This window comes from Triticum aestivum, chromosome 5D, assembly GCF_018294505.1.
Source record: "Triticum aestivum cultivar Chinese Spring chromosome 5D, IWGSC CS RefSeq v2.1, whole genome shotgun sequence".
In the NCBI taxonomy this organism is placed as follows: domain Eukaryota; kingdom Viridiplantae; phylum Streptophyta; class Magnoliopsida; order Poales; family Poaceae; genus Triticum; species Triticum aestivum.
In genome coordinates this window covers 116,685,909-116,757,997 of record NC_057808.1, presented here as the reverse complement: position 1 = coordinate 116,757,997, position 72,089 = coordinate 116,685,909, and the positions used below count along the sequence as shown (strand labels likewise).

The 72,089-nt window shown below is 45.9% G+C and overlaps 2 protein-coding genes across 2 annotated transcripts; both read right to left on the bottom strand.

The window, feature by feature from the left end:
• Positions 1–29,815: 29,815 nt before the first annotated feature.
• On the bottom strand, positions 29,816–31,051 carry LOC123119781 (uncharacterized). The gene is made up of 2 exons (XM_044539705.1): positions 30,455–31,051; positions 29,816–30,367 (listed from the first exon to the last, which is right to left on the bottom strand). Exons 1-2 carry the CDS (start codon positions 30,597–30,599, stop codon positions 30,027–30,029), a joined length of 486 nt encoding a protein of 161 aa, XP_044395640.1. The 5' UTR covers positions 30,600–31,051; the 3' UTR covers positions 29,816–30,026.
• A 371-nt stretch (positions 31,052–31,422) lies between these two features.
• On the bottom strand, positions 31,423–37,071 carry LOC123119780 (uncharacterized). The gene is made up of 7 exons (XM_044539704.1): positions 36,516–37,071; positions 34,815–35,006; positions 34,387–34,659; positions 33,346–33,448; positions 32,615–32,733; positions 32,337–32,504; positions 31,423–32,235 (listed from the first exon to the last, which is right to left on the bottom strand). Exons 1-7 carry the CDS (start codon positions 36,879–36,881, stop codon positions 31,624–31,626), a joined length of 1,833 nt encoding a protein of 610 aa, XP_044395639.1. The 5' UTR covers positions 36,882–37,071; the 3' UTR covers positions 31,423–31,623.
• Positions 37,072–72,089: the final 35,018 nt, after the last annotated feature.

The following is a 72,089-nucleotide window of genomic DNA, read 5'->3' as shown; positions in this document are numbered from 1 at the left end:
CCGATCTTAGTACCGAACGTACGACACCTCCGAGTTCAGCACACGTTCAACTCGATGACGTCCCTCGAACTCTTGATCCAGTAGAGGGTCGAGGGAGAGTTCCATCAGCACGGCGGCGTGGTGACGGTGATGGTGATGTGATCCGCGCAGGGCTTCGCCTAAGCACTACGACGCTATGACCGGAGGAGTAAACTGTGCAAGGGGGCACCGCACACGGCTAAGAGAACAATTGATGTGCCTTTGGGGTGCCCCTCGCCCCCATATATAAAGGAGGGGAGGAGGAGGAGGCCAGCTAGGAGGGGGCGCGCCAAGGGGGGAGTCCTACTAGGACTCCTAGTCCTAGTAGGATTCGCCCCCCCCCCCCCCGTTTTCCTTTCTCCAAAGGAGGGAAAAGGAAGGAGAGGGAGAGGAAAGGGGGGCCGCGCCCCTTCGGCTTGTCCTATTCGGACTGAAGGAAATATGCCCTAGAGGCAATAATAAAGTATTATATATTTCCTTATATCATCATAAATGTTTATTATTCATGCTAGAATTGTATTAACCGGAAACATAATACATGTGTGAATACATAGACAAACAGAGTGTCACTAGTATGCCTCTACTTGACTAGCTCGTTAATCAAATATGGTTATGTTTCCTAGCCATAGACATGAGTTGTCATTTGATTAACGGGATCACCTCATTAGGAGAATGACGTGATTGACTTGACCCATTCCGTTAGCTTAGCACCCGATCGTTTAGTATGTTGCTATTGTTTTCTTCATGACTTATACATGTTCCTATGACTATGAGATTATGCAACTCCCGTTTACCGGAGGAACACTTTGTGTGCTACCAAACATCACAACGTAAATGGGTGATTATAAAGGTGCTCTACAGGTGTCTCCAAAGGTACTTGTTGGGTTGGCGTATTTCGAGATTAGGATTTGTCACTCCGATTGTCGGAGAGGTATCTCTGGGCCCACTCGGTAATGCACATCACTATAACCCTTGCAAACATTGTGACTAATGAGTTAGTTGCGGGGTGATGTATTACGGAACGAGTAAAGAGACTTGCCGGTAACGAGATTGAACTAGGTATCCAAATACCGACGATCGAATCTCGGGCAAGTAACATACCGATGACAAAGGGAACAATGTATGTTGTTATGCGGTCTGACCGATAAAGATCTTCGTAGAATATGTGGGAGCCAATATGGGCATCCAGGTCCCGCTATTGGTTATTGACCGAAGACGTGTCTCGGTCATGTCTACATAGTTCTCGAACCCGTAGGGTCCGCACGCTTAACGTTACGATGACAGTTTTATTGAGTTTTGATGTACCGAAGGAGTTCGGAGTCCCGGATGAGATCGGGGATATGACGAGGAGTCTCGAAATGGTCGAGACGTAAAAATCGGTATATTGGACGACTATATTCGGACTTCGGAAAGGTTCTGAGTGATTCGGGTATTTTTCGGAGTACCGGAGAGTTACGGGAATTCGTATTGGGCCTTAATGGGCCATACGGGAAAGGAGAGAAAGGCCTCAAAAGGTGGCCGCACCCCTCCCCATGGTGTGGTCCGAATTGGACTAGGGAAGGGGGCGCACCCTTCCTTCTTTCTCCTTCCCCCTTCCCTTCTCCTACTCCCACAAGGAAAGGAGGAGTCCTACTCCCGGTGGGAGTAGGACTCCCCCCTATGGCGCGCCTCTTCCCTTGGCCGGCTGCCTCCCCCTTGCTCCTTTATATACGGGGGCAGGGGGGCACCCCATGGACACAACAATTGATCCTTGTGATCTCTTAGCCGTGTGCGGTGCCCCCCTCCACCAAATTACACCTTGATAATACCGTTGCGGAGCTTAGGCGAAGCCCTGCGTCGGTGGAACATCATCATCGTCACCACGCCGTCGTGCTGACGAAACTCTCCCTCAACACTCGGCTGGATCGGAGTTCGAGGGACGTCATCGAGCTGAACGTGTGTAGAACTCGGAGGTGCCGTGCGTTTGGTACTTGATCGGTCGGATCGTGAAGACGTACGACTACATCAACCGCGTTGTGATAACGCTTCCGCTGTCGGTCTACGAGGGTACGTGGACACACTCTCCCCTCTCGTTGCTATGCATCACCATGATCTTGCGTGTGCGTAGGAATTTTTTTGAAATTACTATGTTCCCCAACACGGACTCCCTAGGAGGGGGCGCGCGGCACCCCCCCCCCCTCGCGGGCTTCCCTCTCTCTCCCTTAGGCCCATGTAGGCCCAATACTTCCCGGGGGGGTTCCGGTAACCCCTCGGTACTCCGGTAAAATACCCGGACCACCCGAAACCATTCCGATGTCCAAATACTACCTTCCAATATATGAATATTTACCTCTCGACCATTTCAAGACTCCTCGTCATGTTTGTGATCTCATCCGGGACTCCGAACAAACTTCGGTCACCAAAACACATAACTCATAATACAAATCGTCATTGAACGTTAAGCGTGCGGACCCTACGGGTTCGAGAACTATGTAGACATGACCGAGACACATCTTCGGTCAATAACGAATAGCGGAACTTGGATGCTCATATTGGTTCCTACATATTCTATGAAGATCTTTATCGGTCAAACCGTAATAACAACATATGTTATTCCCTTTGTCATCGGTATGTTACTTGCCCGAGATTCGATCGTCGGAATCATCATACCTAGTTCAATCTCGTTACCGGCAAGTCTCTTTACTCGTGCCGTAATGCATCATCCCATAACTAACTCATTAGTCACATTGGTTGCAAGGCTTATAGTGATGTGCATTATCGAGAGGGCCGAGAGATACCTCTCCGGTACTCGGAGTGACAAATCCTAATCTCGATCTATGCCAACCCAACAAACACCTTCAGAGACACTTGTAGAGCATCTTTATAATCACCCATTTACGTCGTGACGTTTGATAGCACACAAGGTGTTCCTCCGTTATTCGGGAGTTGCATAATCTCATAGTCAGAGGAATATGTATAAGTCATGAAGAAAGCAATAGCAATAAAACTTAACGATCATTATGCTAAGTGATGCGGCTTGAAGCTACGTCAGTATTTCCTCAAAGAGGAAGGGATGATGCAACACAGCAGCAGTAGGTATTTCCCTCATATGTGAAACCAAGGTTATCGAACCAATAGGAGAACCAAGCAACACAACGTAAACAGCCCCTACACACAGATAACAAATCCTCTCAACCCAACGTGTTAAAGGGGTTGTCAATCCCTTCCGGGTACGACGCCTCAAGATAGGCAAATGAACGTGAGATAAATTATAGTAGATTGATAGATCGAACACCAAATAAAATAAATAAGAATAAATTGCAGCAAGGTATTTTTGTATTTTTAGTTTAATCGATCTGAAAATGAAAGCAAAGGAAAATAGACCGCAAAGGAAAATAATATGAGAAAGAGACCCGGGGGCCGTAGGTTTCACTAGTGGCTTCTCTCAAGAAAAATAGCAAATGGTGGGTGAACAAATTACTGTTGGGCAATTGATAGAACTTCAAATAATCATGACAATATCCAGGCAATGATCGTTACATAGGCATCACGTCCAAGATTAGTAGACCGACTCCTGCCTGCATCTACTACTATTACTCCACACATCGACCGCTATCCAGCATGCATATAGTGTATTAAGTTCATGGAGAAACGGAGTAATGCAATAAGAACGATGACATGATGTAGACAAGATCTATCTATGTAGAGGTAGACCCCATTGTTTTATCCTTAGTAGGAACGATACATACGTGTCGGTTCCCTTTCTGTCACTGGGATCAAGCACCGTAAGATCGAACCCACTACAAAGCACCTCTTCCCATTGCAAGATAAATAGATCAAGTTGTCCAAACAAAACCCAAATATCGGAGAAGAAATATGAGGCTATAAGTAATCATGCATAAAAGAGATCAAAGAAACTCAAATACTTTCATGGATATAAAAAGATAGATCTGATCATAAACTCAAAGTTCATCGATCCCAACAAACACACTGCAAAAAGAGTTACATCATATGGATCACCAAGAGACCATTGTATTGAGAATTCAGCGAGAGAGAGAAAGCCATCTTGCTACTAACTACGGACCCGAAGGTCTACAAAGAACTACTCACGCATCATCGGAGAGGCACCAATGGAGGTGGTGAACCCCATCCGCGAGGGTGTCTAGATTGGATCTGGTGGTTCTGGACTCTGCGACGTCTGGATCAATATTTCGTCGACTCCCCTAGGGTTTTGGGAATATTGGGGTATTTATAGAGCAAAGAGGCGGTCCGGGGAGCACCCGAGGTGGGCACAACCCACCAGGGCGCGCCTGGGCCTCCTGACGCGCCCTGGTGGGTTGTGCTCTCCTCGGAGCACCCCCCCAGGCGCAGCCAGGGCCCATTATGTTCCTTCTGGTCCAAAAAAATCTCCATAAAGTTTCGTTGCGTTTGGACTCCGTTTGGTATTGATTTCCTGCGATGTAAAAAACATGCAGAAAACAGCAACTGGCACTTGGCACTATGTCAATAGGTTAGTACCAAAAAATGATATAAAATGGTTATAAAACATCCAAGATTGATAATAGAACATCATGGAACAATCAAAAATTATAGATACGTTGGAGACGTATCACTAAGCTAACGGATGGGTCTTGTCCATCACATCATTCTCTAATGATGTGATCCCGTTCATCAAATAAGAACACATGTCTATGGTTAGGAAACTTAACCATCTTTGATTAACGAGCTAGTCAAGTAGAGGCATACTAGGGACACATTGTTTTGTCTATGTATTCACACATTTATCAAGTTTCCGGTTAATACAATTCTAGCATGAATAATAAACATTTATCATGATATAAGGAAATATAAATAACAACTTTATTATTGCCTCTAGGGCATATTTCCTTCAGTCTCCCACTTGCACTAGAGTCAATAATCTAGTTCACAACGTCATGTGATTTAACACCAATAGTTCACATCGCCATGTGACCAACACCCAAAGGGTTTACTAGAGTCAATAATCTAGTTCACATCACCATGTGATTAACACCCAAAGAGTTCTAAGGTGTGATCATGTTTTGCTTGTGAGAGAAGCTTAGTCAACGGGTCTGCCATATTCAGATCTCTATGTATTTCGCAAATTTCTATGTCTACAATGCTCTGCATTAAGCTACTCTAGCTAATTCCTCCCACTTTCAATATGTATCCAGATTGAGATTTAGAGTCATCTGGATTAGTGTTAAAGCTTGCATCGACGTAACTCTTTTACGACAAACTCTTTATCAACTCCATAACCGAGCAATATTTCCTTAGTCCTCTTAGGTAAGTAAGGATAATTTTGACCGATGTCCAGTGATCTACTCCTGGATCACTATCGTACCCCCTTGCCAAACTCATGGCAAGGTACGCAATAGGTCTGGTACACAGCATGGCATACTTTATAGAACCTATGGTTGAGGCATAGGGAATGACTTTCATTCTCTCTCTATCTTCGGCCGTGGTCGTGTTTTGAGTCTTACTCAACTTCATACCTTACAACTCAGGCAAAAACTCCTTCTTTGATCGATCCATTTTGAACTCCTTCAAAATCTTATTAAGGTATGTATTCATCAAAAGTCTTATCAAGCGTCTCAATCTATCTCTATAGATCTTGATGCCCAATATGTAAGTAGCTTCACCGAGGTCTTTGTTTGAAAAACTCCTTTCAAACACTCCTTTATGCTTTCCAGAAAATTCTACATCATTTCCGATCAACAATATGTCAGTCACATATACTTATCAGAAAGGCTGTAGTGCTCCCACTCACTTTCTTGCAAATACAGGCTTCACCGTAAGTCTGTATAAAACTATATGCTTTGATCAACTCATCAAAGCATATATTCCAACTCCGAGATGCTTGCACCAGTCCATACATGGATCGCTGGAGTTTGCACACTTTGTTAGCACCTTTAGGATCGACAAAACCTTCTGGTTGCATCATATACAATTCTTCTTTAAGAAATCCATTAAGGAATGCAGTTTTGACATCCATTTGCCAGATTTCATAAAATGTGGCAATTGCTAACATGATTCTGACAGACTTAAGCATCGCTACGAGTGAGAAAATCTCATCGTAGTCAACACCTTGAACTTGTCGAAAACCTTTTGCGACAAGTCGAGCTTTATAGATAGTAACACTACCATCAGCGTTGGTCTTCTTCTTGAAGATCCATTTATTCTCTATGGCTTGCCGATCATCGGGCAAGTCAACCAAAGTCCACACTTTGTTCTCATACATGAATCCCATCTCAGATTTCATGGCCTCAAGCCATTTCGCGGAATCTGGGCTCATCATCGCTTCCTCATAGTTCATAGGTTCGTCATGGTCTAGTAACATGACTTCCAGAATAGGATTACCGTACCACTCTGGTGCGGAATGTACTCTGGTTGACCTACGAGGTTCGGTAGTAACTTGATCTGAAGTTTCATGATCATCATATTTAACTTCCTCACTAATTGGTGTAGGAATCACTAGAACTGATTTCTGTGATGAACTACTTTCCAATTCGGGAGAAGGTACAATTACCTCATCAGGTTCTACTTTCCTCCCACTCACTTCTTTCGAGAGAAACTCCTTCTCTAGAAAGGATCCATTCTTAGCAATGAATATCTTGCCTTCGGATCTGTGATAGAAGGTGTACCCAACAGTTTCCTTTGGGTATCCTATGAAGACACATTTCTCCGATTTGGGTTCGAGCTTATCAGGTTGAAGCTTTTCACATAAGCATCGCAGCCCCAAACTTTAAGAAACGGCAGCTTAGGTTTCTTGCTAAACTACAGTTCATATGGTGTCGTCTCAACGGATTTAGATGGTGCCCTATTTAACATTGCAGCCGTCTCTAAAGCATAACCCCAAAACGATAGCGGTTAATCGGTAAGAGACATCATAGATTGCACCATATCTAATAAAGTACGGTTATGACGTTCGGACACACCATTAAACCATGGTGTTCCAGGTGGCGTGAGTTGCGAAACTATTCCACATCGTTTCAAATGAAGACCAAACTCGTAACTCAAATATTCACCTCCATGATCAGATCGTAGAAACTTTATTTTCTTGTTACGATGATTTTCCACTTCACTCTGAAATTCTTTGAACTTTTCAAATGTTTCAGACTTATGTTTCATTCAGTAGATATACCCATATTTGCTCAAATCATCTGTGAAGGTCAGAAAATAATAATACCCACTGCGAGCCTCAACACTCATCGGACCACATACAACAGTATGTATTATTTCCAATAAGTCATTGGCTCGCTCCATTGTTCCAGAGAACTGAGTCTTAGTCATCTTTCCCATGAGGCATTGTTCGCAAGAATCAAGTGGTTCCAAAAGCCCATCAACATGGAGTTTCTTCATGCGCTTTACACCAATATGACCTAATCGGCAGTGCCACAAATAAGTTGCACTATCATTTTTAACTTTGCATCTTTTGGCTTCAATATTATGAATATATGTATCACTACGATCGAGATTCAACAAAAATAGACCACTCATCAAGGGTGCATGACCATAAAAGATATTACTCATATAAATAGAACAACCATTATTCTCTGATTTAAATGAATAGCCGTCTCACATCAAACAAGATCCATATATGATGTTCATGCTCAATGCTGGCACCAAATAACAATTATTCAGGTCTAAAACTAATCCCGAAGGTAGATGTAGAGGTAGCGTGCCGACGGCGATCACATCGACCTTGGAACCATTTCCGACGCGCATTGTCACCTCGTCCTTAGCCAATCTTCATTTAATCCATAGCCCATGTTTTGAGTTGCAAATATGAGCAACAGAACCATTATCAAATACCCAGGCGCTACTACGAGCATTAGTAAGGTACACATCAGTAACATGTATATCAAATATACCTTTCACTTTGCCATCCTTCTTATCCGCCAAATACTTGGGGCAGTTCCGCTTCCAGTGACCAGTCCCTTTGCAGTAGAAGCACTCAGTTTCAGGCTTAGGTCCAGACTTGGGTTTCTTCCCTTGAGCAGCAACTTGTTTGCTATTCTTCTTGAAGTTCCCCTTCTTTCCTTTGCCCTTTTTCTTGAAACTAGTGGTCTTGTTAACCATCAACACTTGATGCTCCTTCTTGATTTCTACCTCCGCAGCCTTTAGCATCGCGAAGAGCTCGGGAATAATCTTTTCCATCCCTTGCATATTATAGTTCATCATGAAGCCTTTATAGCTTGGTGGCAGTGATTGAAGAACTCTGTCAATGACACTATCATCGGGAAAATTAACTCCTAGCCGAGTCAAGTGGTCATGGTATCCAGACATTCTGAGTATGTGTTCACTGACAGAACTATTCTCCTCCATCTTGCAGCTATAGAACTTGTTGGAGACTTCATATCTCTCAACTCGGGCATTTGCTTGAAATATTAACTTCAACTCCTGGAACATCTCATATGCTCCATGACGTTCAAAACGTCTTTGAAGTCCCGATTCTAAGTCGTAAAGCATGGCACACTAAACTATCGAGTAGTCATCAGCTTTAGTCTGCCAGACATTCATAACGTCCGGAGTTGTTCCTGCAGCGGGCCTTGCACCTAGCGGTGCTTCCAGGACATAATTCTTCTATGCAGCAATGAGGATAATCCTCAAGTTACAGACCCAGTCCGTGTAGTTTCTACCATCATCTTTCAACTTAGCTTTCTCTAGGAACGCATTAAAATTCAAGGGAACAGTAGCACGGGCCATTGATCTTCAACAACATAGATATGCAAAAACTATCAGGACTAAGTTCATGATAAATTAAAGTTCAATTAATCATATTACTTAAGAACTCCCACTTAGATAGACATCCCTCTAGTCATCTAAATGATCACGTGATCCATATCAACTAAACCATGTTCGATCATCACGTGAGATGGAGTAGTTTTCAATGGTGAACATCAGTATGTTGATCATATCTACTATATCATTCACGTTCGACCTTTCGGTCTCAGTGTTCCGAGGCCATATCTGCATATGCCAGGCTCGTCAAGTTTAACACGAGCATTCTGCACGTGCAAAACTGGCTTGCACCCGTTGTATGTGAACGTAGAGCTTATCACACCCGATCATCACGTGGTGTCTCGGCACGACGAACTGTAGCAACGGTGCATACTCAGGGATAACACTTGTACCTTGAAATTTAGCGAGGGATCATCTTATAATGCTACCTCCGTACTAAGCAAAATAAGATGCATAAAGGATAAACATCACATGCAATCAAAATATGTGACATGATATGGCCATCATCATCTTGTGCCTTTGATCTCCATCTCCAAAGCACCGTCATGATCTCCATTATCACCGGCTTGACACCATGAGCTCCATCGTAGCGTCGCTGTCGTCTCACCAACTATTGCTTCCACGACTATCGCTACCGCTTAGTGATAAAGTAAAGCAATTACATGGCGATTGCATTTCATACAATAAAGCGACAACCATAAGGCTCCTGCCAGTTGCCGGTAACTTTTACAAAACATGATCATCTCATACAACAATTTATATCTCATCACGTCTTGACCATATCACATCACAACATGCCCTGCAAAAACAAGTTAGACGTCCTCTACTTTGTTGTTGCAAGTTTTATGTGCCTGCTACGAGCTTTTAGCAAGAACCGTTCTTACCTACGCATCAAAACCACAACGATTTTTCATCAAGTGTGTTCTTTTAACCTTCAACAAGGACCAGCCGTAGTCAAATTCAATTCAACTAAAGTTGGAGAAACAAAAACCCGCCAGCCACCTGTGTGCATAAGCACGTTGGTAGAACCGGTCTCATCAACGTGGTCATGTAATGTTGGTCCGGGCCGCTTCATCCAACAATACCGATGAATCAAAATAAGACGTTGGTGGTAAGCAGCATGACTATTATCGCCCACAACTCTTTGTGTTTTACTCGTGCATATCATCTACGCATAGACCTGGCTCGGATGCCACTGTTGGGGAACGTAGCATGCAATTTCAAAAAATTCCTACGATCACGGAAGATCTATCTAGGAGATGCATAGCAACGAGAGGGGAAGAGTGTGTCCACGTACCCTCGTAGACCGAAAGCGGAAGCGTTAGTTTAATGCGGCTGATGTAGTCGAACGTCTTCACGATCCAACCGATCTTAGTACCGAACGTACAACACCTCCGAGTTCAGCACACATTCAGCTCGATGACGTCCCTCGAACTCTTGATCCAGTAGAGGGTCGAGGGAGAGTTCCATCAGCACGACGGCGTGGTGACAGTGATGGTGATGTGATCCGCGCAGGGCTTCGCCTAAGCACTACGACGCTATGACCGGAGGAGTAAACTGTGGAGGGGGGCACCGCACACGGCTAAGAGAACAATTGATGTGCCTTTGGGGTGCCCCCCGCCCCCATATATAAAGGAGGGGAGGAGGAGGAGGCCAGCTAGGAGGGGGCGCGTCAAGGGGGAGTCCTACTAGGACTCCTAGTCCTAGTAGGATTCGCCCCCCCCCCTTTTTCCTTTCTCCACAGGAGGGAAAAGGAAGGAGATGGAGAGGGAGAGGAAAGGGGGGCCGCGCCCCCTTCGGCTTGTCCTATTCAGACTCCCTAGGAGGGGGCACGCGGCACCCCCCCCCCCCGCGGGCTTCCCTCTCTCTCCCTTAGGCCCATGTAGGCCCAATACTTCCCCGGGGGGTTCCGGTAACCCCTCGGTACTCCGGTAAAATACCCGGACCACTCGATACCATTCCGATGTCCGAATACTACCTTCCAATATATGAATCTTTACCTCTTGACCATTTCAAGACTCCTCGTCATGTTTGTGATCTCATCCGGGACTCCGAACAAACTTCGGTCACCAAAACACATAACTCATAATACAAATTGTCATCGAACGTTAAGCGTGCAGACCCTACGGGTTCGAGAACTATGTAGACATGATAGAGACACATCTCCGGTCAATAACCAATAGCGGAACCTGGATGCTCATATTGGCTCCTACATATTCTACGAAGATCTTTATCGGTCAAACCGTAATAACAACATACGTTATTCCCTTTGTCATCGGTATGTTACTTGCCCGAGATTCGACCATCGGTATCATCATACCTAGTTCAATCTCATTACCGGCAAGTCTCTTTACTCGTTCCGTAATGCATCATCTCGTAACTAACTCATTAGTCACACTGCTTGCAAGGCTTATAGTGATGTGCATTACCGAGAGGGCCCAGAGATACCTCTCCGATACTCGGACTGACAAATCCTAATCTCGATCTATGCCAACCCAACAAACACCTTCGGAGACACCTGTAGATCATCTTTATAATCACCCAGTTATGTTGTGACGTTTGATAGCACACAAGGTTGTGACGCCCCCGATTTGACCGTACACTAATCATGCACGCAAATGTGTACGATCAAGATCAGGGACTCACGGGAAGATATCATAACACAACTCTACAACATAAATAAGTCATTCAAGCATCATAATACAAGCCAGGGGCCTCGAGGGCTCGAATACAATTGCTTGATCATAGACGAGTCAGCGGAAGCAACAATATCTGAGTACAGACACAAGTTAAACAAGTTTGCCTTAAGAAGGCTAACACAAAAGTAGCAACGATCGAAAAGGCAAGGCCTCCTGCCTGGGACCTCCTAACTACTCCTCGAAGCCGAACTCCACGTAGAATCATCCTCGGGATCTCTAGCTCCTGGACTCTAGCATCTGGTTGCGACAATCAGGTATAGAAAGGGGAAAAGAGGGACAAAAGCAACCGTGAGTACTCATCCAAAGTACTCGCAAGCAAGGAGCTACACTACATATGCATGTGTATAAGTGTAAAGGGGCCATATCAGTGGGCTGAACTGCAGAATGCCAGAATAAGAGGGGGATAGCTAATCCTGTCGAAGACTACGCTTCTGGCAGCCTCCATCTTGCAGCATGTAGAAGAGAGTAGATTGAAGTCCTCCAAGTAGCATCGCATAGCATAATCCTACCCGGCGATCCCCTCCTCGTCGCCCTGTTAGAGAGCGATCACTGGGTTGTATCTGGCACTTGGAAGGGTGTATTTTATTCAGTATCCGGTTCTAGTTGTCATAAGGTCAAGGTACAACTCCGGGTCGTCCTTTTACCAAGGGACACGGCTATTCGAATAGATAAACTTCCCTGCAGGGGTGCACCACATAACCCAACACGCTCGATCCCATTTTGCCAGACACACTTTTCTGGGTCATGCCCGGCCTCGGAAGATCAACATGTCGCAGCCCCACCTAAGCACAACAGAGAGGTCAGCACGCCGGTCTAACCCTATGCGCGCAGAGGTCAGCACGCCGGTCTAACCCTATGCGAGCCGACCCGACTTTAGTCACCACATGTGTCATGTATATAATGCATATAGTATATACCCGTGATCACCTCCCAAAGTGATCACGGCCCAGTAGTATAGCATGGCAGACGGACAAGAGTGTAGGGCCACTGATGGAACACTAGCATCCTATACTAAGCAGTAGGATAGCAGGTAAGGGTAACAACTGTAGCAACAATGACAGGCTATGCATCAGGATAGGATTAACGGAAAGCAGTAACATGCTACACTACTCTAATGCAAGCAGTATAGGGAAGAATAGGCGATATCTGGTGATCAAGGGGGGGCTTGCCTGGTTGCTCTGGCAAGAAGGAGGGGTCGTCAACTCCGTAGTCGAACTGGGTAGCAGCAGCGTCGGTCTCGTAGTCTACCGGAGAAGGAGAGGGGGAAGAAACAGTAAATACGGAGCAAACAAAGCATCACAAAACATAAGGAGGCAAAACACGGTGCTAGGTATGCCCTAACGCGGTAGTAAGCGATACCGGCGAAGGGGGGAAACATCCGGGAAAGTATCCCCGGTGTTTCGCGTTTTCGGACAGATGAACCGGAGGGGGAAAGTTGCGAGTTCGATAGGTTAGGGATGTGTGGTGGACGAACGGGCTGCGTATTCGGATTAATCTCGTCGTTCTGAGCAATTTTCATGTACAAAGTTTTTCCATTCGAGCTACGGATTATTTTATATTAATTTTTAAAGATTTAAATCATTTTAGGATTTATTTAATTAATTTATTCAACATTATCCAGAACAGTAAAATATGACGTCAGCATGACATCATGCTGACGTCAGCAGTCAACTGTGCATTTGACTGGGTCAACTACGGGTGGGTCCCGCATGTCATACACTTCTTAGCTTAATTAGGGTTTAGCTAATTAATTACTGTTTAATTAAATTAACTAATTAATTAGGATTAATTAACTTAATTAATTTACTAATTAACTAATTAATAATTTTATTAATTACATTTTTATTAATTAATTTATTATTATTATTATTATTATTATTTATTTTTATGAATTATTTTTATTATTTATTTATTTATTTTATTAATTATTTTATTATTTATTTATTTATTTAATTTATTATTCTTTTACATAAATCGTTCTGGGTAGTGGGCCCCGTTTGTCATAGGCCCAGAGGGCCGATGCGGGTTAGCGGGCGTCGGGTGCTAGGCGGAGCCGGGCGTCGCGCGTCGTCGCCCGACTGGGCGGGCACCCAAATCGACGGGCAGGAGGGCGCCAGCCACGGGCATGGCGAGGCCGCCGGCGCCCACGACGCCGGCCAAGGGAGGCGGCGGAGGGCGGCGCCACGGGAGGGAGAGGGCGGAGACGAGGCGAGCGGCGGTTTCGGCGAGCTGCAGCAGCGTCGGCGAGGCAGGGTAGCGAGGGGCGCGGGCAAGGGCTCGGCAGGCGGGGCACGGGGTAGGGGCGACCGGCAGCGGTGGCCGTGGGCGAGGCAGGGCACAGCCACGGGGCACGGGTGGGCGCGTGCAGGGCGCGCCCCGAGCAGTGTTCAGGGGAGCGGGTGAGCGGCGTGGTGGCGCTAGGTGAGGGCGGGCGCGTGCGCGCACGACGACGCGTCGTGCGGTGAGCAGGGGAGGGCACGCGTCGGCCGGGAACGAGGCAGAGGAGAGAGGAGAGGGGGGTAGCGGCTCACAGGGGGCCGTAGGGTTTGGGGCAACGGGGCTTGGGGAGGAGGACGAGGAGGCGACGACGACGGGGCATGGAAGTCCGGCGACGGGAGGGGCTCCGCGCGGCGACGTCGGCCTCAGGCCGCCGCGGGTGTCGGGGGCGAGGCGAGGCTCAGTGGAGCTCCGGGCGGCGAGGGACGGCGACGGGCCGTCGGGGGCGACGCGGCAGGCGCGGCGAGGGGCGCCGCTGAGGGAGAGGGGACGGGAGCGCGAGGATGAGGGCGGGGAACGGCGAGGTCCAGGCGGCGGCGCGGGCGGGGACGGGCACCGGCGTCGGCGCACGGCGTCGGGGTTCGGCCCGATCCAGTTCTGGATCGGGGGGAAGAGGAGCAGGGGGGATCGGGGGGAAGTGGGAGGTGTCGGTGGGGGTTACGGGTTAGGGTTCGGCCTCCAGGGGGTTAAGGAGGAGTGGAGGGGTGACTGGGCCTTTGCCCAGTTGGGCTGGCCTGCTGGGCCACGGTTGGCCCAGTGGGGGGGTTCTGTTTTTATTTTATTTTATTTTATTTCTTTCCTTTTATTTATTTTCTTTTACTGTTTTCTCTTAGTTTCACCCTTTTATAGTTTAAATGAAATACAAAACTAGTTCCTAATTTAGTTTTAATAAATATGCCACTGCCACAAACAGTTTAGCACTGAAATAAAATAGTTTTGAAATTGTTTATTATTTTTAAAAGCATTTGAGTAACTGTTTTGCCTCAGTTTATTTATTATAGTGCATTTTAACACTTCATAAAAGTGTGGTTTCTCCATTGATATTACATATGATTTATTGTCATATTTAGAACATTTTAGTTTAGACATCTGAAAACTTTTAATTTTTGCTTGATTTCGAATCTTGAATTTGAAACGATTTCGAACTAACACGAGATTAGCAACAGAAATCGAAGTGACGTGGCATCCTTAACAGAGGGTTACTGTAGCTTAATTATCCGGGCGTCACAATTCTCCTCCACTACAAGAAATCTCGTCCCGAGATTTAAGAGGTAGTGAAAGGGGGGAGGTTTGGTTACGAATCTAGCGGGTCTTCTCATCCTGGCTTGCTCTTCTCGAAGAGGCCGGTCCAATACATTGATGTCTTCATTTCTCTGCTTCAGGTCATCATGATGAAGTCGGCGTCCTTTCTTCAGGAACTCCATCGTACTTACGAAAGAATAAAGGGTGGCCATTCCGGGAGAACAGACCTCTGCAAGGTTGATTATGCGGTCAATAACATCGGGGAAGGTGGTGGAAAGTAACTCTCGAATTGAACTTAAGAAAATATCGAGAGCAAAGTAAGGAGGTATCATGGAAAGTTTCGAGCGGGTACGCAATCGCTCGATGTCTGAAACAGGGCATGAAAGGGGTTCAAGGCAACGGGGATAAGTATTGTGTTTGATACCAGAATTGATGATCCCTCGGAAGGTGGTCATGAATTATATACGAGGTCACGCGCGAGGAACAACCTTGGGGACCAGTGGTGTACAGGAGAGTCAGGTTTCGATCCTGTGGAACTGTGGGTTATGGACCCACCATGTGGGTTAAAAGTAAGAAGAGGGGTGACGTCTTGCACGATCATGTAAGCAAGGCATGTCAGAGGATAGTCTGTCAGTTATGTCGGCAACAACATCGGTACCAAGGGCGAGGGACAAAGAGAACCATTTTCCTGCTCGTTGAACGAGGCGGACCAATAGGCAAAGTTCTCGTCCATCGGTGGCTACCGGAATGTCATCAACAATAGTAACAGGGTCTTACTGAGAGAGTGGTACAACAAGGTGCTTACCTAAGCAGGGAAATGTCACTGCTCAGTTAAGTCAGATTACTGGAAAGGTTAAACAATACAATGGAAATGATAGTATGATTATCAGATTAAACAGAACAATGGAAAGGAAAATGTGCTTCAACACATGTTTCAGGGGTATATCCTTCCCAAGGACGAGCAGAGCATGATATCCATGACATGATATAATGTAGAAAACTCTTTAGGTACGGGAGAGAATTTTCATGACAGTACCCATACAGCGGTGTTTGGATAATTGAGCAGGAAACATTTAGCATTGGGCTTCAAATGTTCCTGTTGAAAATTGGAGTACCATAGACATGTTTCGAGATGGCCTTGACATGGTCAACAGGTGAAGATCAGACTTTGGAACCAAAAAGGATCCATCAGGAACAACTTATAGAATAAGTCTTACAATTTCCTCACGGAAGAATGACTAACCTTGCCAAAAAGGAAACTATAACAATAGGTCCTCCGGCCAGGTGTGTTAGGAATGACATCACCTTACCGGGTCATAAATAGGCCAATGTTATAACTCTTGGAAATATGTTCCAACCATCATATCTGACCGAGATTCAGATCTGATTGGTGTCAGGATAACTCAGACTCAGGATGCCTGAGAAGAAAAGGTGCAACACAAATTGTTGAAACGACATCGAAGATTCTTGGGAGATGAACTATGGAAGCGAGTTCCGAACAAGGGTTCATCATTAAATCAAGGAGAGGTGAGGAGGTGACTGATTGACGCAGCGACAATCCATTGAGATTTCCAAAAGATGGATTTCCACAACTATGGGAACAAGGAGATAACATTAGCTAGATCGAATGACTTAATGAGGTATGCTCGAGGAAAACATACACAACTAAACATTGGTTGAAAGGTGCACCCGAATATGGGCTTAGGTAGAATGATCAATGTTAGAACGGTGATTCGATAACCAATGGTCTAAGAATGAAATATCGACCATTAACTTCAAAGCAATAGGGTTGCTAGAAGTTTTGAAGTCGCACATCATAGTTCAATTGTCGGTTTTCCGGTTAGAAACAACACGGGGATCAGAAAACAATTGGAGATGGCGAGAAGTATTACTATATCAAGAATTCTCAAGAGGTGGAGAAATTCTCACAATATCCTTGACATAAAAGATGGTAATACTCCAGTGTAAAGAAGAACAATTGCTGGATTGCAAGGAACTCAAGGTATAACACAAAACAAGAACAAGTTTGTGTTGGAGGAAAGGTAGTAGAGTGGTCGATGATAATACTAATCATCGAGGGCAAGGATGGTCTTTCTCATCATGAATTCCATTGATATCCTGGAAGAGCTCGGAATGCTGATGATGATCACGACACATTTGTCGAGAGAATTCATAAAGATGTAATCGATTGGCGATGACATCAAGTCAAGGGAATGATGAAGCAAAAGGTTATTGGAACCAGGGGTACGACACAAACTCGAAATCAAGTTTGTTGTTCAAGGCTAAATGATATGGCAAGGAAAATCGACGTAAGATTAGCTCACTGTCGAAATTTGTGCGCTGGGAAGGACCAGGTAGCACAGTTAAAATCGGCACAATAATGACATAGCTGAGCAGGCTAGGGATGACGTGATCGAGTACGAACTCGTAAGCAAAGGAGATTACTAAGAGTTGTTTAATCGTGATGCAGACTCGATTCAGTTATCGATGTCCTTGAGTGTTTAATAACTCGGAGCCCGCGAAAAATTGGAATCAATGAGAATGTAATACTTGATGGAGAACTCATAAGAAGTTATGCAGTTCCGTGATAATCTCGAGATACCAGGGGGGTAATACTCGACGACAGATTAAAATAGAGGTTGGATTGGGTATTGCTCTACAGAAGTCAAGTGCTTAAACTTGCACGAGAAATGGTGTTTAAAGGAGAACATGGTCGGAACCACGATTGTAAAAGGCCAGACCCCAGATATAAGATGAACTTATACCAAGGTAATAATTAATTTAAGAGAAGCTTTTAATGATAAGATCTACATCGTGTCCATGGGCATGAACGCAAAGTTCAAGGTCGACTCCCACTTCTTCAATGCATAACCTTTCATTCACTTCTCGCGTTTGATGAAGTTGCAGTGTTGAAATTTTTTATCTGGCAAAATACCAGAAGAGTATGACTCATGAAAACTTTCGAGTTCACACATATTATGAAAGGCATAGGTTCAACCCATCAAGGCATCTTAGGAGCATATACCACAAACTTCGGAGTAAATATTACAAGCTCGAAAGAAGAGCATTGCTCAAAAACAGATGATACAATTTACCAAAGGCATTATATACCCATGGAAAGGCTCACCAGCTTATTTAATATGGAGGACATTGTCGGATAAAATCCGATAAAAGGGTCTGGTGGTCCACAAGGAATCTGATGTGAGCATCAGTACTCAACCAGAGGAAGAAAGAATGCAAGGAGATCAGACTATAGAAACAACTGACTAACTCACAAGCTCAAATGCAAAGGAATTATGAATTCCAAGACAAGGGATCAGAAGCAATGCTCTGATTAGGGATGGATAAGTTGAATAGCCTTAGGGGTACAACCGATGACGATTTGATTGGTCGAGATCCAGCTCATGTTAAAGATGTCTGAGCCGGAAGGATGAATTCTAGGATCTGATTGAGGATTGCGAGCATTCGCAACATATTGAATCAATGGACTCAAAAAGATAATGACAAAGGGTGCCAATAAGATTTTGAGACTTATGGGATTAATCATAATGATAGTAAGCAAGAATTTCAAGAGCAACAGGCTCCTGAAGATTTTCGGAAGATCGAATGATATTTTGAACACTTTTGTGAAATACTTGAATCAACTGGGGATGAGCGGATACTCGGTAAGTGCGAGGATTATCCGTAGGGGTATTCAGGTGACAAAGAACAGCAAGGTAGTAAGCTCAAAGGATTCTCGGAACAACAGAGAGAATTTCGGGGTATCTTGTAATAACAAGATCATCTGGGAAACATTGTATGAATGGCGAGTATACGTGGTTATCCATAGGAGTTTATCGATGAAAGGGAATTGCAAAAGCGATGAACACAAGTTCTCGGGTTATCAGCGTAGAGTATCTTCAGGGTCTTCACGTGCAACAGACGATCATCAGTAATAAGGGGCTCTCCGGGTGAAAGTGATAACGAGATCCTAATGTTAGATTTAGTAAAATCATTTAACCCGAATAGAAGAGAGATCAGAGTCCCAGAGTATAGGCAAGGAGTAAAAGATCCTAATACCACCCAATGGCGACGTGGGCCCGTGAGCCACACAGCCATGTTAGTAAAACAGTTTTCACTGACTAGACTCAACTTCGGCCAAGGAGTTGGAAAGGGGGATTCCTACAGGCAGTTGGCTCTGATACCAACTTGTGACGCCCCCGATTTGACCGTACACTAATCATGCACGCAAATGTGTACGATCAAGATCAGGGACTCACGGGAAGATATCACAACACAACTCTAAAACATAAATAAGTCATACAAGCATCATAATACAAGCCAGGGGCCTCGAGGGCTCGAATACAAGTGCTCGATCATAGACGAGTCAGCGGAAGCAACAATATCTGAGTACAGACATAAGTTAAACAAGTTTGCCTTAAGAAGGCTAGCACAAAAGTAGCAACGATCGAAAAGGCAAGGCCTCCTGCCTGGGACCTCCTAACTACTCCTCGAAGCCGAACTCCATGTAGAATCATCCTCGGGATCTCTAGCTCCTGGACTCCAGCATCTGGTTGCGACAATCAGGTATAGAAAGGGGAAAAGAGGGAGAAAAGCAACCGTGAGTACTCATCCAAAGTACTCGCAAGCAAGGAGCTACACTACATATGCATGGGTATATGTGTAAAGGGGCCATATCAGTGGACTGAACTGCAGAATGCCAGAATAAGAGGGGGATAGCTAATCCTGTCGAAGACTACGCTTCTGGCATCTCCATCTTGCAGCATGTAGAAGAGAGTAGATTGAAGTCCTCCAAGTAGCATCGCATAGCATAATCCTACCCGGCGATCCCCTCCTCGTCGCCCTGTTAGAGAGCGATCACCGGGTTGTATCTGGCACTTGGAAGGGTGTATTTTATTCAGTATCCGGTTCTAGTTGTCATAAGGTCAAGGTACAACTCCGGGTCGTCCTTTTACCGAGGGACACGGCTATTCGAATAGATAAACTTCCCTGCAGGGGTGCACCACATAACCCAACACGCTCGATCCCATTTGGCCGGACACACTTTTCTGGGTCATGCCCGGCCTCGTAAGATCAACACGTCGCAGCCCCACCTAAGCACAACAGAGAGGTCAGCACGCCGGTCTAACCCTATGCGCGCAGGGGTCTGGGCCCATCGCCCTATGCACACCTGCACGTTGCGTACGCGGCCGGAAGCAGACCTAGCCTAGTGGCGTTCCAGTCCAATCCGGCGCGCGCCACTCAGTCGCTGACGTCACGAAGGCTTCGGCTGATACCACGACGCCGGGATACCCATAACTACTCCCACGTAGATGGTTAGTGCGTATAGACCAAATGGCCAGACTCAGATCAAATACCCAGAACTCGTTAAGCGTGTTAAGTATCCGCGAACGCCGACCAGGGCCAGGCCCACCTCTCTCCTGGGTGGTCTCAACCTGCCCTGTCGCTCCGCCATAAAGCAACAGTCGGGGGCCGTCAGGAACCCAGGCCCACCTCTACCGGGGTGGAGCCACCTGTCCTTTCAGCCCCCTCATCAGAATCACTTGCGGGTACTCAACGAGCCGACCCGACTTTAGTCACCACATGTGTCATGTATATAATGCATATAGTATATACCCGTGATCACCTCCCAAAGTGATCACGGCCCAGTAGTATAGCATGGCAGACGGACAAGAGTGTAGGGCCACTGATGGAACACTAGCATCCTATACTAAGCAGTAGGATAGCAGGTAAGGGTAACAACTGTAGCAACAATGACAGGCTATGCATCAGGATAGGATTAACGGAAAGCAGTAACATGCTACACTACTCTAATGCAAGCAGTATAGGGAAGAATAGGCGATATCTGGTGATCAAGGGGGGGGGCTTGCCTGGTTGCTCTGGCAAGAAGGAGGGGTCGTCAACTCCGTAGTCGAACTGGGTAGCAGCAGCGTCGGTCTCGTAGTCTACCGGAGAAGGAGAGGGGGAAGAAACAGTAAATACGGAGCAAACAAAGCATCACAAAACATAAGGAGGCAAAACGCGGTGCTAGGTATGCCCTAACGCGGTAGTAAGCGATACCGGCGAAGGGGGGAAACATCCGGGAAAGTATCCCCGGTGTTTCGCGTTTTCGGACAGATGAACCGGAGGGGGGAAAGTTGCGAGTTCGATAGGTTAGGGATGTGTGGTGGACGAACGGGCTGCGTATTCGGATTCGTCTCGTCGTTCTGAGCAACTTTCATGTACAAAGTTTTTCCATTCGAGCTACGGATTATTTTATATTAATTTTTAAAGATTTAAATCATTTTAGGATTTATTTAATTAATTTATTCAACATTATCCAGAACAGTAAAATATGACGTCAGCATGACATCATGCTGACGTCAGCAGTCAACTATGCATTTGACTGGGTCAACTACGGGTGGGTCCCGCATGTCATACACTTCTTAGCTTAATTAGGGTTTAGCTAATTAATTACTGTTTAATTAAATTAACTAATTAATTAGATTAATTTAATTAGGATTAATTAACTTAATTAATTTACTAATTAATTAATTAACTAATTAATAATTTTATTAATTACATTTTATTAATTAATTTATTATTATTATTATTATGAATTATTTTTATTATTTATTTATTTTTATTATTTATTTATTTATTTAATTTAGTATTCTTTTACATAAATCGTTCTGGGCAGTGGGCCCCGTTTGTCATAGGCCCAGAGGGCCGATGCGGGTTAGCGGGCGTCGGGTGCTGGGCGGAGCCGGGCGTCGCGCGTCGTCGCCCGACTGGGCGGGCGCCCAAATCGACGGGCAGGGGGGCGCCAGCCACGGGCGTGGCGAGGCCGCCGGCGCCCACGACGCCGGCCAAGGGAGGCGGCGGAGGGCGGCGCCACGGGAGGGAGGAGAGGGCGGAGACGAGGCGAGCGGCGGTTCCGGCGAGCTGCAGCAGCGTCGGCGAGGCAGGGTAGCGAGGGGCGCGGGCAAGGGCTCGGCAGGCGGGGCACGGGGTAGGGGCGACCGGCAGCGGTGGCCGTGGGCGAGGCAGGGCACGGCCACGGGGCACGGGTGGGCGCGTGCAGGGCGCGCCCCGAGCAGTGTGCAGGGGAGCGGGTGAGCGGCGTGGTGGCGCTAGGTGAGGGCGGGCGCGTGCGCGCACGACGACGCGTCGTGCGGTCAGCAGGGGAGGGCGCGCGTCGGCCGGGAACGAGGCAGAGGAGAGAGGAGAGGGGGTAGCGGCTCACAGGGGGCCGTAGGGTTCGGGGCAACGGGGCTTGGGGAGGAGGACGAGGAGGCGACGACGACGGGGCATGGAAGTCCGGCGACGGGAGGGGCTCCGCGCGGCAACGTCGGCCTCAGGCCGCCGCGGGTGTCGGGGGCGAGGCGAGGCTCAGTGGAGCTCCGGGCGGCGAGGGACGGCGACGGGCCGTCGGAGGCGACGCGGCAGGCGCGGCGAGGGGCGCCGCTGAGGGAGAGGGGACGGGAGCGCGAGGATGAGGGCGGGGGCCGGCGAGGTCCAGGCGGCGGCGCGGGCGGGGACGGGCGCCGGCGTCGGCGCACGGCGTCGGGGTTCGGCCCGATCCAGTTCTGGATCGGGGGGGAAGAGGAGCAGGGGGATCGTGGGGGGGGAGTGGGAGGTGTCGGTGGGGGTTACGGGTTAGGGTTCGGCCTCCAGGGGGTTAAGGAGGAGTGGAGGGGTGACTGGGCCTTTGCCCAGTTGGCTGGCCAGCTGGGCCACGGTTGGCCCAGTGGGGGGGTTCTGTTTTTCTTTTCTTTTATTTTATTTCTTTCCTTTTATTTATTTTCTTTTACTGTTTTCTCTTAGTTTCACCCTTTTATAGTTTAAATGAAATACAAAACTAGTTCCTAATTTAGTTTTAATAAATATGCCACTGCCACAAACAGTTTAGCACTGAAATAAAATAGTTTTGAAATTGTTTATTATTTTTAAAAGCATTTGAGTAACTGTTTTGCCTCAGTTTATTTATTATAGTGCATTTTAACACTTCATAAAAGTGTGGTTTCTCCATTGATATTACATATGATTTGTTGTCATATTTAGAACATTTTAGTTTAGACATTTGAAAACTTTTAATTTTTGCTTGATTTCGAATCTTGAATTTGAAACGATTTCGAACTAACGCGAGATTAGCAACAGAAATCGAAGTGACGTGGCATCCTTAACAGAGGGTTACTGTAGCTTAATTATCCGGGCGTCACAAAGGTGTTCCTCCGGTATTCGGGAGTTGCATAATCTCATAGTCAGAGGAATATGTATAAGTCATGGAGAAAGCAATAGCAATAGAACTTAACGATCATTATGCTAAGCTAACGGATGGGTCTTGTCCATCACATCATTCTATAATGATGTGATCCCGTTCATCAAATGACAACACATGTCTATGGTTAGGAAACTTAACCATCTTTGATTAACGAGCTAATCAAGTAGACGCATACTAGGGACATTTTGTTTTGTCTATGTATTCACACATGTATCAAGTTTCTGATTAATACATTTCTAGCATGAATAATAAACATTTACCATGATATAAGGAAATATAAATAAGAACTTTATTATTGCCTCTAGGCCATATTTCCTTCAGGGGGAATCAAATTTCTCTTGGTGGAAGTGTAGATTCGGGCCTTCTCAACCTACCCCTAGAAAATCAACAAGTTTGATTGGCTAGGGAGAGAGATCAGTCGAAAATGAGCTTTGGAGCAACAATGGAGCTTGGGGGAAAAGAGGTGGATCTTCTTGGGGAAGAAGACCTCCTTTTATAGTGGGGAACCCAATCCAGCCGTTATCCCACAACTCAACCCGCAGAGAGTGGTACTACCGCTCATGGGAGCGGTACTACCGCACTAGGCAGCGGTACTGCCGCTTGGCCCAGCGGTAGTACCGCTGGGGCTGTGCACAGAGAGTAGAGAGAAGGGGCGGAGGAGAGAGAGCCCTCGAGCGGCACTAGTAGCGGTGGTAGGACGGTACTACCGCTCGGAAGCGGTACTACCGCGCCTACTACCGCTCCTACTGCCGCCTAACCCAACACGAGAAGCGACGGTCTCAAATCGAGGGGTATTAGCGCGGAACTAGAGCAGTACTACCGCTGATGGCCACGAGCGGTACTACCGCTTGAGGCTATCAGCGGTACTGCCGCTCCAGCCGGCGGTACTACCGCTGGCTTCTCCCATGTGCCACTTCCGCGATAACGGAATACTCCAAGGAAGAAGGAAGGAGCCGGGGTGCGAGAAAGATGTGTACGTGGTTATTCCACCCTAACCTTTTCGATACGGACCCCCTCTTGATAGTACGGTGTCTCCTACGACTCAAGTCCACCAAAACCGAAATGAAAGAGACTACACCGTCTTCACCTTGAGCTCCGAGGGGAAAGAATCGTCTCGTGCCAATGAACGAATATCTGAAATGCTCAATGCACATGATTAGTCCGCAAAAGCATTGCCATCAATAACCAAAACCACTTAGAGAGAGACATGCCCTAACAGGAGCATTGTGCCTCCACAGTGCTCCGCAAGGGTGTGAACTTTAGGATACATCGTCCTCTCCGCGTGCCTCGGTTATCTCTTACCTGAGCCCTTTACTTATGCACTTTACTTTGTGATATCCATAGTGTTTCATGTTATATATCTTGCTATCACTTAGTCGTTTATCTTGCTTACCATAAGTTGTTGGTGCACATAGGTGAGCCTAGTTGTTTTAGGTTGTGTGCTTGACAAATTAAACGCTAGTTTTATTCCACATTGTCCAAGACTAAACCATAATTATTTTAAAGCACCTATTCACCCCCCCCTCTAGGCGACATACAAGATCTTTCACCAATGATATAGAGGCGTGAAACCTCCATCAATGAAGATCGGACATAAACTCCAACATCAAAAACATAAAAGATGATGCAAACAAAATACGTTTTCGATGAACTTGAGCTTGTCATGAAAATGACCACAAGCTCCTAAACTCATGTAGAGAAAAAAATCGAACAAGAACCAAGAAAGATGATGCCAAGGACGTGGTGATTTGAGCTCTCTACGAATGATGCGATCAAGCTACTCACTCGAGAACCCCCCTTGATAGTGCGGCTATCGATCCTATAACCCGGTCTCCCAACTAACACCATGAGACCGGTAAAATATAAAACCTATCAAGGACAAACCTTTGCCTTGCGCATAGTCGGACCACCTTTCTTGATTGTGTTGGCTCGATAAAGACTAGTAGATTGCTCCCCCATACTCCACTATGGGTGAGCCTCTCTTCAGCACATCTTCACATGTCCATTATCACCACAATGGACGTCAAGCTTCAAGAAAGAGATCTCTTCGCTATGCTCCACTTGAATTTGCACAACACAACCTTGTATCTTATCTTCTATCTTCATAAAGGTGATGTCTTGAAGGTAAACATGAATGTTCACACAATCTTCTTCTTCAAGACATGCTTGCAATAGCCTCAAATCTCACATGACCAATCTTTAGATAACTCCTTGAATAGCACCTTGGTCAACACATAATATTCTTCTAATAACCTTGAAACCAACAAATGGTCTTCAAGCAATGCCTATGGACAAACCCTTCAAATATAACTCAAGGCAACCATTAGTCCATAAGGATTGTCATCAATTACCAAAACCAAACATGGGGGCACCATCCTCTTTTAGTCGAGATGGAAATCGTAGCGAAGGAACTTATAGTAATCGTTCTGCTTTAAAAGGGGTTAATGGAATGGAGCATGTTTTGGACCATGTGCCACGAAAGGCCGCACACGTGCTACACACTGATGTATTCAACGAGTATATATCCTTGACCGACAAGCCAGGGTAATCTTTGGAAATTTCATTGTGACAAGGATAGATCATTGAAATTGTTGGTTTTCAACAAGAAATGGCTAGTAAGCATGAGTCACCAGCTCGTGTTGACTACGTCCCCCTTTGTACACACCGTCTGTCGGTCCTACCGATTGAATGGTCCAGTGAAGTGTTCAGATCATGGCGACAGGGATGGTTTTCTGCCCCCGACATTGTGAAAAGTCCATTGAACCTTATCATTTAGAGGAAGGAGAAGTTGTAATAAGGTTTCCGTAGGTCAATCCACGAAAGGATCATTGTCATGACCTTGACCAAAATAGACCGCGCATGCGTCATCCAATCCACCGGTGACGGCACCATCCATCACTCGTCCAAGTCCTTGACCGCCTCCCTCCTCGGAGTGGGGGCTTGGGGTAAAAGGTGTCCGACGAGATGAACATGTCTCTCTCGACGCCCTATTCAGAAGAGGACGTCAAAACTATATTGTTCTAGATGTTCCCAACAAAAGCTCCAGACCCAGATGGTTACTAGCGCATTTTTTTAGCGCCACTTGGATGTGTGTAGGAAAGAAATCACAAGTGCAGTTCTCAGAATTGTGAAGGGGGGGGGAGTGTTGAGTCCATCAATGAAACAATACTTCTTCTTATTCTTAAGGTAGCAAATCCCTCTCTGCTCTCCCAGTTAGACCTATCAGTTGGTGCAACATTTTGTACAAGATTTCCCCTAAGGTCATTGCAGACCGTCTAAAGGTCATCTTGTTTGAGATTATTTCTGCTGAACAATCTGCTTTTGTTCCTGGACGACTAATTACAGAAATATATTATTTCAGCATACGAGTGTTTGCATTTTATGAAAAGAATCGGGGTGAAGAAAAATTGTTATGCAGCTCTCTAACTGGATATGATGAAAGCATGATAGAGTTGAGTGGGCTATTATGCTAACACTAGCCTTCGGTCGGCATTGGGTTTCTGTGATCATGGGAATTGTCAGGTCAGTTCATTTTTCAGTTCTTTTTCAATGGTAAAAACTAGATGAATTCAAACCATCACGGGGAATTTGACAGGGAGATTCGATTTCCCCCCATCTTTTCTTCATAAGAGTGGAGGGTCTTTTGTGTCTATTAAAATACAACCAATCATCTAATTTGAGTGGGATCAGCGTGGCCTCATCGGCTCCATCGATGAACCATCTCCTATTTGCATATGATAGCATGTTGTTCATCAGGGTAACTATGCAATGACGGTGGAGGTTTCAAACTTGTTGAACCACTATTGTCAAGCTTCGGGTCATAGGGTAAATAAGGACAAATCTTCCATCTTCTTCAGTAAAGGTTGTCCCAATGGTACTCGAGAAACCGTGAAACAAACTCTTCAAGTCCCAAATGAATCTCTAAATGAGAGATATTTAGGCATGCCAAGTGATGTTGGGCATTCAAAAAATGGCACTTCCAAATTTTTAGAAGATAGAATTTGGAGTGAGATAAAAGGACGGATTGAAAAAGTGTTATCTGCTGGTGGGAAAGAAGTATTAATTAAGTCGGTGGCCCAAGCAATCCCAGTTTATTCCATGGCTTGCTTACGACTTCCTCGAGGCTTATGTGAGCATATCAACTCATTGATTTGGGGTTTCTGGCGGGGGAGCAAAGATGGCAAAAGGAAAACCCACCAGCTGTGTTTGGAGGTAATGACCAAATTCAGGGGGGGTTGACTTTCGGGATTTGTAGCTCTTCAACTTAGCACTATTGGCTAGACAAGCGCGGCGTTTGCTGCAAGGCCCCACATCTTTGAGTGCACACATACTAAAGGCTATTTATTACCCAACACCAACAATTTGAGAAGCAAACCCTGGCTCTAATCCTTCACAGGTATAGTGTGCAATAGTGGACGAACGTTACACTCTTAGACAAGGATTTAGCAGGAGTATTGCTGATGGCCAGTCCACACATATATAGGACTGCAATTGGATCCCTAGGTAGCTGTTGCTTCAATCGCTCATGCCACTAGCACTGAACCCACCACAGCCGGTTCATGATTCATGAATTGAGAAATCACACAGATGCCACATGTACTACCAACTTGGTGTGCCAGGTTTTATTGCCGATGGATGCGGATGCCATCCTCAACATCCCACTGTACTAGTGGCATAACAGATTTCTGGTCCTGGCATTCGGAGCCTAAAGGGTTTTTCACCATGAGATATGTGTAACGGATGTTGGTTGATACAAAATCAGGAGAGAAAACTGATTGGATGGTGTAGCTGCGTTCAAGTTGAAGGTGTTCATCTGGCGTTTGGCACAACAGTCGCTTCCCATGGCTAATCTTTTGGGACACATCACATGGCTACGAGAAATATGTGCACACTATTTAGGCGGGATGATTCATGGCACCAGTCGCTCCTTGACTATTTGATGGCTCGTTGCACATGGGCATTGGCTGATGCGATCTTGACTGCAAGCATGCCAGCGTGTACCGAACCAAATGCAAAAAAGCTCTTTTTCACAAGTGCAGTTCTTAAGTATGATCATCTCTCTTTGGGCAATTTGGTTTTCTAGAAGAAAGGCCATCCATGGAACATCTTTCAGAGTCCATCTTCAACGCATCAATTCATGAAAATATATATGGCAGAGGTAAGACGCTGGAGAAGCGATTGTTTCAAAGCCCATAATCACACATGAGACTCGCAATAAATGGCTTCCACCCTAGCTGTATCATGCAAAAGTAAATATTGATGGGTCCTTTGCCCGAGCGGGCACAAGAGGTGCGACAGTGACATTCTACAGTGACTAGAAGAACGCCCGTGCGTTGCAACGGGTCTACATTAACTTTAAGAGTTCAATATTAATAATATTCTCATACATATCAAGTGACATTGGCGATCTTTTTTATCATCAAATCCTCACACACACTCTCTCTCCCTCCCTCTTCCTCACTCTCTCTCCCCTCTCCCTCTCTCTCTCTAACACACACACACATCCATCTTATTGGGTACAGGACCATAATTCATCTATTTCACACACACACGCTAGTGCATAACAATATGGATTATGTGTATTATATTTGCCACCACAACTGAGAGAATTAATTTCATGTAAATCGGCCAGCCACAGCTCCAAGAATACGCGGAGGAGGTGGCCCGGGTCGGCGTCGGCACCGTCCGGCGCGGGCCACGGGCCCGCTTCCAAGTGCGTCTGCGCGCCGGCGCCCACGCCGAGTCCTTCAAGTGCCGCTTCCACCGCACCAACTCCCAGGGCCACGGCCACAGCCAGGGCCAGGGAAGCCGCCCTTCTTCGCCCCCTTCACCGGCCGCGGCCAACGCGGTGCCACGGCACCCGGCCTCGCCGTCCTTGTCCTCCGGCACCGTCGCAACCCAGTGACGCAGCCCAAGCATCGGCCTCAAGAATCAAAAACGCTCGACAACGGAGAGGGAAGGGAATATCATATATTTGTCATAAGAAGGGGAGTTTATTTACTGCTCCCTCGATGTATTGTTTCCTTTGTTTGGAGATTGATTACCATCCGTGAGTTAAGGTAAGGTCAACATGATTGAGCGATTTTTCTGAAAATCAATTATTTGTTTTCTAATTAATGTGATTGAGTGATTGAAGGTAAGGTTAATTAATTTAGATTTGATCTTTATAGATTGTTCGTGATTGATTCTACATTACTAAATAACTTGCGCCAGTATGGAAAGTTCTGATTTGTTCAGTTTTTTTTGTTGTGTGAGAGGATGACGCGAAAATAAACCGATGAAGTGGGGGAGGGGATGAAAAAAAATCTACGAAAAAAACCCAGCAAAGATGGGAGGAGGTACCAACAAAAATCATGGGAGGTGGGACGAAAAAAAACCTGAAAGCGAGACTACCAACTGCTCCATTAGGAGTAGAGATATTACTGGAGCATATGTAGTTGTTGTCAAAGATATCCAGGACCCATCTTGCTTAGAAGCTTTGGTGTGTCGGGAAGGCTTTTCACTAGCGGAGATCTGAATCTCAGGAACATAGTGATCACGGGGTGCTTATGGAGCAATCATCAGAGGGATTGCGGAGTAGAAATCATCTTTTGACAGTTGCCTTTTTTATTCATGAGCGTACAAACTTTAATTTCAAGGTCCATGGCCTTGCAAAGGACACGTCGTCTTTAGGTACAAGACGCCATATTTGGCCTGGTCATTCCTACGACCCTATTTCTGTACCTTTAAACATTCTTGCTTCCAAGTAATAACGTTGCGTGTGTTTGCGTAAAAAAAAGCTACGATCACACCAGGCACTCCGGCGAGGCGTTATCGAGGGTGAAGTCGAGCTGCGTCTTGGCGGCGTAGGTGAACGTTATGGGCTTGTCCTTGAAGATCAGCCAGCCGCTGTTGATGAGGCAGTGCCCTTGCTTTCGGCTGAGCAGGCGGAGCTTGGTCGTGTCCGGGATCACCGCGTTCACCTCGCCGAGGTTGCAGTACATCACCACGGCCCCCTGCGGGCACGAGCACGTGTTCTCCACCGTCACGCTGTACTCCGGCACATTCCGGACCAGCCGCCCCGTCAACACCGACGAGACGCGGATGTCCTCCAGTTGGCACGGCCCGGCGTCGCCAATAGCATGACCTGTGGACACATCAACGGCACATAAGATCCAAGGATCGGTGAGATTAAACTGCGACGACGACCAAGTATTACATTGTTCTTGCGTACCTGTATGGAGAAGAGCTGCAACGAAGAGCAGGACCAGGATGCAGGCCTTGGACGCCATGCCTGTAATGTAGGAGTAGTCTTTGATGTGATGAAGATTGATTAGGGTAGCTTGGCCAGCTACATATAGAGCTCCCGGCTCATACATACAGAGATCCCGAGATGATATGCAATATCTTACCAGTGTTATTTTTTATCTTAACAAAATTAAGGTCGTGAGGTTGTTCGGTAAGTAAATTATCTCCTACAGAATCGGTGCATTAATTCCTTCTATCTTCAGGGCTATTAGTGATCCTCCCGTTCAGGAAATGATATTCTCTCCATAATTAACATGATCCTCCCGTCTAATGCTCAATGATAGTACTTCACATAATTAATGTGATTCTCACGTCCGAAGAATGATACTCTCTATAATTAACGTGATCCTCTGTCCAACGGTAGATAACACTTTCCATAAATTAATGCATGACTATTTAACATGCATAGGTAAACTAATTAATTGCATGCAAATGTAGGCAGAGATTAGACAAGAGATAACTAGGGACGGTTCGCCTAAAGGGGTGCGCCTAGACCTAGGTCCCAAAAATCCGCACCGGATCACTTGGATATATAGGATTGGTTGAATAACCACACAAAGCTTCTAAATAGGAATTCAACCAAATTGTACATATATGATGAATACAATGATAACAGAAATCGAGCTAAAGAAAGCAGACAGTATGAAATGCATCACACATGATGAACAAATATCAAACACCGAAAAAAACAAGATCTGAAACAGATTCAGACAAATTGATGGATCTTAAACAGCTTCAGAACCAAATACCTTCTGAACAAACGGTTAAGATCTTCCAAATCATGGGTTAGCCAATCTAACTTATACTCCCTCCGTTCTGATTTACTCGTAATTTGAACTAAAACCACGACGAATAAATCGGAACGGAGGGAGTAGATGACTATTCACAGCCAAAAGCAACAACACTGCTGAATTACCGAAATCATCACTAGGCTTCTGCTCTTCGAGCTGATCCTGTTGATGGCAGATCAACAGAACAAAGTCAACTAAGGATTATACAGCTTCTGGATGCTAAGGTGCTAGCAAACCAAAGCAGATGCTCTCTCTTTCCGTGATCTGTACAACAACTATTCTGTACATCAGTGATCAGTCACTGCTACAACAAGTCCAGTTGGTCACTGTCCATGTCCTCCTTCGCAAGCTTCTCAATCAACAGCTCCATTGTCCTGATGTACTTGGGCATGTAATGTTCCCCTACCATGGACCTCCCCAGACGAATCTTGCTGTAGAGATGTCGAGGTGTCTGGTACAGGGTGACAACCTCCTCCCGGCTACCTTGCTCACTTGTGTTGGGCTCTTCTGCAGCTGGCAATGCAACCATGTGCAGTATTCTTCCTGGAGGGTATAGCTGGAGGGGATCTTCAGAAGGGCTTGACGATGACGGCTCCATCTGCTTGTTGGTTAAGGATTCTCTGACCTGTCCTTCGCTTGAACTTTTCAGAGGTGATTTGATGTCCTCTTTGTCGGTATCTTCACTATCTAATGGTTCAAGGTTTAACTCCCCAAAAGAAATTGAGACTAACTCTGCATCAGCCGCTCCAGTGTCGTTTTTTTCAGTTTTCACATCAACATCAGTTTGATTTGTAATGTACCGAGTATGTTTTGCAGGGTCAATAGTCCGCTTCCGTGCAGAAGAACATGACCAGCAAACAAGAGTAGAACGTTTCTTCGCAACACAGTTGACATCTTCTGAAGATCTGGTCTCAGCCTGGCAAATTCAAGTCATATGGCAAATAGTTCAGTAAGTAACAACACTGTCCATCTGTTTCAAGAACTAGTGCTTGAAGCAATATATTTGTTATTATGTACCTCGGAAGTGGGAGGCTGAAGCATATCGACATCTACAACTTTAGATTTTGGATCTGATACGAAGGGTACATGAGATCGCACGAAGCTCACAGAGCGATTGACGAAACCTAAGAATCTAGTCTGTTGAATTTGTTCACGAAGTTCATGCACCCATGATGATGCCATCACCTGCCATATTTCACTCCAACGATAAATATATGATATGTTTGACTAGGCAAAACAATTTACAGGAATATTTACTTCATGGTTTCCCACTTGACTATCATCCTGAGAGGTACCTCTGTACGGAGTTTGGCAGTCGAAACTCTACCAAGAGATGGCACTACATCATTTCTATTGACGATGGTCGTAATGAAGTCTTTACCCGACTCAGCCAAGTCCCATGTCATGCAAGCAGCTGAAAAGTAGCAGCAGAAGTGTTAATATCTCACACCTACTATGTGTGTAGATCACAAGTTTGCAGCATCAACAAAGAACATTGAGTTCCTTGCAGATGTTGAAAGCTCATACTTCAATCCAGAGTTAATTATCTTTTGGTTATCTACTCATAGTCCTTAGATATATAAATCAAAGGCTATCCTAAAACATCGATTGTCATCATCATTAAGCATACATGTGAAATCGTTGTTCATTTTTGCCGCTGTTTGGATTTCACTACACGATTAACACCGGATAGTTATTTTTTTCTAAACATGAATTGCAGGCCATATGCCTACAAACGCCAAAATATGACCATAAGAGACATATCATTAGAAGTTACTACTACATTTGTGCAAGGAGCCGATACGGCTTTTTAGTGAGGGAAAATTAACACATGGAAATGGAATGTTTTACTAGTATTAACATATACTCCCTCCGTCCGGAATTACTTGTCAGAGAAATGGATGTATCTAGACGTATTTTAGTTCTAGATACATCCATTTCATTTTTGCGACAAGTAATTCCGGACGGAGGGAGTATATAGTATTCAATGGCAAAACTTTTATACCCTTGGGCTTACAAGGCATACCTGGTCCAAATGCGATACATGTGGATGATAATAACTTGTCATTCTCACGCAGAATGTATGTCAATAATGCAGCGATACTGGCACCCATTGAATGCCCAATGATCTGGAATAACAAGATTGAGTTAGCAAATTGAATTGAAAAAAGGTCTAGAAGTCCAGATGCAGTGCACAAGTATCAAGCATCATATATTTCGACAAAACTCGATTAGCGGGAACTGCCACACTAGATGGAAGATGCATAAAGAACAAAATTATCTAGTTTGTTTTTTTGTAGAAAAGAAAATTATCTAGTTTGTAGGTTTGATAGATCTTAGAACACAAATATTTTATTTTCAAATGATCATTTTAATTTTTAGGGTCCACCAAAACAGATGTGGTTTTGATAGAAATGCGTTGCCTACCTAAGTAAACTAAAATAGGCCTTTAATATACTAAAACAAACTTGTAAGTATACGTCGGGAGAAAAAAAATGATTCAGGTTTACAAGGTATCCAAAGCATATTATCATATTCATTAGCCCAAGTTATTTCATTGCGAAGTGTTTATTTCCAGTAGTGACTACGTACTTGTGTAGAGTGTATGAGCCAGAAATGCACTGCTTACCTAAGGAAATTTGTGCCTGTCCTTCTCAGCACTGGAAAAGCTGAAGAAGTCGATAAGAGAATCTTAATTTTCCGAATACGTCACTGTTTCTAAATAAGCTGCACGCTCAGATTTTCCTACCTCAACAGGATATTTGGTTGTTACAAGGTGCAGTTCATATAAATCCAAAAGGTGTGTCAAGGTCAATCTAGAAGGAGAGAAACCTTGTTTGGCAGTGCATCCCTGTCCTAAGTAGAGATCTCAGGAAATCTATAATCTGCATCTCTGTCCTAAGTTGATGATTACCACTGTTTTTTGTGTCTGGGTTTTTTAGAATAAAACGTTCTAATTGCAAGCATCTTTCAAGAGCATCTTCTTTTGGCAATACATAATGCTTAATTTTCTGTAAGCAGACCATCGAAAGACCATCTGTAGAGTCAGAAAACTGAAATATATTACCGTAATTCTGTGGTCCGGGAATTGCTTTACTGCTTTACTGAGGCAAGGAATGGCCTGATTTGCAATCCAGCGAGCCGCTGTAGCCATTCCACAATGTGCATACCCCAGCACCAGGTTGGATACACAGCCATCTTTAGCCACAACATGATGAAATGGAATGTCTGCTCCAGTTGCTGCTGTCAACCGTTCCTTAACACTAATAGCCCCCCGAATGAAAAGGAGAAAGCATTTGGAGTCTCTATCACGGACAACTGTGAAAGCAGGCTTCAGAAACTGCACAGAAGAACATAATTTCAACCGATTTGTCCTGATTTATAATCTGTACTGAATAGAACAGAAAAATTATCGGTTCAACAAGTTAAGTACAGTATGTAATAAAATCAGAGTACATAATGTAAAAAATGGAGTGTTGACTGGTACTTACGCACCCTCGCCTTAGATTTCTTAATAAGAACATCACTCTGATCAAATCCACCAAATTCCAAAAACACTTTGTATGGCTTCTTTGAGAAATACATGCATAACTTCATATATCTGAGTAATGAAATCAGCTCCTCTCTTGCCCCAGTCCCTCCCAATCGTACAGAATCACTCCCGGCATACTCATGCTGCAGATTACCCTGATAAAGTAAAACAGTACGTCATATGGATGTTAACATATGTACTACTTCACAAACATGAGCTGGTAAAAAAGGGAAGACCGACACAGAAATAGTGTATTCTTCTGATTCTTCCGAGTGTAAAATATCTCAAGCAGCTAAAAGTGCCTAGCTGCTTTTCTTTAGATCTAATCTAACAACTGCTTCAAATCTAGCAACTGCTTTACTTTAGACCGCTGGAGCTTAAATTAATTATAGTAGCTATCAGTGTTAGTGCTCTATTCCGTGAAGTATAAACAAATATCTTATTTAGACGGTGGAGTAGGATTTAAGGGGAAAGCTAAACCTTAGTAGCCCCAATGTAATGAAAACTAAGAATTTCTCTAGTCCAAAAGAAAAAAAAGAATTGCATGCTTTAAGTGAACCGAATAGGAAAATCGAAGAAGCACTACCAAATATGGAGATCCAAATGTGAAGCTGAACAACTAATTACTTTAGCAATTCCTTTAAATCAAAGGGAAAAAACCTAAAATAGGGGAGAAACAACAAATCATTAATTATTCATAGGAGAAGAACACTTTGACTTTTTGCAACCTAATCACCTTCAACGAATTAGACTGTTTATACAGGTTTTTCCAAATCCTGAACCAACTGGCTCACGTCGGTTTCTCCATGGTCCGTTCCTTCCCTAGATGCTTGACACCAGCAACAAAAGATGCACACACTTACTAGCAACAAATATCTTTCCTACATGCTTCACAACTAGCAAAGCATCAATCCAACAAAGAAATAGGCATTGCATTTGATCAGCTAACATGTTAGTTTTAGTGATAATCATCATATGTTCCCAGCATCAACCAACTAAATTTTCCTTAATCTTACTATTGAGCAAGACAAGCATGACAACCCATAATACTGGGTCATTCACCTTCTAAACTAGGCTCTCCAGAAGTTAAAAACCTCCTACAAATGTTACGATATATCTTAAGATTTCCAGGAGATCAACAAACCAAATCCCAACAATCATATAAGTATAAAACATCACGAAACATTTGCGATTGCCTCCTGCTACTCTTTTCTTCCATCCAGGCACGTGTGGTAAGCTATATAAATACAAAATAAACCTCGGAACTAACGACGCTGTAAATCGTAAGAAAAAAAACATACCGAATGAGAAATAACTTGCTAAGTATGGAAGTAATCAATTCACGGAAGAGAATATTTCGTTTCGTTTCCTTTGCTTGCAAGCAAGCAAGCAAGATAAGAAAGCCGTTTTCTCGAAAGTTGAAAGGGGATAGATAATATTCTCCTTGTCCATGTGAAATGTGAATCCAAACAAGATCAAAGAGACGGCGACAATCTTGACCACCGAGAATCCAACGGAAGCAACCAATCCCCTCCCCCGTACGCATCACCACAGCACCAAATAAATAAAGAAGAGAAAAATAAAATCTCGCGCAAGGACCAATTCTCGTCGCAGCGTGACGAGAGCCTTAACGGTAGCACTGGTGATCAGCACGCGCGGAGTACCTGCTGCCGCATGTAGTAGTTGATCCCGAAGGCGAGCTCCCCGAGGGACCACTTGCCGAGCGTCTGCCCGTAGGCGAACCGCACGGTCCGAGCGGCCCCCGCCACCGCCTCGCCCCACCCGTCCGGGGCCCGCTCCGGCCACCGACGCCCGCGCCTCGCGCGCCGCGCACGCCGCCTCCCCCGCGCCTCCTCCTGCCTCCGCTCCCTCTCTGCCGCGGCCTCCGAAACCGCGGAGGTTATCATCTCGTCCTCCATGGCGCCCCTGCCGCCAGCTGCCCCGTCGGCGTCCCGGCAGAGCCGCCCCGACAGCACCAGGTAGACCAGCACCGCCGTGCCCGCCGCCGTCGCCATCCCCGGCGACCCCATCGGAGCACGGGGCGCTCCCGACGCGCGCGAGAGAGGAGAGCTGCAGTCTCTGCAGAAGGGAGGGGGAGTCGCCGGGATTGGAGGCTGGAGGGCGCTGCTTCGGTTCGCGGGGGGAACGGCTAAATTGGAGGGAGGGTGAGGATACAAAGTCGCTTTTGCCCCTGGGGTTTTTGCTCCAGCTCGGGCCGTACGAGAGACAAGTTTTACTCCTATATATATACTTCTCCTCCAAGCACCAACGACTACTTTTTTATTCCCTTGCGAGAACACCAACAACTACTTGTTGATGAAGTCTAGGACACTGGGTCACAAGTTAGACCCCAAGCTTAATCTTGAATCCAAGCCTCGCATCTGAATGTCTTCAAGCAATGGGCGGAGACTCCTTAAACAACACTGGATAGAGAAGCGAACTAAGCATTGGTTAGTTTTTTTTTATGGTAGAACCGGTGCATCCGAATTCAAGTCTTAGATTTGCTATGTGTGCTCGCATACCTTTTGGATTTATTCCAGACCATCCGTCGCTATATTTTCAGTGAATTAAAAGGTGCATCTAGCGACTTTGTCAATCTTAATATACTTCCTCGGTATCAAAGTATAAGATGTTTTTGTAGTTTAAATATAATTGCAAAAACGTCTTATATTTCAGTACAAAGGTAGTATCAGCTTAATCTTTTGAGGGTGTTATAGGGATAGACGAGTGTATATGGGTGTGACACATTCTTCCTGAATAGACTCGATTCTCTTGTGGAAATTTCCTTAGTGTGCATCAAAGGATGAGATTTCTGTCCCATCCTACAAATTGAAATCGTTCTAGCTTGGTACTGTGATATCGTCAAATTATCCAACGGAGCCTGGAAACCATTTCGGTAATGGTATTGGCCTCCGGTAGTTTTCTACGGGTGTTATGAACATCTTTGTGTGTACGGTGTTTGCAAAAAAAACAAGACAGAGAAGCGAAAGAGATAAAAAGAGCAAGTGTGGGTACCTATGTGTATCCATTCTTCGGTCAAATGGTCATACGAATCTTAAGAAACTCTTATAATGTCGATACCAAACCAATCGATTATCCTGCAAAAAGAAAGATGTGCATAACATATATGCATAGAATAGATAATCCATCTTAATTGGAAATGAAAAATAAAATTGTTGGAACCATTGTGAAGGTAAATTTACCTTGTTTTTCTGTGGAAGCATTTTGCACCATGTTTAAACAGAGCAAAGTTCTAGGGACTTTTACCCCGCAATATTAATCATCCTAGGGGCTTCTTTGATTCGAAAGGATATTTGGAGGATTTTTTTATATAGTACTTATCCTTCTTATAACCTTTTTATAAACATTTCATTGGGGTGATTGAACTAGACCTGAAACCCTAGCCCGACATGCTTGCAAAAGTGTGACCAAAAACTTCAAGCCCAAGCCTTAGCCAAAACGTGTAAAAATGTTTTTTTTTAATTTCAAAATACCATTTTAATTATTGGAGTTTAACTAGCATTATTTGAAGGAAATATGCCCTAGAGGCAATAATAAAGTTGTTATTTTATATTTCCTTATATCATGATAAATGTTTATTATTCATGCTAGAATTGTATAACCGAAAACTAGACTAGCTCGTTAATCAAAGATGGTTAAGTTTCCTAACCATAGACATGTGTTGTCATTTGACGAACGGGGTCACATCCTTAGGAGAATGATGTAATGGACAAGAACCATCCGTTAGCTTAGCATGTTGATCGTTGAGTTTTATTGTTATTGCTTTCTTCATGTCAAATACATATTCCTTCGACTATGAGATTATGCAACTCCCGGATACCGGAGGAATACCTTTTGTGCTATCAAACGTCACAACGTAACTGGTGAAAGAACATGCGGTGCCCCCATGTTTGGTTTTGGTAATTGATGACAATCTCTATGGACTAATGGCTGCCTTGAGTTATATTTGAAGGATTTGTCCATAGGCATTTCTTGAAGTCCATGTGTTGGTTTCAAGGAGTTTATGTGGTGACCAAGGTGTTATTAAGGAATTATCCAAAGATTGGTCATGTGAGAGTAGAGCTTATTGCAAGCGTGTCTTGAAGAAGAAGATTGTGTGATCATTCATGTTTACCTTCAAGACATCATCCAAATGAAGAGAGTTGGAAAGAGTCAAGGTTGATCAAGACTAAGTCAAGAGTGAATCAAGTTGATCAACACACAAAGCGCACAAGATGTACCGAGAGGGATCAAGCGATCCCATGGTGTGGTAAGCATTGTCGATTACGCTTTGTGTACTAACCCATGATCTTCGTGAGAGTTCTTTGTGGGGTTAGGTTGGGGTGTGCAAGTTCAAGTGAAGCATCATGAAGAGATCAAATGCTTGAAGCTTGCCGTCCATTGTGGCGACAATGGACTTGTGAAGATGTTGCGGTGCGCAAGTTCAAGTGAAGCATCATGAAGAGATCAAATGCTTGAAGCTTGCCGTCCATTGTGGTGACAATGGACTTGTGAAGATGTGCGGAAGAGTGGCTCACCCATAGTGGAGTATGGGGGAGCAATCAACTAGTCTTCATCGAGCCAACACAACCAAGAAAGGTGGTCCAACTTGAGGGAGTCAAGATCGTCATCATCTAGCTCAAGTGGACCATGTGCAAGGCAAAGGTTTGCTCTTGATAGGTTTTCTATTTTACCGGTCTCATGATGGTAGTTGGGAGACCGGGTTATAGGATCGATTGCCGTACTATCAAGGGGGGCTCTCGATGAGTAGCTTGATCGTATCGTTCATAGAGAGCTCAAACCATTGCATCCTTGCATCATCTTTGTTGGTTCTTGTTTGGTTCTTCTCTTTGTGAGTTTTGGAGCTTATGGTCATCTTGATGACAAGCTCGAGTTCATCGAAAACGGAGTTCACTCGCATCTTCTATGATGTTTTCGATGTTGGAGGTTATGCCGGTTCTTCTCGGTTGGAGGTTTCACTCCTCTATTTTTTGGCATACCTCCCCTGCCTCTGCTTACTATAACCAGTCGCTGTTTTGATGCTACTCGTCTTTCTCAATCCAACAAGCCTGAGTTTGCTCAATTCGGAGCTCATATGCAGAAGTTATGGCAGTTTTGGTTTCCTAGCGGTAGTACTGCGGCCAGAGCGGCAGTACCGCTTATCGCCCCAAGCGGTAGTACCGCTGTCCAAAGCGGTAGTACCGCCTATGGCCATAAGCGGTAGTACGGCTACGGTTCCGCGCTGGTACCGCCTCGATTTTGGGTCTTGCATTTTTCATGTCGAGTTTTGCAGTAGTTGCACGGCAGTAAGGCACGGCAGTTCCGCCTATAAGCGGTAGTACCGCCCCGATGGGCGGTAGTACCGCCTGTAAGCGGTAGTACCGCTCCGATCGGGCGGTAGTACCGCTACTGCATTTTTGGTCCCGTGTTCTGCTCCTCCAGCGGTAGTACCGCTGGGGTGCGCGGTAGTACCGCTTATAAGCGGTACTACCGCCCCAAGGTTCATGTTTGGTTGCTCCTTTTCCCTGCTTCTTCCGCCAGAGCGGTAGTACCGCTCGTGGAGCGGTAGTACCGCTCGTGTGCGGGCTGAGCACACTAACGGTTGGATTTTTCCCCTTCTATAAAAGGGGGTCTTCTTCCCCATTGAACCTTATCCTTTGAGCTCGTGTTCTTCCCCCATTGTTGACCTTCTTCGAGCTTGCTAACTCTCAATCCCTCCATGGATCCTTGATAGTTTTTGAGGGAAAAGAGAGAGGAGATCTAGATCCACATTTCCACCAATCACTTTCTCCTCTATGTGAGGGGAACCCCTTGGATCTAGATCTTGGAGTTCTTGGTGTTCTCCTTCTTGTTCTTCCTCTCATTTTCCTCCCTAGCATTAGTTGCTTCGGTGGGATTTGAGAGAGAAGGACTTGGGCACTCCGTGTGCCCTTGCCATTGCATTTGGTGCATCGGTTTGAGTTCTCCACGGTGATACGTGGAAGTTACAAGTTGAGAAGCTTATTACTCTTGGGTGCTTGGTGCCCTTGAGCTTGTTCCTCTTGGGTGCTTGGGCGCCCTAGACGGTTGGTGGTGTTCGGAGCTCAATCATTGTGGTGTAAAGCTCCGGGCAAGCGTCGGGGTCTCCAATTAGGTTGTGGAGATCGCCCCGAGCAATTTGACGGGTACCGGTGACCGCCCCCAAGGGTTGCCAAAGTGTACGGGTTCGGTGACCGCCCCCAAGGGTTGCCATTTGTACGGGTTCGGTGACCGCCCTCAAGGGTCCCTTAGTGGAATCACGGCATCTTGCATTGTGCGAGGGCGTGAGGAGATTACGGTGGCCCTAGTGGCTTCTTGGGGAGCATTGTGCCTCCACACCGCTCCAAACGGAGATTAGCATCCGCAAGGGTGTGAACTTCGGGATACATCGTCGTCTCCGCGTGCCTCGGTTATCTCTTACCCGAACCCTTTACTTATGCACTTTACTTTGTGATAGCCATATTGTTTCTTGTCATATATCTTGCTATCACTTAGTTGTTTATCTTGCTTAGCATAAGTTGTTGGTGCACATAGGTGAGCCTAGTTGTTGTAGGTTTTTGTGCTTGTCAAATTAACCGCTAGGTTTATTCCGCATTTGTTCAAGCCTAAACCGTAATTATTTTAAAGCGCCTATTCACCCCCCCCTCTAGGCGACATCCACGATCTTTCAACTGGGTGATTATAAAGATGATCTACAGGTATCTCCGAAGGTGTTTGTTGGGTTGGCATAGATCAAGATTAGGATTTATCACTACGAGTATCGGAGAGGTATCTCTGGGCCCTCTCGGTAATACACATCATAATAAGCCTTGCAAGCAATATGACTAATGAGTTAGTTGTGGGATGATGTATTACGGAACGAGTAAAGAGACTTGCCAGTAACGAGATTGAACTAGGTATGAAGATACCGACGATCGAATCTCGGGCAAGTAACATACCGATGACAAAGGGAATAACGTAAGTTGTCATTACGGTACGACCGATAAAGATCTTCATAGAATATGTGGGAACCAATATGAGCATCCAGGTTCTGCTATTGGTTATTGACCGGAGAGGTGTCTCGGTCATGTCTACATAGTTCTCGAACTCGTAGGGTTTGCACGCTTAACGTTCGATGACGATTTTGTATTATATGAGTTATGTGATTTGGTGACCAAATGTTGTTCAGAGTTCCAGATGAGATCATGGACATGACGAGGAGTCTCGAAATGGTCGAGAGGTAAAGATTGATATATAGGACGATGGTATTTGGACACCGGAAGTGTTTCGGGGGTACCGGGTACATATCGGGTCACCGGAAGGGGTTCCGGGCATCCTCCCGGCAACTACATGGGCCTAATCGGCCAAGAAGGGGACATACTAGCCCCTAGGGGGCTGGTGCGCCCCATGTAGGCCGAAATAGGAGGGGAAGGAAAGAGGAGCAGAGAGAAAGGAAGGGGAGGGATTCGGCCTCCCCCTTCCTTCTCTCCTCCCTCCTCCTTCCTTCCCCCTTCGGGAATTATGGTAAGGGAGGGCCGAATAGGATTAGGGCCCCAAGTAGGATTCCTCCTACTTGGGCGCCCCCTTGGCTGCCCCCTCTCCCTCCCACCTATATATATGAGGGGGGAAGCGCCTAGAACACACAACAACATCTGTTAGCCGTGTGCGGCGCCTCCCTCCACAGTTTAAGCTATTGGTCATATTCACGTATAGTGCTTAGGCGAAGCCCTGCGCGGATCACTTCACCATCACCGTCACCACACCATCTTGCTGAAGGAACTATCCCTCGACACTTTGCTGGATCAAGAGTTTGAGGGACGTCATCGAGCTGAACGTGTGCAGAAGTCGGAGGTGCCGTACGTTCGGTGCTTGACCGGTTGAATCGAGAAGACGTTCGACTACATCAACCGCGTTAAGCTAATGCTTCTGCTTTCGGTCTACGTGGGTACGTGGACACACTCTCCCCCTATCATTGCTATGCATCTCCTAGATAGATCTTGTGTGATCGTAGGAATTTTTTTGAAATTGCATGCTACGTTCCCCAACAGTGGCATCCGAGCCAGGTCTATGCGTAGATGATATGCACGAGTAGAACACAAAGAGTTGTGGGAATCATAGTCATACTGCTTACCACCAACGTCTTATTTTGATTCGGCGGTATTGTTGGATGAAGCGGCCCGGACCAACCTTACATGACCACGTTCATGAGACCGGTTCCACCGACAGACATGCAACTTGTTTTGCATAAAGGTGGCTGGCTGGCGTCTGTTTCTCCAACTTTAGTTGAATCGGATTTGACTGCGGCCGGTCCTTTTTGAAGGTTAAAACAGCAAACTTGATAAATCACCGTTGTGGTTTTGATGCGTAGGTAAGAACGGTTCTTATTAGAAGCCCGTAGCAGCCACGTAAAACTTGCAACAACAAAGTAGAGGACGTCTAACTTGTTTTTGCATGGCATGTTGTGATGTGATATGGTCAAGACATGATGTGATATATGTTATTGTATGAGATGATCATGTTTTGTAAAAGTTATCGGCAACTGGCAGGAGCCTTATGGTTCTCGCTTTATTGTATGAAATGCAAACGCCATGTAATTGCTTTACTTTATCACTATGCGTTAGCGATAGTTGTAGAAGCAACAGTTGGCGAGACGACCACGACGCTACGATGGAGATCAAGGTGCCAAGCCGGTGATGATGGAGATCATGACGGTGCTTTGGAGATGGAGATCAAAGGAACAAGATGATGATGGCCATATCATGTCACATATTTTGATTGCATGTGATGTTTATCTTTTATGCATCTTATTTTGCTTAGTACGGCGGTAGCATTATAATTAAGATGATTCCTTACTAAAATTTCAAGGTATAAGTGTTCTCCCTGAGTATGCACTGTTGCGACAGTTCGTCGTGCCGAGACACCACGTGATGATCGGGTGTGATAAGCTCTACGTTCACATACAACGGGTGCAAGACAGTTTTGCACATGCGGAATACTTGGGTTAAACTTGACGAGCCTAGCATGTACAGACATGGCCTCAGAACACTGGAGACCGAAAGGTCGAACGTGAATCATATAGTAGATATGATCAACATAGAGATGTTCACCATTGAAGACTACTCCATCTCACGTGATGATCGGACATGGTTTAGTTGATTTGGATCATGTATCATTTAGATGACTTAAGGGATGTATATCTAAGTGGGAGTTCTTAAGTAATATGATTAATTGAACTTAATTTATCATGAACTTAGTCCTAATAGTATTTGCATATCTATGTTGTAGATCAATAGCTCGTCTATAGCTCCCCTGTTTTATTTTTGATATGTTCCTAGAGAAAACTAAGTTGAAAGATGATAGTAGCAATGATGCAGACTGGGTCCGTGATCTGAGGGTTATCCTCATTGCTGCACAGAAGAATTATGTCCTTGATGCACCGCTAGGTGACAGACCTATTGCAGGAGCAGATTCAGACGTTATGAATGTTTGACAAGCTCGGTATGATGACTGCTTGATAGTTTAGTGCACCATGCTTTACGGCTTAGAACCGGGACTCCAAAAATGTTTTGAATGCCATGGAGCATATGAGATGTTCCAAGAGTTGAAAATGATATTTCAGACTCATGCCCGTGTTAAGAGGTATGAGACCTCTGACAAGTACTTTGCCTACAAGATGGAGGAGAATAGCTCAGCTAGTGAGCATGTGCTCAGAATGTCTGGGTACTACAATCGCTTGAATCAAGTGGGAGTTAATCTTCCAGATAAGATAGTGATTGACGGAGTTCTCTAGTCACTATCACCAAGTTACTAGAACTTCGTGATGAACTATAATATGCAAGGGATAACAAAAACGATTCCCAATCTCTTCGCGATGCTGAAATCAGCGAAGGTAGAATTCAAGAAATAGCATCAAGTGTTGATGGTTAACAAGACTACTAGTTTCAAGAAAAAGGGCACGAGATAGAAAGGGAACTTCAAGAAGAATGTCAAGCAAGTTGCCACTCCCGTGAAGAAACCCAAAGCTAGACCCAAACCTGAAACTGAGTGCTTCTACTTCAAAGGAAATGGTCACTGGAAGCGGAACTGCCCCAAAACTTGGCGGATAAGAAGGATGGCAAAGTGAACAAAGGTATATTTGATATACATGTTATTGATGTGTATTTTACTAGTGTTTATAGTAGCCCCTGGGTATTTGATACCGGTTCAGTTGCTAAGATTTGTGACTCGAAACAGGAGTTGCAAAATGAACAGATACTAGTTAAGGGTGAGGTGATGATGTGTGTTGGAAGTGATTCCAAGGTTGATAAGATCACCATCGCACACTCCCTTTACCTTCGGGATTAGTGTTGAACCTAAAATAAATGTTATTTGGTGTTTGCGTTGAGCATGAATATGATTGTATCATGTTTATTGCAATACGGTTATTCATTTAAGTCAAAGAATAATTGTTGTTCTGTTTACATGAATAAAACCTCCTATGGTCATACACTCAATATAAATGGTTTGTTCAATCTCGATCGTGGTGATACACATATTCATAATATTGATGCCAAAAGATGCAAAGTTGATAATGATAGTACAACATATATATGGCACTGCCGTTTAGGTCATATTGGTGTAAAGCGCATGAAGAAACTTCATGCGGATGGACTTTTGGAATCACTTGATTATGAATCATTTGATGCTTGCGAACCATGCCTCATGGGCAAGATGACTAAAACTCCGTTCTCCGGAACAATGGAGTGAGCCAATGACTTATTCAAAATAATACATACCGATGTATGCGGTCAGATGAGTGTTGACGCTCACGGCGGGTATCGTTATTTTCTGACCTTCACATATGATTTGAGCAGATATGGGTATATCTACTTAATGAAACATAAGTCTGAAACATTTGAAAAAGTTCAAAGAATTTCAGAGTGAAGTGGAGAATCATCGTAACAAGAAATTAAAGTTTCTACGATCTGATCGCGGAGGCAAATATTTGAGTTACGAGTTTGGCCTTCATTTAAAACAATGTGAAATAGTTTCAAAACTCATGCCACCCGGAACACCACTGCGTAATGGTGTGTCCGAACGTCGTAACCATACTTTATTAGATATGGCGCGATCTATGATGTCTCTTACCGATTTACCACTATCATTTTGGGGTTATGCATTAGAGACAGCTGCATTCACATTAAATAGGGCACCATCTAAATCCGTTGAGACGACACCGTATGAACTGTGGTTTGGCAAAAAAACTATGTTGTCATTTCTTAAAGTTTGGGGTTCCGATGCTTATGTGAAAATGCTTCAACCTGATAAGCTCGAACACAAATCGGAGAAGTGCGTCTTCATAGGATACCCAAAAGAAACTGTTGGATACACCTTCTATCACTGATCCGAAGGCAAGATCTTTGTTGCTAAGAATGGATCCTTTCTAGAGAAGGAGTTTCTCTCGAAAGAAGTGAGTGGGAGGAAAGTAGAACTTGATGAGGTAATTGTACCTTCTCTCGAATTGGTAAGTAGCTCATCACAGAAAACCGTTCCTTTGATGCCTACACCAACTAGAGAGGAAGCTAATGGTAATGAACATGAAACTTCGGATCAAGTTACTATCGAATCTCGTAGGTCAACCAGAGCACGTTCCGCACCAAAGTGGTACGGTAATCCTGTTCTGGAAGTCATGTTACTAGACCATGACGAACCTACGAACTATGAGGAAGCGATGATGAGCCCAGTTCCGCAAAATGGCTTGAGGCCATGAAATATGAGATAGGATCCATGTATGAGAACAAAGTATGGACTTTGGTTGACTTGCCCGATGATTGGCAAGCCATAGAGAATAAATGGATCTTCAAGAAGAAGACTGATGCTGATGGTAATGTTACTGTCCACAAAGCTCGACTTGTCGCGAAAGGTTTTCGACAAGTTCAAGGAGTTGACTACAATGAAACCTTCTCACCCGTAGCGATGCTTAAGTCTGTCCGAATCATGTTAGCAATTGCCGCATTTTATGATTATGAAATCTGGCAAATGAACGTCAAAACTGCATTCCTTAATGGATTTCTTAAAGAAGAGTTGTATATGATGCAACCAGAAGGTTTTGTCGATCCTAAAGGTGCTAACAAAGTGTGCAAGCTCCAGCGATCCATTTATGGACTGGTGCAAGCATCTCGGAGTTGGAATATACGTTTTGATGAGGTGATCAAAGCATATGGTTTTATACAGACTTTTGGAGAAGCCTGTATTTACAAGAAAGTGAGTGGGAGCACTACAGCCTTTCTGATAAGTATATGTGAATGACATATTGTTGATCGGAAATGATGTAGAATTTTCTGAAAAGCATAAAGGAGTGTTTCAAAGGAGTTTTTCAAAGAAAGACCTCGGTGAAGCTGCTTACATATTGGGCATCAAGATCTATAGAGATAGATCAAGACGCTTTATAAGTTTTTTCAAAGAGTACATACCTTGACAAGATTTTGAAGTAGTTCAAAATGGAACAATCAAAGAAGGAGTTCTTGCCTGTGTTGCAAGGTGTGAAGTTGAGTAAGACTCAAAACCCGACCATGGCAGAAAATAGAACGAGAATGAAAGTCGTTCCCTATGCCTCAGCCATATAGGTTCTATAAAGTATGCTATGCTGTGTACCAGACCTATTGTGTACCTTGTCATGAGTTTGGCAAGGGGGTACGATAGTGATCCAGGAGTGGATCGCTGGACAACGGTCAAAGTTATCCTTAGTTACCTAAGAGGACTAAGGAAATATTTCTTGGTTATGGAGGTGATAAAGAGTTCATCATAAAGAGTTACGTCGATGCAAGCTTTTACACCGATCCGCATGACTCTGAGTCCCAATCTGGATACATATTGATAGTGGGAGCAATTAGCTAGAGTAGCTCCATGCAGAGCATTGTAGACATAGAAAATTTGCAAAATACATACGGCTCTGAATGTGGCAGACCCGTTGACTATACTTCTCTCACAAGCAAAACATGATCACACCTTAGTACTCTTTGGGTGTTAATCACATAGCGATGTGAACTAGATTATTGACTCTAGTAAACCCTTTGGGTGTTAGTCACATGGCGATGTGAACTATGGGTATTAATCACATAAAGATGCGAACTATTGGTGTTAAATCACATGACGATGTGGACTAGATTATTGACTCTAGTGCAAGTGGGAGACTGAAGGAAATATGCCCTAGAGGCAATAATAAAGTTGTTATTTTATATTTCCTTATATTATGATAAATGTTTATTATTCATGCTAGAATTGTATTAACCGGAAACTTGATACATGTGTGGATACATAGACAAAACACAGTGTCCCTAGTAAGCCTCTACTAGACTAACTCGTTAATCAAAGATGATTAAGTTTCCTAACCATAGACATGTGTTGTCATTTGATGAACGAGATCACATCATTAGGAGAATGATGTGATGGACAAGACCCATCAGTTAGCTTAGCATGTTGATCATTCAGTTTTATTGCTATTGCTTTCTTCATGTCAGATACATAGTCCTTCGACTATGAGATTATGCAACTCCCGTATACCAGAGGAATACCTTGTGTGCTATCAAACGTCGCAACGTAACTGGGTGATTATAAAGATGCTCTACAGGTATCTCCGAAGGTATTTGTTGGGTTGGCATAGATCGAGATTAGGATTTGTCACTCCGAGTATCGGAGAGGTATCTCTGGGCCATTTCGGTAATACACATCATAATAAGCCTTGCAAGCAATGTGACTAATGAGTTAGTTGCGGGATGATGTATTACAAAACGAGTAAAGAGACTTGCCAGTAACGAGATTGAACTAGGTATGAAGATACCGACGATCGAATCTCGGGCAAGTAACATACCGATGACAAAGGGAATAACGTATGTTGTCATTGCGGTACGACCGATAAAGATCTTCGTAGAATATGTGGGAACCAATATGAGCATCCAGGTTCTGCTGTTGGTTATTGACCGGAGAGGTGTCTCAGTCATGTCTACATAGTTCTCGAACCCGTAGGGTCCGCACGCTTAGCGTTCGATGACGATTTTGTATTATATTAGTTATGTGATTTGGTGACCGAATGTTGTTCAGAGTCCCGGATGAGATCACGGACATTACGAGGAGTCTCGAAATGGTTGAGAGGTAAAGATTGATATATAGGACGATGCTATTTGGATACCGGAAGTGTTCCGGGGGTACCGGGTACATATCGGGTCACCGGAAGGGGTTCCGGGCGTCCCCAAGGGGGCTGGTGCACCCCATGTAGGCCGAAATAGGGTGGAAGGAAAGAGGAGAAGAGAGAAAGGAAGGGGAGGGATTCGGCCTCCCCCTTCCTTCTGTCCTCCCTCCTCCTTCCTTCCCCCTCCGGGAATTATGGTAAGGGAGGGCCAAATAGGATTAGGGCCCCAAGTAGGATTCCTCCTACTTGGGCGCCCCTTGGCTGTCCCCTCTCCCTCCCACCTATATTTATGAGAGGGGGGGGGGGCGAGGCGCCTAGAACACACAACAACATCTGTTAGCCATGTGCGGCGCCTCCCTTCACAGTTTACGCATCTGGTCATATTCACGTAGTGCTTAGGCGAAGTCCTGCGCGGATCACTTCACCATCACCGTCACCACACCGTCGTGCTGACGGAACTCTCCCTCAACACTTTGCTGGATCAAGAGTTTGAGGGACGTCATCGAGCTGAACTTGTGCAGAACTCGGAGGTGACGTACGTTCGGTGCTTGATCGGTCGGAACAAGAAGAAGTTCGACTACATCAACCGCGTTGTCAAACGCTTCCGCTTTCAGTCTACGAGGGTACATGGACACACTCCCCCCCCCCCCCCCGCGTTGCTATGAATCTCCTAGATAGGCCTTGCGTGAGCGTAGAATTTTTCTTTAAATTGTATGTTACGTTCCCCAACATTATTTTCCAATAAAACATTATATACTAACTTTTTGTGCTTCTGGGCCGGACTTGGGTCATATTAGGGCCAAAAGCCTAGGTTCTAAAAAACCTTTGACCTAAGATAGAGCACTTTGATGCAATTTCCTGTAAAACTCGGTGATGTAGAATTTAAGAGGGCATGTCACTGCAATGTTATGATTTTTTTTAACCATGTAAATCTTTTTTTCAAAACTAAACCACACAAATATGTTGTCCTCCAAATAAAAAAAGATTCTAATTTTGTCACCCGCCAAGAAAAGAAGACTGATTTTATGTCTTTTGGGGGTATTTTTGTATTATGTGCCCAAACTACTGGGCTCATGAAGTTGGTTCCTCGTAATTGACGAGTTGAATTAGAAACCTGCTCAACCCCCGCTATTATTGTTGTCTTAGGCAAGTAATGTTAAACTTTTAACTAGCCTTTTATTTTGAAAGAAGGCAGAAGATTTGTCATTTTCATTAATTAAGAAGAGGAGTAGACATGGTTCCGCCAAGCCGCCAAACAATGCAAAACTTTTAACTAACCTCATTTAACTTAGCTCTCCATAGCTTTTGCTTGTAGAGTTGCTAATCAATCCTAATCTTAATATATTGTCACAATCATTCCTGTTCTTTTCTTAAGCTACATGATGCTAATTAGATAGACCCTACCATTGAGCTGGCCCTGCTAGCTAAGATGCACCTGATTAGTCGCAAAGCATGTATTGCTTTTAAATTGCGCCAACAATAATACGGTTTCGGATGGAGTTGATTCTCATTGATTAATTACATATATTGGATGGCTCAACTCAGTGATTAACTAATGAAAGAACAATGCTTTTATTAGCTTAAATTTGACAAAAATACAGCCATGTCTTAAGGCAGCTTGCACTGTAATTTCTGTTGTGTCCAAAAACGTTGTTTGGACTTGAACTAGCCCGCTAACCAAACAAAGGATACTTTTTAAATCTGAGTTTTTGGATTTCTTGGCAAGGGCACTTTGGTCATATCCTCTGATTCGCTTGGGAGAATATGGGGAGGCATATGCATGGAAGCTCTCCGACGGCGTGACCCCACATCATGCTGAAGTGAGAGAGGATAACACAACACAGCTTAATTTAATTAACGAAGTGATTTGAGCAGATCAACCTGCGAATGGATTTTGTGAAAGAAATGGCAGCGGATGAGCAGAAGCAAGCTCAATTGTGGCGGCAAGGTATAACCTGATGGAATCGTGTATATTCTTCCGGTATCTCTGTGTTTTTATGCCTGGATATTCCATCCTTGCATGCTTGGATTTGAATCCATAATGATTTGATTTTCCTTCCGTGCTGGGAAAGGTTATCGAAGAAGTATGGATTGATCTCCGGGACAAACGTCTACTCCTTCCGTTCGGAATTACTTGTCACAAAAAGGATGTATCTACAATTAAAATACATCTAGATACATTATTTTTTGGACGAGTAATTCCGAACAGAGAGAGTACTTCGATACTGATGCAGTGCGTATGTGCGTGCATGTCAATGCCCTATCTCTCACAACGGCTAATTAGGTCGGAAGGCTTGTACGGGCACTTTTTGAACACAATACACAGAAACTGTTTCTGAGCCGACACATCATTTTGATGACAATAAGGTAATCGGAAACATCTTCATAGTTGATAGGAACATCTTTTTCATTGGACAAACATCATAGAAAGTCTGTAGTAAATCTAAAAAAATATAAGCACCAACGCCAAGTTTAGAACTTAAACCCTGAGAGCATCTCTAGCAGACCCTGTAAAGTGCCCCGACATGCAAAATAATCGCCAAAATACGGGTTCGTGCAAAAAAAGCCACCTAATCAGACACGGTAAACGCGCCGGACCCGTATTTTTTTTGAGGGGCGCGGAAAACATCCTGTCGAAACTGTGAAAATAAGGATTTCGAAGCCAACTCGAGGGGGCCCTGTATACGCGAAAAACCGAACTGCCATCGGAACCTTCATGGCTCGCTCCCGTACGACCGTCCCGGACGCCGGCCACCCGCCCCGGCAGCCGCGCTCACCCGCCGCCGGTCCCTGGACGCCGGCCACCGCGGCCGCCTGTGACTCCACGGCTCTCGAACGGAGCTAGCTAGCTAAATCGATTCGAACAACTAGCTAGCTAGCTCGATGCGTGTCTCTCCCGACGGCCGCCGGTCCCCAGAGTCCGGCCGCCGCCCGCGCCGCCCCGGCCGCCCTGGCCTCCGCCCGCGCGCCGCGGCCGCTCCGCGTCTTCCTCGTCCACTCGTCTGCCGCCGGCCGTGCTGGCCTACGCTATGGGCCGATTTCAAATTGGTGTGAGGAAGAGAATGACCAGAAAAAAAGTGGGCTAGCTGTGGGACTGTTCGGTATACTCAAAGAATATTCCTTTTTATGGGTTGATTATACGGGATCTGTTCGGCCGCAGCTAAAATCAATATAAGAGCGTTTAAACAGTAAAATTAAAAAGTAAAATTAAAAAGCGTTTAAACGACTTTAAGGGTCCGCGACTACGCACCCATTTAAACAGTAAAATTAAAAAGTACTCCATCCGTAAACTAATATAAGAGCGTTTAAAACACTACTTTAATAATCTAAACGCTCTTATATTAGTTTGTAGAGGGAGTACTAGAAAAAAATCTGTTTTTTCTTAAACATAAATAGCCGGCCGGTGTACTTGTTTATAAAGTTTCACGAAGAAATGGTATCCATGATAATCTGGGGAAAAATGAACAAAAATGAAGCTATATTAAAAAAACATTGTTTGGTATATGGTAAAGTCCTAATTGTATTTCTTTACTAAGAGTACCATAGGTGTTAATCTTCATGAAACTTCGCATGTGAGAAGAATGATATACCAAGTTTGGTACCTCAAAATTTCAGGTTTATTAAAAAAGTTATAGTATTCTGAATTTACTATTCACGTAGGTACACGTGGAACTATGTTCACCTTGGTATTTTCAGTCAACCTGGGCATCCGAGTATTTCGGATTTTTTGGTTCGGTTAATTTGGTTTGTGGGTAATTCAAGTTTACAGAAATGAGAATCGAATATGCCTTTGCCTACACAGATGACCGAACCCGTATAGACCCCAAAAATCGTTTGGTTCTTTCGGGTATCCGAAAAAACACGTCGGAGGAGGGTCGAGGCAGGTAGCGACGCCGTGCCAGTCGCCTTGCGAGCGATGCAAGTCGGTTCAGGTTCGGGTTTTGGTTTTGAGTACCCAAATGCCCTGGAGCCAATAGGTTTCTCGTCATGTGACGAGATTTAGTGTCAGATGCTTTAGAGCTATGTAAGGGTTCAACGGCGATGTCTGCGGGTCCAGGGCGTTGGTCATTAAGAGCACGTGCACGAAGACTTGCTGGTTGTCATCGACAAAGTCAAGCTTGTTTTAGGGTAGCGGCGACAGTGGCGCGTGGCGGCTCATTCTGAGGGCAGTACTGGCCTCTCGGTGGTCTCGGAATCTTGACGTAATGTTTATTATGTTTAAAATGCTTTTTCGATGAATTTTTATAATAGATCTCGTCCTTCCCGCAAAAGAAATTCTATGAAATTCCGTTGAATCACATGAGCCCTAGTTCTGCAAGGGAAGACATTTAGCAGACATGCACCGTCGGAGAGAGAAAAAGGCAGACATGTAGGCGTGCCTGACATGATGACACCACTGCTTATATCGGGAATTGCCGGCCGGCGGTGGCAATCATGTTTGCTTTGCCAACAAATTATGACGGGGATAATCTCATCTCCTGTCACTTCCTCAGTCTGCTGTCTTAAACTGTAAGCTGGAATTCTGGTCGGCCAAGTGGAATTGCGGGGCTAGTTGAAGATGCTTTCTGAACATCAATAGAAAAATGCTTTTCTGAACTGTCGCAGAAAGAAATAGTCCCAAATCCATGCATAGTCAAGAAAATGGGTCATGCCCTATGCTGCTGGGACTGCTGGCACTCATACACAAGGGGCATGATGCATGGGGTGAAATGCGGTGGGACTAGCGAGTAGCGTGCTAATCGTACACCTCCAAGAAAACAATAGTGTTAAGTACGTACGTTTTGGACCGTCCATGTGCAATATTGTTCACCGCGGCTGCATGCGTGCTTGCCTGTCAGCTTTTCATAGTTTTTAAGTGGTTTTATTTGTTTATGTATTGACATGCTTTACGGCTTAGATATTTTTCCTTGCGAAACACATTGCACGCATAGATCGATGATGACATACACGTGCATATTTATGCGCAAAAAAAAAGAGACATACACGTGCATATATTCATATCTATAAATGCATACGCGCACATTTTACCTTTATAAACACCGCCGAGAGGCTAAGTGGACAAGTCTTATAATTGATGAGATCATTGCATGCGCATTTTTGTCAACGGAACAAAATATGATCACATATGTCAAGTCTAGTAGTTGAATCCAGCATGAAAAACCTAATCACCTGAGCGCTCAGTCCACATGTCTTAGACTTATAATCATGAAAGAAAATATTGGAAGCAAAAAGTTCCTCTTGGTAAAAGAAGACCTTGATTAAAGATAAATGTTCTGAGAATCTCAAAACAAAAGAAGAAGATTGATATTCCCGTGGATGATAGATCTAGGTGGTTTGTTTCAAACAAAACAAAGGAAGGCAGAGCTTTTTTTCTTGACAGACGCAAGCTCTCATATATACACGTATATATTCACTCGTATAAATGCGCACACGCACACCCTACTCCTATTAGCACCTTCGAGAGACTAAGCCGGCATATTATCTTGAAATTTTACAAAGTCACCGTAGGCGTTTCGTAGTCAACGGGAATGTCCACTCCCATTGAACGCGCGTTGCCGAAAATCCTAAAATAAATCTAGGATAAATGCGAGCATCAGGACTTGAACCCTGGTGGGCTGAAAATACCACTATCCAACTAACCATCCAACCATAGATTGGTTCGCAAAGGAAGGCAGAGCTAAAATGATAGTTAGACACATTTGTTGTCCAACTACTTATGTGTGTCATGTGATTAATCATGCTCCTACGTGGATGCTACTCAGAATAGCTCCTTACATGCTTTGCCATACCTTGTCCCCTCCGGTGAAGAAACCCTTGCCCTCAAAAAATTATCAATCTCCTCCCCTCTGATCTTCGGCCGCCGCTCTGGGTGTCATGCGGCGGACGGGAGAGGAGCCTCTTATCTCATCTTTTTTTTTCGAGGAACCGGCAGGAGCACTGCCTTTTCATTTCAGACGAAAAAGAGGGTTTATGTACAAAGATGACAGGTTTTTCCGGGGAAACCTGACGAAACCCTTAAGAACCGTTGTGGTATGCTAAGTGAACCAAATCACCCAATGCCGGTTGCCACTTGTGCCCTGCCAAAGGCGCAAGCCCGCATTCTTATGTCGTCGAGCGCGATGGCCGCCACCTCTAGGTGAGTGAGGCGGGTGCTGATGAATATCCGGCGGTTGCGCTCCTTCCAGATATTCCAAATGGTGTAGAGGAAGTGACCGCTACGCCGGCGTCTTTCGTCCTTGGACAGGGGACAGATGAACCGATCCCACCAGTCGGAGACTCCCATGGGAGGCGGAATTGTCATCATGTTCGTCGGCGCCTCCCCGGTCCATGCCTGAACATGCGACCAAACCGCAATCGCAAATGGGCAGTCCTTGCAGAGGTGAGTTGCCGTCTCCGGTGCTCCCAGACACAGCGGGCATGTAGGATCGTGCGGCCATCCACGAATAGCGAGCATGTCGGCCGTGAGGATCTTTCCATGGAGCACCAGCCAAGAAAAGAGCTTGCATTTGGGTTCCGCGTGTGCCTCCCAAATCTTCGTCGGCGAGAACCTGGGGAAGGAGCCAGAGAATTGGGTTGTATATGCCGAAGCCGCGGAGTAGATTCCATTTGTAGTCCAACGCCAGGAGATGGAGTCCTCCCTGTCCGTAGTCAGTGTAACCTGGGAGGTTAGAGATGCTATCGAGATGAATTCCTGCAGGTGTATGGGAGACTGAAGGCGGGCGACTGATCTGATCCAGTTATCCTCGTGCAGCTCCTTGGACACTGTTCTCTGCTTTCTTGTGGCGATTTTGTATAATCCGGGAGTCAGCATCCTAAGGGGACCCTTTCCCGTCCAGTCATCATGCCAGAACAGAGCTTTGTGGCCGTTACCCAGCACGATGGAGGTCGAAGCTTTGAATAGCGCCATATCCGAGTCGTCGCAGGGTAGGGCAGAGCCCACCCACTGACGGTCAGGGTCGGTCCACATTAGCCATGGCCAGCGTAAGCGGAGAGCCCGACCAAATCTCCCTAGGTCTGTGATTCCCAGCCCACCTAGGGCCTTTGGCCTGCACACCGTCTTCCAGTTTACCAGGGAGTGCCCTCCGGTCGCATTCTCGGAATTGTCGCCTTGCCATATGAAGTTGCGAGAGATCTTGCTAAGCTTATAGTTGGCCCACGCCGGAAGAGGGAGCGCAGTGAGGTGATGTGTGGCCATGGCGCATAGCACAGACTTTGCCAAGGAGACCCTTCCCGGCCTCGCAAGGTTCTTTCCCTTCCATCCCGGAAGCTTGCCCATTGCTTTGTCTATGAGAGGTTGCAGATGAACCCGCTTGAGCCTTGAGGTAGGAAGGGGAAGGCCCAAGTACTTAGTTGGGAATGCAGCGATCTTCACAGGGAATTCCGATAAAATGCGGGCGAGGTCAATCTGCTGGCAGCGAATAGCGAACACCTCCGTCTTGGTCACGTTGGTAATGAGACCCGATGCCTCCCCAAAACAGGCAAGTATTCCCACAATGGCGTCCAATTCTTCCTTCACAGGGTTGGCAAAGATGCCCGCGTCATCAGCGTAAAGTGAAATTCTGCAGGAAGTCGAACGAGCCTTGATCGGTATAGTATATTTTTGGGTCATGGTGGCGTCGTTTTGATAGTGTGATGACGGTGTCATCTCACATAAAAGTCCCCCAACCTCCTTGTCTTGGTGGCTCTTGGTGCAGTGCTGCGGAGGAGCCCTGGAGTTTTTGAACCCATTGTTTGTCGACAATTGGTTGGTTATCGGTGATTTTTGTCGACTTGTTTCCATGTGCATCTGCGACGGCAACATTCTCTTCTTCGACAACTTCTTCCTTTGAGCCTTTGTGAGCAAAGTCGCCGGCTCGGTCTCATAGTGCTAGCATGGTTGTCTGCCTAGATTGGGGGGACCCCCTCGCCGATATGCTTGGTGCAACAACCAATCTCTGTTGTACTCGGCGTTCTACTATTACGACATTTGTTCCTCTATAGTTCTTTGCAGGTACTTCAGTGGTTTGCTTTCTCGATGTTGCCCATTACCGGCATGAGCAACAATGGTACAACAATGACATATTTAGTCGCAGCTTCGGCAAGAATTTTGAGTCATATATAGTTGGTTTGCTTTCTCGATGTTGCCCATTACCAGCATGAGCAACAATGGTACAACAATGACATATTTAGTCGCAACTTCAGCAAGAATTTTGAGTCATATATAGTCGTATTCATTGTCTCTGTCATTTTTATGTCAGTGAGAGTTACATGTATCTCATTGTATCTAATGTTTTGTTGATCTAATACAAACCATATTTAGTGTAAAATCCCATAACAACTCATTTGCCTTGGTTGTCAAACTCGAACATGACACCTTGATGCAAAGAACGAGCTAAGTTTGTTTTTTACCTGAAGAACGAGCTAAGTTGAGCGGCGCCGAGGCATGGGACATCTAGATTAACCATCGGCGAGGCCAAAGGGGATGGTGTGGGACTAGTTATTTAAGATGTTTGATGTTGCATAGGATTTTTCATGTAGCAGCCAATGTGTATTATTCTTACTGCATTCTTTGTGTTTTAAACTACTCACTCAATTTCATAATATTAATTATTTTAGCATTTTCTAGAAATTTGCCTTTATTGATAGAAAAAAATTCTCACATTTCCAACACCACGTTAGTATCATTACATATAGTACATTTTTTTTCCTATATGTGTTATTTTTATTTTACACAACAACCAACATATACTCTTGTAAATAATATTGGTCAAAGTATCCTTGAAGACCAGGGCATTGTTCTTTCCTTTTGAAACTATCAAGGGGGGAGATATTGTAAAATTGCTTACATTTTGATAAGTGGTAAACAATTTTGTGTTCTACATTTATTTTTTCATATTTTTTAGTAATTGCAGATGCTCAATAGACATACACATATACTCATCCCTATTGGCAGCCTACCTTTCACCTACCTTGGTTTACCTCTCAGCCTGCTCAAACCAAAGTTAAAAGGATTGACAGAAGACTTGCATGTTGCTCCACCCTTCTATCCTATGGGGAGTTGGGGACAAACTCACACTCATTAAGTCTGTTTTTACAAGCTTGCCAACTTTTTTATGAGCACTCTTTCCCTACCTGCTGGTATAGTTGAGCAGATCAATAAGTACCTCAGACTTTGCTTCTGGAGAAAATATGGTATGAAGGAAAGAGGACCCGCTTTAATTGCTTGGGAGAAAACTTGTGTCCCCAAAGATCAAGGAGGTCTGTGAATATTAGACATTACCACTCACAACAAATGTCTCTTGATGAAGCACATTTATAAATTTTTAAATCATGCAGATCTCCCCTGGGTGAAACTTATTTGGGATTCTTACTATCCCAATGGCATCTTTGCCCCCAGACCAGTGGGATCATTTTGGTGAAAAGGAATCCTCAAGTTGCTTCCTCTATATAAACAATGGGCTAAGGGAGAAATTAGGAAAGGCAACTCCATCTGCTTCTGGCATGACAATTGGGGCTATGAATTACTTGAGCAAAAATATCCTGAGCTCTACTCTTTCTCAATCAGGGCTAACCTGATAGTGCAAGAATTGTCCAACTGGAAGACCCTCTGGAACACTTTCACACACCCGTCTCCATCCAAGCATTGGAGCAGTTTCAAGAACTTCAGACTATTCTCCAAAATATTCAGCTCTCTGACAACTCTGATAATTGGGTTTACTCTTGGGGATCAGCATTCTCCTCCATCAAGATGTACAAGTGTTTGGCTGCGAAAGAGCACACTCCCCCTCCTATTTTCAAGAAGATTTGGAAGAATACGACTATCCTAAGATACAAGATCTTCTTTTGGCTCATCTTGCATGACAGAGTGAATCCAGGAATCTACTGAAGAGAAAATCCTTTCATCTGCCTTCTTATGATTGTGAGATCTGCCAACAGAACACTGAAGAAACAACCTTACATTTATTTTGGGACTATGAATTCGCCCAAGACTGCTGGAACTCCATTTTAGGTCAGCGCGGACGAGGCATCTCAATCTTTGATCCCCCCCCCCCAACATTGCTATGGAAATTTTGATCATGGGCTGTTGGAACATTTGGATGGAGCGTAATGGGAAAATCTTCAGAGCACACACCCCTTCCGTTCAAGCTTGGAGAAGGGCGCTTAAGGCAGACCTCCTGCTTCTCCAACACCGCATCAAGAATAAATTTGAAGCTCTGCTTATTAATTGGACTGAACAGTTTCTAAATTAATTTGACATGTTGCCTTTCGGGTTTCATAAAACTGGAGTTGGTTAACTCCCTGTAAAGTTCGCTTTTGTACATATTACACTTTTTTAATACAGTTACACCGTAGAACGATTGTTCTACGGTTTCGGTTAAAAAAATTGCACGCACGCACGTACACCTTACCGGCCCCTATGAGAACCTCGGAGATACTGAGCAGCCATCACATTTTAAGATTGACAAAGGCACCGCATGCACATCATAGTCGATGGGAAACGTCTTCTCCCACTTAACAAACATCGCCCAGAAAGCTGAAATAAATTCAGGAAAACGCGAGCATCAGTGTCAAGTCTAGGACGGGAATCCTGAATTTTATTTTCAACATTTGTTGAACAACCTTTCACCAAACTCATCTTTTAAATATGTTGATCTTTTTATGTGGCAAGTTTTTTTTTGTTTTTTTCCTGTTAAACCATGGATGCAACGATATGCAATCTTGGGTCATGGCTGCACGTTAGGCGGTGCGTTAACCAGATATATTCTCCTCAAAAAGTAAAATAGAATGCTTTGACCAGACGTACATGCATGCATGGTGACATGTGTGCAGTATGCGTACGCTAACTGGCTGTTGACAAGTCACATCCATCGTCGTACCTGGGGCTTCTAGCCATTCAGAAAATCAAGCTGAGACAGCGCTCTAGGCTCAACTGGATCCGCCTGAGGGATGCCACCACTAAGCTTTTCCATGCTCGTGCGAACGGACGAAGGCGTAAGAACTTCATTCAGACGATCACGACCACCTCGGGTTTGGCAATTACCAGACAGGACAAGGAGTGGGCCCTTCTGGACCACTTCCAGGCTAACATCGGCACGCCTGCCCGGCGCACCAAGTCCATTGTCTGGGAGAACATCGGGATGCATCGCCACGACCTATTGGCTCTGGACGATCCGTTCGACGAGGCGGAGATCAAGGAAGCGGTATTCTCCTTACCTTCGGCCAGGGCCCCGGGCCCTGATGGTTTCATCAATGCCTTCTTCAAATCATGTTGGGAGATCATCAAATCGGATGTCGTGGCTGCGGTGATGCAGCTCGCCAACCTGCAAGGCGCCTGCGCTGGCCTGGTCAATTCAGCCAACATTATTCTGCTCCCGAAAAAAGCCGGCGCATCATCGATTGGCGAGTACCGCCCTATCAGCTTGATACACAGCATCTCCAAAATCTTCTCCAAGTTGTTGGCTAACCGGCTAGCCCCTCTGCTCCCGTCGCTGGTTTCCAAGTGCCAGAGTGCCTTTGTGCAGAAACGGTGCATCCATGATAATTTCCTACACGTGCAAAACCTGATCAAAGATTTGCACCGCTCTTCAACGCCAGGCCTTTTCCTCAAGCTCGACATCTCCAAGGCTTTCGACTATGTGGGTTGGGCTTACCTCCTGGAGGTGCTACAGCAATTGGGTTTTGGTCAGCGCTGGCGGGACTGGATCTGCATGACCCTCGCTTCATCTTCCTTCAGGGTGCTGTTAAATGGGGAGCCGGGAACCCCATTCGCGCATGGAAAAGGCCTTCGCCAGGGCGACCCGGTGTCGCCTATGCTCTTCATTCTGGCAATCGATCATCTGCAACTTATGCTCCGGGCGGCTTCCCAGGCTGGGATCCTCAAGCCCATCATGGCGCGGCCGGCCTCCTGCAGGGTTTCTCTCTATGCGGACGATGCTGACATCTTCGCTAACCCGGTCAAAGAAGAGATCGACGCCATCGCTCGGATCCTTGCCTGTTTTGGGGATGCATCGGGCCTCATCACAAATGTCAGCAAGACCGAGGTGTTTCCCATTCGCTGCCAAGACATTGATCTCCCGGCCATCCTCTCGGCCTTCCCGGCCAAGCTGGCCTCGTTCCCTGGCCGATACCTGGGTCTCCCACTACATACCAGGCGTCTCAGAAGGGTTGACCTCCAACCTCTTCTGGACAAGGCAATGGGCAGGTTGCCGGGCTGGAAGGGGAAGAATCTGGCGCGTCCGGGCAGGGTCTCCCTTGCAAAGTCCGTGTTGTGCGCCATCGCAAATCATCACCTCACTGCGCTCCCACTCCCCAATTGGGCAATCCAGAAGCTTAGTAAGATCACTCGTAACTTCATCTGGTGTGGGGAAGACTCAGAAAACGCGTCCGATGGACACTCTCTGGTCAACTGGAAGACTGTCTGCCGGCCTAAGCCCATGGGGGGCCTGGGAATCACCGACCTCGAGAGATTTGGTCGGGCGCTCCGACTTCGCTGGCCTTGGCTTATGTGGACGGATCCTGACCGCCAATGGGTGGGCTCTGCGATGCCCTGTGATGAGACGGATATGGCGCTCTTCAGGGCTTCTACCACCATCTCCTTGGGCAATGGAAGAAAATCCTTATTCTGGCACGACGACTGGACAGGACGGGGCCCTCTGTCCCAGGCCTTCCCGGAGCTGTACAAAATTGCCACCAGGAAGCGGAGATCTGTGATGAAGGAGCTCCACGAGGAGAACTGGATCAGATCAGTTGCCCGTCTTTCATCTCCTACCCACCTGCAGGAGTTCATTGCTCTCGCTTCATTCATCACTCAGGTGGCGTTGAACCCGGACCAGAAGGACTCCATCACTTGGCGGTGGACCCCCAATGGCATATACTCTGCTGCCTCTGCCTACGCGGCCCAGTTCTCTGGATCCTATCCCAGGTTCTCCCCGGCCAAGATTTGGGAGGCACACGCAGAGCCAAAATGTAAGTTCTTCGCCTGGCTTGTGCTCCACGGGAAGATCCTCACGGCCGACATGCTAGCCGTTCGTGGCTGGCCGCACGACCCTTGTTGTCCCCTTTGCCTTCGGGCTCCGGAGACGGCCACTCATCTCTGCAAGGACTGCCCTTTTGCTGCCGCAGTTTGGTCTCACATCCAGGTGTGGACGGGAGAGGACTCTGAGGCCACGCCCACGTTGCCCCCTTCGATGGGGATTTCGGACTGGTGGGATTCGCTCACCATCAATTTGCCCAAGAACGACAGAAGAAGGCGGAGCGGCCGCTTCCTTTACACCATCTGAAACATCTGGAAGGAGCGAAACCGACGCATCTTCAATGGAACTCGGCTCACGCACCTAGAGGTTGCAGCTGTTGCCTTCGAAGACATCAAGCAAAGGTCCCTGGCCTTTGGCCGGGCACAGGTGGCAGCCGGTATTGGCTGATTAGTGCCATCGTGTGGGTTTTCTAGGGGTTTTTGTCCGGTTTCTCTTTAAAAAACCGGAACACTTTTATACATAAACCTTATTCTCCTTCTTATATGAAAAGGCAGTGCTTCTGTCGGTTCCTTAAAAATCGTCTATACCGGCCGCCCGGCTGCTGCTCCAACACGCTTAAAATCTCTGCTCCCGTTTGAGGTTTGACCATGCATGGATCGATCAGTCGTGCACGGGGGAACCCCGTCGGTGCGACGGTCGGTGGCGCATGCATGCGCCTCACCCCGGCACGTCAGTGTCGGCAAGCGAAACTTGAAACTGAAATTCGATTTCGATCGTGTGCTTCTACTTTCTAGTATAATGCTTTTGCTTTTGGCTACCAGCCAGAGCTCGGAACAAAGGCAAAAAGGGGTGTTCCTATTTGCTACGTACAAATAAGAACTTTTGAACTGGCGGGGAATCAGTCACCTGTCATTAGCACGACGCCTTGTTTGACTCTTTTTGCCTTTTGCGGGGCAGGCAATATTCTTGTCGATCTTCACAAAGTCCTCCGGAAGATCATCCAAAACGAATTGCCCTGACAAAAGAAGAGTAAATATGTGCGACGCGCGCACGCAGACATTGCATCCGAACCAGCCAGATCAAATTACTGACCTTTAAAGGAACCAGCATATATGGAGAGCAATCAAGATTCAAGCCGATCTGATGACCATGAAAAGCTTTGTGGATTTCCCCGCAAAAGTAAAATATAAAACTGGTTCAGCGGTCGCAAAAGATACACTAGCTATAGCTAGGATTCGACGAGAGCCGACAGGAGTGTAGTACCTGCACTAAATTGAGCTCAGTCGCCTGGATATTTAGAAGGTCTTGTTGTTCGTTGGATATTTTCAACAAGGTAGTACACGCGTTAAGGAATGGCCATCTCTGGAGGCTCCAGGACCAAAAGAAAGGCAACCCGTAGTCATGGATATGCACACTGTAAACTAATACTCCCTCCGTTCTAAAATAAGTATTTTTAATTTAGTACAACTTTAGTACAAAACGACTGAATTTGATGATAGGTTTGCAGGCTTTTCATTCAACATTTTTTCTTCGGTACAACCCTCCTAGACACTTCAACGGTTGAGATCGTCCGATACTCCTTCACACAAAATTATAAAAAAGGGCAGGATCGTCATTCCCCTCCCCCGCCTCCCCGCGTCGTACACGTGCGGCCTGGCGAGACGTACTGCCTCGCGCGGCGTACATGGGCGTGTTTTTTTTAACATGTAGGTGGGCGACGTACGTCTACGGGTAGCACGTCGGTGGGGCGTACACGCGTAAGCCGGCGTGACGTGCGCGTCCAACCATGTCGGTGGTCAAACCGCCCACCCCAGTCGCCTGACGCCCCCCGCCGCCCCGTCCCGTCGCCTGACGCCTCGACTGCCGCCACCTAGCCCCCTGCCCCGTCCCGTTGCCTGCCGCCTCGCCATCGACGCCGCCGCCTCGCGTTCCACGCGGCCGCCTCGTCCCGTCGCCGCGTAAGCCAATGCCGCCGCCCGCCATTAATACCACCCAGGCAGACCGGTCGTGCGGCTGTTCCCCTAGCCATAACTGCACCCGCCGGCTATAAAAGCCTGCCGGTCGAACGCACCCCTGCCTCCCCGACGCCTCCATTACTAGGGAAAAGCCTATACACAGAATCTTACCAGCAGCGCGCTTTAAAATAAGGCGTTGCTGCAATGTAGCAGTAGCGCGCGCCCACAAAACTCGCTGCTAAAATAAATGTAGCAGTAGCGCGCCTGCTGTAAGCCGCGCTACTGCTATAATTGCCACGAACCCGCCGCGAAGCTAGTTCTAGCAGCAGCGCGTAATAACGAAGAGCGCTACTGCTACAGATCATAGCAGCAGTGCATTCCCTCAATACCCGCTACTGCTAAGTTTACTACAAAAATTTAGTCCCACCTCGCTCCACGAAGAGGGTTTCTACCACCTTAAATATGTTACTTCTCAAACTATCACAAGCACTTGGTCTTCATTGAACTTTATGTGTAGAATTTGTGGCCGCAATATGAGTCTTCACCGGTTCCTAAACCGGTGAGGACTCATGTTGACAAATCAGATTGTACACAAAAAGATCATTGATGATCAATGTATTTTTGATGTTTATTTTTACATGCTGACACATAGCAGTAGCGCGTTGTGACTGAAAGGCGTAGCGTCTTTTTCTATAGCGCGCTACTGCGCTAAGCCATTCTATCTTCCGCCCCTCACTCTCCTCTCTCCGATCCACTCACACTCACACTCACTCGATCTCCCCCTCACCTCCCCGCGCCGGTCCTCCCCCGCCAACCGCCGTCGCCTACCCCTCCTTCCTCTGTGCCGCCGTCACCTCCTCCTCCTCGCTGGACTGGGTAATCCTTCGCCGGCCGCCCTCCTCCTCCGTCCTCCCTCCACTCCTCCGTTCGCCGCCGGTCAGCCCCTCCTCGCTCCGCCTTCCTCCTCCGTCCTACTCTCTCCCTCCTCCAGTCGCCCCTCTTTCTTCCTCCTCCCTCCTCCATCCACAACCCCCTCCTCCCTGCTAAATTTTGATTTAGTAGGCTAGTTCATATGCAACATTTTGATTTAGTTGATTTAGTAGGCTAGTTGATTTAGAACATTTTAGTTGATTTAGTTGATATGATTTAGTTGATTTAGTAGGCTAGTTGATTTAGTTCATATGCAACATGTTGATTTAGTAGGCTAGTTGATTTAGTTGATTTAGTACGCTACTAGTTGATAGCTCTGAAGATTTGGCATGACCTAGCTAGATGCTTGGAAAGAAATGCACCCTTTTATTGTTATTTTTTTCTGTACATGGATAGCTAGATGCTTTTGTTTTTCTGTAATAAGTTATTTTTTGGCAAAATGTAGGTGCCAATTTAGTTGAAATGCTTTGGTAGGTTGTATCGTGATCTGGTAGATATTGGTTTTGATACAAGTATTTGGTTTGCAAATGCTAAGTTAATCCCAATTAAATTACCACTTGTCTTTAATCAGTTATCTTAGGAAATAGGGGCCAAATTAGATGAAATGTCTTGGTAGGTGGTACCCTGATTTGGTAGATATTTGTGAAAAGTTTTTTTGGCAATAGGTGCCACTGAAATGCTTTGGTAGGTGGTACCTTGTCATCTTATATGTTACTAGATCTTAGGATTATAATTGCCCATCAAACTGCTTCTCGCGGAAGAATCTCTTCATCTAGAGATATTGGTGATATATACACAAGATTTGGCATTTGCCTCCAAGCTGTTGGTTCTATTCTAGAAGGTGTTAGTAAGCTAATTGAGAACTTGTTGGCTGTGAGTCTTGTTGGCTGATTTGGCATTTGCCTGCTAGCTGTTGGTTCTATTATAGAAGGTGTTAGTAAGTTAATTGAGAGCTTGTTGTTTACTTCTTGGAATCGGGTTCCACTATGAAAATATAACTGAAGAAGAACCAAAAATATCACATGCTAATGTTTTTCTTTGCGGTGAAGTGGATCGTTAATCCTTTGCTCATATTGCTTTAGGAAAATGGCGCCACCACCACCACCATGTCGACTGTGCAAGTCAAGGTGCGTCAGCAGCCTTGCAACTGGCAAGTTGTTCAGCATCTACTTCCAGCCGAGTTTTCGTCATGCGGCGGTAAGAAGTTATATGAAATGTAACAACTATTTTGTTTTTAGTGTTGGCATTACTGCATTGTGTCATTTTGCTTTTTTTACACAGATCGTCCCATGCAATGTGAGGTTGAAATTCAACAAGCTGACAGGAGACACTGTAACCTTTGAGGCTCCTGGGGGGCCCTACACTATGGAGGTCGAGAAAGGACGCAATATGTCACAGATTGAAGGAGATGGATGGGCCCTTTTCCTCGCCCGCATGTGTCTTACTGGTGCTGAGATCAGCTTCTCCTTTAGAGCAGAAAGACCCAAGCTGGCTGTCATTTATATCAACCTGGTGGAAGATGATGAAGATGATGAGGACCCACTCGATGAACATGATGAGGACCCACTTCATGAAGCCATCGTAGCTCAAAGAATGAGGCTAAGCGAGGAGGAGGTGTGCAACCTATGGGACATAATTCCGCCACGTGATGACTTTGTCGGGGTGCCATTCGTGATCCGCCTGACAAGTACCATGGTCGATCAGCATGATATGGTATGTTATACTAACTGTAGTAATTTGATGATATATATATGCTTTATTGTTATACTTACAAATGTAAATTATCTGATGATATGCTTAGTGTAGAGTCCAATGATATGTTGTGTGGAATCTAGTCGATGATATGCTTTAGTGTAGAGTCCGATCACATGCTTATTAGTGTAGAATCCAAGGAATTATTAATAGTGTAGATAATCCATATATACTTATTAGTAGAATTCATGCTTAGTACAAATGTGTAGTACTGTGTCTTTTGATAGTGTAAAAATCTATACTTAATAGAAATATATTTGCAAGAGTATATGCGAGGCTATTTATTAATTGATATGTTTTTCTTATTCAGAAATTGCCAAAGAGCCTATCTGTGAGTTGTGGTATCGAGCCTGATGAAGAAGGCTCAGCTGGACTACGCCTTACTGCAAGGGGCTCCGTCACCACATGTACTTACCACATGGATACGGACGGTCGCGCACACTTAAACTCGGTTGGGTGGAAGAGATTCCTCGTTGGCAAAAATCTTCGTGTTGGACACGCCATCCTAATTACTATCAGGAACACCCACCGCCCAGGCTTGAGGATGATGATCATCGTCGATATCATCTAGAACTACATATGTGTGTGTGGCTGTATGACTATATATACCTAGTAGAACTGCTATATATGTGTGGCTGTAAGACTACCTAGTACTGCTTGAGGATGCATGTTGACTATATATGAAATTGTTATCTAGTACTACCTAGTACCTATAATGCTTTATGAAATTGATATCTAGTAGTACCTAGTATCTGAAAATTGCAGTTTATTGAAACTGAAATGGGGTAGGAAGCGGCGGGAAAATGATGAAAGATACAGCAGTAGCGCGGGGTTAGGAAAGCGCTACAGCTAATTAATAGTAGCGCGTTCCTGAACAGCGCTGCTGATATAGTCAATAGTAGTAGCGCAGGTACAGACAGCGCTACTACTAACAGTTAGCTGTAGCGGCGTAGTAGTAGCGCGGCTACCTGCGGTGCTGATAGCCTCAAAACCCGTGCTACTACTAGGGTTTTCCCTAGTAGTGCTCCTCTCTCTTCCCCCTCCACCCCGTCGGCGAGATGTCTTTCAACCGCGGCAGCAGCTCCGGCACCAGCGACGACGACGGCCCGAGCGCGTGGCCGTCGAGCCTGAGCACGCCGGAGACGGAGGAGCTGTTTCGGTATGGGCTCCTCGTCCCGCTGGGTTGCCGTCTTCCGCATGACTGGAAGCTCAACAAAGACGGCTACCCAACGCGCGGGCCCGGCGCGACCGCGGAGGAGAAGCGAACCGGCGGCCGCTGCAACATCATCGGGCGGCACGCGTTCTGGGACGGCAAGGACCACGCCGCCGTCATCGGCGCGTTCCGGCTGGCGGAGTCCGGCGTCACGCCCGACCTCATCGGCAACCGCCGCCGCCTTCTTTCCCCGCACCTCCCCGCCCCGCCGCAGCGCCCCTGTTGAGATGCACGCGGCCGTCGGGCCCCTCCACCACTTGCGCCAGCGCCCGCCGATCCCCCGCCCTGTCGGCGGTGGAACTGCCGCCGGAGCAGGTTGTTCTCCGGGAGGACGACGATCCCGACGATACGCCGGGCTACCTCGTCGCACTGCGGGCGTCGGCGGCGGCGGCAGTGGCGGCTGCAGCGGCGGCGGCTGCTGCGAGGGAGGCCGCCGAGCAGGCGACAACGATCCTGGCGGTAGTGGTGGTTCCGCCGGTGGTCCCGCAGGCTGAGGCGGCAGAGGCCTTGGAGGAAGATGACATCGAATGGGGCCGCTTAGGCCGGAGCAGCGACGACAACGACGGCGGTGACGGCGTGGAGGTCATCGATCTCCTGGCTAGCGACGACGAGGACGAGCAGTAGTTCTTTAAAAAAAATCATTCTAAGTATGAACTATGTATGAACTCATTTAGGTTTGGATGAACTCGTTTAAGTTTGCATAAACTATTTAAAATATCTCTATGTTCAATGTAGTTTGTTTGAATGTTTGTTTGAAATAAAAAAGTTAGTTTGTTTCAAAGTTGGCTTGAATGTTTGTTTTAAATAAATAAATTTAGTTTGTTTGAATGACAACATATTCAAAATTATAACAAATTATTTTAACATATTAGTAAAAAAGCGTTGGTGTGGGAAGTAATATTTAGCAACGAAATCCGACAACGTTCGGGCAGATGAAAAAAAATGCATCACTCTAGGATGGTCACTACAACACGTGGAAAAATATTTGAAAAAGTTGTCCATACAGCCTCAAAACGCGACAAAATTTGTTTGAATGACAAAATATTCAAAATTACAACAAAATATTAGTAAAAAAGTCATCCATACAGCCCAGAAACAACCGCCTTCCACATCAAGTACCTGAGCGGTTTCACGGAATGCACTCAACTTTTGGCAGCGCGTGTGGGGCCCCACCCGGGTACCCCACGCCAAAAATGAACGAAATCCGACAACGAACGCACATTGCGTCACGTCCGGGCAGTATTTTAGGGGTTTTCGGCACAGGACATCTTAGAAAATCCATACAGCCTCGAAACGCGACAAAATTTGATGTGCGTGCTCTGCATGGTCACTGTAGCACGTGGAAAAAAATGAGCCCGTTTGGTGGATGCGAAGGAGAGACGTACCACCAAGGGTCCCTTCCGCCCATACCGAAACCACCGCCTTCCACATCAAATACCTGAGCGGTTTCACGGAATGCTCCCAACTTTTGGCAGCGCGTGTGGGGCCCCACCCGGGTACCCCATGCAAAAAAGAACGAAATCCGACAACGAACGCACGTTGCGTCACGTCCGGGCAGTATTTTAGGGGTTTTCGGCACGGAAAATCATAGAAAATCCATGTAGCCTCGAAACGCGACAAAATTTGGCGTGCGTGCTCTGCATGGTCACTATAGCACGTGCGAAAAAATAAGTCCGTTTGGCTGATGCGAAGGAGAGACGTACGACCGAGGGTCCCTTCCGCCCATACCGAAACCACCGCCTTCCAGATCAAGTACCTGAGCAGTTTCACGGAATGCTCCCAACTTTTGGCAGCGCGGGGCCCCACCCGGGTACCCCACGCCAAAAATGAACGAAATCTGACAACGAACGCACATTGCGTCACGTCCGGACAGTATTTTAGGGGTTTTCGGCACGAAAAATTGTAGAAAATCCATAAAGCCTCGGAACACGACAAAATTTGGCGTGCGTGCCCTGCATGGTCACTGTAGCACGTGCAAAAAAATGAGCACGTTTGGCGGATGTGAAGGAGAGACGTACGACCGAGGGTCCCTTCAACCCATACCGAAACCACCGCCTTCCACATCAAGTACCTGAGCGATTTCACGGAATGCACCCAACTTTTGGCAGCGCGTGTGGGGCCCCACCTGGGCACCCCACGCCAAAAATGAACGAAATCCGACAACGAACGCACGTTGTGTCACGTCCGGGCAGTAATTTAGGGGTTTTTGGCATGAAAAATCATAGAAAATCCATGCAGCCTCAAAACGCGACAAAATTCTGCGTGCGTGCTCTGCATGGTCACTGTAGCACGTGGAAAAAATGAGCCCGTTTGGCGGATGCGAAGGAGGGACGTACGACCGAGGGTCCCTTCTGCCCATACCGAAACCACCGCCTTCCACATCAAGTACCTTAGCGGTTTCACGGAAGGCACCCAACTTTTGGCAGCGCGTGTGGGGCCCCACCCGGGTACCCCACGCGAGAAATGAACGAAATCCGAAAACGAACGCACGTTGCGTCACGTCCAGGCAATATTTTAGGGGTTTTCGACACGAAAAATCATAGAAATCCATACAGCCTCGAAACGCGACAAAATTTGGCGTGCGTGCTCTACATGGTCACTGTAGCACGTGGGAAAAAAGAGTCCGTTTTGCGGATGCGTAGGAGAGACGTAAGACCGAGGGTCCCTTCCGCCCATACCGAAACCACCGCCTTCCACATCAAGTACCTGAGCGGTTTCACGGAATGCTCCCAACTTTTGGCAGCGTGTGTGGGGCCCCATCCGGGTACCCCACGCCAAAAATGAACGAAGTACGACAACGAACACACGTTGCGTCACGTCCGGGCAGTATTTTAGAGGTTTTTGGCACGGAAAATCGTAGAAAATCCATAGAGCCTCGAAACGCGACAAAATTTGGCGTGCGTGCTCTGCATGGTAACTGTAGCATGTGGAAAAAAATGAGCCCTTTTGGCAGATGAGAAGGAGAGATGTACGACCGAGGGTCCCTTCCGCCCATACCGAAACTATCACCTTCCACATCAAGTACCTGAGAGGTTGCACGGAATGCACCCAACTTTTGGCAGGGCGTGTGGGGCCCCACCTAGGTACCCCACAACAAAAATGTACGAAATCCGACAACGAACGCACGTTGCGTCACGTCCGGGCAGTATTTTAGCGGTTTTCGGCACGGAAAATCATAGAAAATCTATACGGCCTCGAAACGCGACAAAATTTGGTGTCCGTGCTCTGCAAGGTCGCTGTAGCACGTGGAAAAAAATGAGCCCGTTTGGCGGATGCGAAGGAGAGACGAACGACCGAGGGTCCCTTCCGCCCATACCGAAACCACCGCCTTCCACATCAAGTACCTGAGCGGTTTCACGGAATCCACCCAACTTTTGGCAGCGCGTGTGGGGCCCCACCCGGGTATGCAACGCCAAAAATGAACTAAATCCGACACCGAACGAACGTTGCATCATGTTCGGGCAGTATTTTATGGTTCGGGACGGCAAATCGTAGAAAATTCATACAGCCTCGAAACGCGACAAAATTCTGCGTGCGTGCTCTGCATGGTCACTGTAGCACGTGGGAAAAAATGAGCCCGTTTGGCAGATGAGAAGGAGAGACGTACGACCGAGGGTCCCATCCGCCCATACCGAAACCACCGCCTTCCACATCAAGTACCTGAGCGGTTTCACGGAATGCTCCCAACTATTGGTAGCGCGTGTGGGGCCCCACCCTGGTACCCCACGCCAAAAATGAACGAAACCCGACAACAAACGCACGTTGCGTCACGTCCGGGCAGTATTTTAGGGATTTTCGGCATGGAAAATCGTAGAAAATCCATGCAGCCTCGAAACGCGACAGAATTTGGCGTGCGTGCTCTGCATGGTCATTGTAGCATGTGGGAAAAAAATGAGCCCATTTGGCGGATACGAAGGAGAGACGTACAACCGAGGGTCCCTTCCGCCCATACTGAAACCACCGCCTTCCACATCAAGTACCTGAGCGGTTTCACGGAATGCACCCAACTTTTGGCAGCGCGTGTGGGTCCCTACCCGGGTAGCCCACGCCAAAAATGTATGAAATCCGACAACAAACACACGTTGTGTCCGTCCGGGCAGTATTTTAGGGGTTTTCGGCACGGAAAATCATAGAAAATCCATACAGCCTCGAAACACGACCAAATTTCGTGTGTGTGCTCTGCATGGTCACTGTAGCATGTGGAAAAAAGTGAGCCCGTTTGGCGGATGCGAAGGAGAGACGTACGACCGAGGGTCTCTTCCGCCCATACT

Bases quoted from the DNA above. Each gene is read 5' to 3' on its own strand.
- LOC123119781 (XM_044539705.1), bottom strand. From the start codon at position 30,599: ATGTATGAGCCGGGAGCTCTATATGTAGCTGGCCAAGCTACCCTAATC. The intron at 30,368-30,454 runs GTACGCAAGAAC...ATGTGTCCACAG, and splicing joins TGCAGCTCTTCTCCATACAG to GTCATGCTATTGGCGACGCC.
- LOC123119780 (XM_044539704.1), bottom strand. From the start codon at position 36,881: ATGGGGTCGCCGGGGATGGCGACGGCGGCGGGCACGGCGGTGCTGGTC. The intron at 35,007-36,515 runs GTACTCCGCGCG...TTACTTTATCAG, and splicing joins ACTACTACATGCGGCAGCAG to GGTAATCTGCAGCATGAGTA. The intron at 32,236-32,336 runs GTACATAATAAC...TGAATTTGCCAG, and splicing joins TTCAGCCTCCCACTTCCGAG to GCTGAGACCAGATCTTCAGA.